The following is a 64,610-nucleotide window of genomic DNA, read 5'->3' as shown; positions in this document are numbered from 1 at the left end:
TTTAATCATTTTTATAGAACAGAAACTACAAGTATTTTATTCCTTTTCTAATTGTAATTTGTATTTTTAAACACTGTATAGATATAGCTTACTTGAACTGCAATAAAGTTTTTTCTAATATAAACAAGATTAATTTAATATGCCATCTGTGGTAATTATTTATTCTAATTGGCTTGAATTATGTAGAGGTATTTCATCACACATTGATATTTATTGCATGCAGCAAATTCTGCTAGAAACTTGTTTTTCAAAAAATCTCACTGTTGAATTCATTCATAAGTTGCCGTTTCAGAGCTTCTTCATTTCCCACATAATTTGTTCTGTGATAAGGATGCAAATCACGCAGATTCAAATTCAATATCCAATCTGCAATGTTTTAAACCAATCTGGAGCCCTTCCCCCCTTGCACCTAATCATGGCAGAAATATTCCCTAGTAACACTTCTACTGCTTTGTCAATTTTCCTTCTTTATGTCCCGAGCTCTGTAGTGAGGCAGCCTCTCCATCAATTACAACTGAAGAACAAGAAGCTCCTTGGATGAGAAGCAAAACGTTTTCAAGGAAAAAACCCAAGAAAGTCCAGTTGCCTTTTGAAAAACATCCTTGGGACAACTGCAGCAGTATTAAAGCTGTATTCTTCACCTTATTTCAACACTGTCCAAGGACATTCTCAAAGGTGTATAATAGGCTTTGTCACCTATTTCCTTGGAAATCAGATGGCCAACTAGGACTGGGAATGGAACCAGCAGAAACAGGAAAAAGATTGGCAACAAATGTTATATAGTAGTCTTTTCTCTTGACTCAAAGTTATGTGGATAGTTGGGAAAGCTCTACAATTCTTTTTTTTTAAATAAAATACAATATTTTCCTTTATCTTCAATACACTAATCAGTGTATTGCATGAATTTACATGTGACAATACAGTATACAGTAGTATAGCAATATCTGAGATATTTTTTAAAAAGTCTAGGTTCATTCAACAATCAACCCATTTCAATACTTAATTTTTGGTGGACTAAATACTGTACTGAAACCTATTTTTACAAAAATACAGGAAGGAAAACAGCAAGAGTTTTAAGACTACTGCACTCTTATATTTTCTGTGAACTTTCACAGAAAAGTTGTGTAGTGATTTTTCAACTCTCCAATATATCTAAGGAAAACCCTGCTGAAACAATTTAAAAATACCAATCTGGAACAAGTAATGTATACAAATTATATGTTGAAATCTATTACTTAAAAATAATAATTTCCTTGGTTTTTTTTTTGACAAGCTGTATACGTGCAGTAGATAAACAATTCATTTTATGCTTTTCCCAAAAAATGTCCTGATAGCAGTTAATTTAGATTAACTGTATATAAACGAGATTGCATAAAAACAATGTTTAAATGTTTTTATTTAGCTAAGCCATCAATTACTGAATAGAAACCCGGAATGTTTCATACCATCCCTTTATCAAGAGCACTATGCTTACCAGTATGATTAGAAGTTGTTCCGTTCCCCCACCCCCAGCTGATTTTTCTCAAAGTAAATTTGCTAGTGACTTCTACTTGGCATGTCTGAAATGTGTTGGCAGATAGTTTGGATTCTAAAGAAATAATCCAGTTGCTGAGATTTCTGTCATTTTCCTCTTTCAGTGAATTTTGTTAAAGAAAGTCTGGAAGAATTTTGCTTTCTCTCAAAGGAGGGAAGCCAAGAACTTGATATTATCCCTTCCTCCTGCTATGAGTTAGTGTCTTAGTAGTTCCTGGAATGAGTTTCCCCCCCCAGATGCAGATGGCTCCCATTCTGCTGTTGTTTGAAGGATCTCTGAGGAGTTTTTTACCCAGGCCTTGGCAAGGGAGAAGAATATCATTTTATTGTGCTTAGCATATTTTAATCTTCTATTAATTTTACTCTAATTTCTATGATTGTTGTAAGATGTCCTGAGTCATTGAGAGTTGGGTGGCATACATTATTAATATTATTATTACACCACCTTGCAGTTCTAATTTTTCCTTGCTTGCTAGAAGAAAGGTGGTTATGTATTTCCAGTTAAACTTTACAAAGATATGTATTGTTAACTTTAAAAAAAATAGTTAGGCTGCAGCTTAAAAATCTTTATTTCCTGTCTTTAAGGTGCTAATTTAAAAAGCTGAAAAAAACTTTATAAGGTCTTTAATAAACTAAGTGCTTTTTGTATTTACTGAAATCCCCTACACAATAAAGGAACCAAATTGTGATATATTGACAGACGAGAATATTTGTAGCTTGGGGTTGAATTGTGGGATCCTTGGTGCTCTCTGAACTTGGTTGTTTTCTTGCAGATGTTTCATTACCAAACATCTAGCATTGATGATGTTGCTTAGTTTGATAATGAAACTAGGTCTGTAAGGAAACAACCAAGCTCAGAAGACATCAAGGACCCCACAACTGTGATATAAATTAGTATTATTGCTGTTGTGGAGAAAATAGGAGGAGGAAGATGTTTTGGATGTGTTCACCGCCTTGAGTTGTTTGTAAAAATAATAAAGGTGACATATAAATAAATATAAAATTATTGATGGTATGCCCTATTTCTGTATCGATCTGTATTTCTCCAATATTTCAAATCATACTGTACTATTGTACTAAGATTCAGTCCAGAAGATATTTCCATACAGATAATTTTACCATTTTATGGAGCACCTTGATAACACATATCTAGCCCTTGTTGTGACCCAACAGTATCTGCTAAAAATGTGAAAGATTCAGAATTCAGAGAGATGTGAATTCAGCTTTGGTTTTAAAACAATCTGCCTCATCCATGGCAGAAATAAGGAAAACTAGTCTTAGTTTTTCTCATGCACCACTAAGCCTCAATAGGAAGATAGGTTGAACCTCTGGATAGTTTTTGATTTGCTGGCTATACTGTACATAGGGCCTCAGAGACAGCATTTTCCTTGATCAGGTAAAGTCCTTGCAAAGAGACGGACTTTTAATTATTCTCCAAATTCTCTAAAGCTAAAGATAGTGCTGAAACACAAAACTGCACAAGGCAGAAGGAAAAAATGCAGAGGATGTGCCTAATGTCATCCAAACAAAATGCAGTTATGTCCAATCTTCATTATTTTTTTCTGCAATGAACGTGCCTTGAATTGAGGCCTTGAATTTATAATAACTCATTCAGCTAGGCTGACTAGTGATTTTGATTGTATTTGTTTTTGTCCAATAAACTCCTTTTTTATACTGAGATCTCCATCATTTTGTTCCCATCATAATGGAACATTTCATTAAAAATTTTCCCCACTGAGCAAAAATGCACCATGGCACAGATGTTTGAAGACTGATCAAGCTTTGCTAGCTTAGAAAATGTGTACTTTGAGTAGGAAGATCCCCTAAGTCCTTTTGTATTTTTTTTTTTTTTTTTTTGAGCTGGGCTGAAGAGAAGCCTTGGCTGGAAAAGCTAGAAAATTGTTGATAGGTCTATCAGAAGATTTGCTTAGGGCTTGAAGCTTTGTTAGAGACCCCACAAACCCACTTCATAGTCTGTTCTGTTGCTTCCCTTCTGGGAGGAGGTTTCAACGTATTTGTAGCAGGACTGCTAGATTCTGCAACAGCTTTGTTCCTTATGCCATCAGTCCGGTAAATTTGCAGGATTTTTTTTTCTGGCTATGTATATGTATACATTCGAACTAGACTGTGATGTTTCTCTGTGTCATATATGTGTATGTGGGTATTTGCATAATGGTTATCCTTTTGAGAGCTGAATGCAACGAAATTTTATTTTACCGTATGCTGATTAGTGTACATTTAAATTGACAATAAAGTTTTATTATTTTTTTTAATTGGGAGAACCTTTGGAAACTTAAATGCATCATCATCATCATCATCAAGCTGCCACCACCCTCCCAGTTTGCAACAATATTATTAAAGGCCATTCTACCCATGACCGAAGCCATTCTCCATTTGCGCAAACCAGAAGTGACTCTGCTTTTGCTAAAAACGTTTTAAGTAATGGAAAACGCTCCCTTCTATCGAATATGCTAATATATGGGGGGCGGGGGGGGTGGAATCACAACAAGACGGCAACTATTATTCAGACGAGAGAGTTTTAGCCGTCGCTCACTAGTTCTTTCTGAAATGCGACGCGAGGTCTTCGCGGAAGCGCGGGAAAAGGGGGAAGGCGGTGGGTGGGCGCCTCCCTGGGCGCGTGCCCGATCCTTGCCCCGCCAGCAGCGCTCACACGTGAGGGAAGGCAGTGCCTCGGGGTGGGACAGCCCGCCGGCAGACGCCTCCTTTTCGGGACGCGCGCGGGGCCGGACCCAGGGGGCGGCAGCCGCGGTAGCGAGAGCAGTAGCTGCAGCAGCTCGGCAGGCAGCTCCAGCTGATCGATGGGGTCCGGACATCCTCGCTCCGCCGTGGAGGCGCTTCTTTTCTTCTTCTTCCTCCACCTCCTCCTCCTGCCGCCGACGTTCTTGCTGCTTACCGCGTCTCCCCAAGGTCAGCTGTGCCCCGCCGGGCTCCTTTTCCCCTGTTAGTAGGCAAGGGGAGCGAGGTGTTGCGCGCTGCGCTTGGGCATCTCGCGAGTAAACCTCTTGGGTAGGGTCGCCGTTACGGAGCTGCGCCCTTAAAATGCCATCCAGGCTGAGCGCTTCAAGTCAGTTTGTGGTCGGCTGGGTCGAGCAGCTGAGCTTGCCTCGCGTCCGTCCGTGCCCCTTGCTCGAAGGCGGGGAAGCTCCTGCCTGTTGGGGAGTTAAACGTTAAACTCACTTGGGAGCCCGGCTAAGCAGCCAGCATTTGTGGCACTTATTGGGCAAATGCATTTTTGGACTCTTTAATCAGAAAGGCGTATTTAGAGGCGAGTTTCCGTCCGTTTGATACATTGAGCCCGCAGAGGAAACCTGTCTGGCTTTTTTTTTTTTTTGGCAACAAAACAGCGGAGTGTGGCTCATGCTTCTGATATGGGATGTGGGTGGAATAAGCCTCCTTAGGAAAAAGGCTTGGGGCAGCGGTTATCTAGCAAATCAATTGGTCTTCTACATTCCCTTTTGCATAAAGTTCATCTGTTTTTAGTGCTTACATTTGACACGGGAGTACTAAATTCGACATTTCATCTATTTTTAGTGCTAGCGTTTTAGTGTTTTGCGTTTGGGGAAAAACTCAGTCCGATTTCTAGCTCTTAAAACAAGCAAATTGAAGTTAAGAAAAACTAGAGCATGATCCAAACATACAGTTACTGAAGATTAAATATATTTAAACCTAGTGGGCTAATTTTTGAATAAACATGCATAGAGTTGTGCAGATAGTAACTCTTAGAAAGTTCTCAGTAGGGACTTTTGGAAATTATATTGTGCTTTGTACAAGGCAGAGTAGTTCATAGAATACACCTGATATTTTACAAGTAAATGATGACAGCTTTTTATAACATGGAATTTATAGAATCCAATTGGACTTTACAAAAATCCAAAAATAAAAGATTTTTAAAACATTTCCCCTTGAGCGTAAACTAAGTGATTATGTCCTATCAAATCAGTACTGATTCTTAGACAGACTTTCATGGTGAATTTCTCTCCAATCTTGCCTTGTAGTAGAATCTTACATCTATTGTCACTATAATCAAATCCATTTGCCTTACTGCTGGTCATTCTCTTTCCTTTCACTTTCTGAGCATTATAGATTTCTCAGCAGAGCTAGAACTTCACATAATGTGTCCAGTATATGATAATTTAAGCCTAATCAATTGCACCGTGAGTGAAAAACATTAAATAAAAATATTGATGTAATAGAACCTAATTATTTGATTGAATGTAGAAGTTCTTACTCCTATAGCTTTTCTTTCACCTTTGAATATATTTTGTAAGAAAATATTGTCAAATATATAGAACAATTGTCAAGCCACATTTTATACACATGTCTAGATTTTTTTTGAAGTGTGAGCATAAAACATTGATGCCTTTTTCAAGTTGTGCTTGAGTCCTTGTGACATTCTATAGGCTTCTAAGACAAGTGATGGGACATTTGCAATAGTGTAGGACAATATAAATTCCATCCTTTATGTACTTGCCTGAATTTTCATACTGCAAATGCAAAAAGCATAATGATATCACAGAATATGATTCATCATTGGCATAATTGTGGAAAGGAGTGGATATTTTTCCTATCGCTGATCAGAACCATTCCTACAGAACTTGCTTGCAGAAATAAAATTATACAATGCTAATGAAAAATCTACTATTCAATGGAATGTGATGTGAAAGAGAGAAAGGAAAAAAAATCAGTTGAATACAGGTAAATGAAATAGCAAGTGAAAAAAGAAATCAATTGACAGATCTATTCAGATGGCATTGAAAGGCTATTTGATCAGCCCCTTCTGAGGAGAGCTGATGGGCAGGTTTCAAAACATGTTTTGCAAGATAAACGTGGCTTACATGTGTGTAATGCTGTGATGGAAATATAAAGTGGCAGAACATGTGGTGTGATGTCACAATACTTTTTTGCATTGTCAGTGATAGGAACTGAGGCTTACAGCATAGCATTACTTAATTGTGATGCCATAATGACAAGTCCACTTAGTTCTTTGCCACAGAGTTCCTGAGGTGGCAGGAATGGGGTGGGATTAAAAAACACAAGATGGCAATCATAACCATGCAGTCAAATTGCCTTCCATTTGTGGGTGTGATTCTATGGTCACAATTGCCATCCTGATTTTTTTTATTCACCAGTGAGTCTTAACTCTCGCTCTTTGCCTTCATTTTAACACACTGCTAATTTCAAAAAGATATTAAAATATTTTTAGTAGTTAAAATGCACCATTGGATACAGTTGATAAACATTAATTACTATATACTGTATTAATACTACATTATATATCCATCCATTCATCCGACTATCATCAGTCTACAAAAGTTGTTTCATTTGAGGGTCAAACCAAGCACATTGAAGAGTGCATTCCAAATAAAAGCAAGGTAAGAATTTCAGTTTGGGGAAAGTTTTCAGGATTCTTAGTGGGTGAAAGAGTACCATAAGTCTTTCAAAGGTCTACACTTTAGCTGTTAACTATCTGTCCAAAAGGAAGAAAAATTGCCAACTTCTGGCTTAACCAGTTGGGGGGGGGGGTTAAAGTCCATAAAAAGAAGGGCAATGGACCCCACTTTTAGATTTCCAATTCTTTATTTTTAAATTTCATATTCATATTCCTTCTTTTCCAGAACTGTATATTATAGAGGGAACTAGGGGATATCCCAAGGTCCTTGCTGCACTGACCTGCCAAAACTTTTGTTAAATCCTGGAATGATAGGCCAGCCGAGGCTTTGGATAGGATGGTGCCTGTGTGACATTTCATGACCCATTGTTCCCAATACTCCCCATGGTTCACGGAGGAACTATGGGCTTTGAAAAGGGATAAGAGATGCTTAGAGTGCCGCCGGAGGAAAACAAGGGATGAATTCAACTGGACACAACTTAGAGCTGCTATTAAAGTGTACCATGTGGCAATAAGAGTGGTGAAACACCATTATTTCTCCATCCTTATTGTGTCCACAAAGTGTCATTCAATGGCCCTGTTTAGGATCACCAATTCCATCCTGTGATAGGAGTACTTGTATGATCATCTTCAGGATTATACAAAAGAATTTGTGGAACATCTGATAAAGTCAGTTGGATTTATTCCCAGTTAGAAACCCATGCACGGTACAGATCCATTAGGGAAAGGTCTTATCCGATTATCTGAGAACAGTTTGAGCCCTTTGGACCTGATGAACTGGACAGGGTCCTTGATGCTGTCAGTGCAATCACCTGTCAGTTAGATCCCTGTCCTTCCTGGCTAGGGAAAACCTCCAAGACGGTGACAGACAGGTGAATTCAGGCAGTGATAAATTCTTCACTGTAGGAGGGGATGTTTCCAAGGCCCTTCAAGGAAATATTGATTGGCCCCCTCCTTAAAAATCCATGTCTTGATACCACCTGCCTGGACAATTTCCATCCAGTCTCCCACGTTTTAGGGAAGATGGTAGAGAAAGTGGTTGCGTGGTAGCTTCAGAGGGTCCGGGATGAAATGGATTGTGTAGACGCCTTCCAGTCAAGATTCAGGCCCGGTTATGGGACAGAAACAGCACTGGTCGCACATGTTGATGATCTTGGCAAAAGCGGGATGCGGTAGTGCATCCATCCTTGTTCTTCTTGACCTCTGGGTGGCCTTCAGTAGCATTGACCATAGTATTCTTTAGTTCTGGAGGTGGAGTTTGGGACTAGGTGTTGCAGTTTTGTGCTAATTTGGCTCCTTTCTCTAAGGTTAGTCCCCAATGGGGATGATAGGGAGTGGGAGCTCTAGTGCACAGCTCTCCTTTATGGAGTGCTGCAGGGCTTGGTACTTTCTCCATTCCTTTTTAACATCTACATGAAATCTCTGGGTGGGATCATCCGTCATCAAATTTATATCTCCATCTTTGATGACCCAAGTGATGCTCTTGCTGCCCTCTTGTAGTGCCTGGAGGTTGTGGGGATCTGAATAGGAGACAACAGACTTTGGCTGAACCCTGGTAAGACTTGGTGACTTTGGGTGCATGGAGCTTGGGTTCTGGTACTTTATTTATTTATTATTTATTTATTAAAGAGATTTATATGCCGCCCTATCTCCAGCTGGACTCAGGGCGGCTCACAACAGTTTAACAACTTTAACAGTTTAACAATTTTAACATTTTTAGTTCTGTATGGGATTGCACTATCCCAGTTGGACCTGATATGCAACTTGGGGATTCTACTAAACTCGCAACTCCTGCTCAATGAGCAGGTGGCAAGTGTGCCTAGGAGAACCTTTGTGCAACTTCATGTTGTGTACCAGTTGTGTCCTTTCCTGGATTGGGAGTTCCTGAGCTTAGTCACTCAAGCCCTGGTCATCTCACAGTTGGGCTATTGCCACACCTACTAGTTGGGGCTACTCTTGAAGAATATCCGGAAGCTTCAGCTGGTACAGAACTCAGTCCCACAGGCAGTTCTTTATTTATTGCTTTAATGTTTTATACAATATTTTTGAATTAGTGTAAGCTGCCTAAAATTGCCTTGGTAAGATGGATGACATAGAGTTTAATAAGTAAATAAATAAAAATAAATATTATGGATAGTTGGATATCATTTCATTAAACTATATTTATGTATTGGCCTGAAGATAGGCAGTATGGAGCCTGCATCAAGTACCTACCAATATCTTCAAGCCAATAAATAAATTTAGACAGAAAATGGTCCATATTAGGTTTGAATGCACTTTGTAGCTAATGTAGGGCCTATCGTATCCATATAAATATTCATAGCAGTATGCTGCATTCTCCACCAACTACTGTTTTGGCTATTTGTAGAATTTATTACAGTTCAGGTGGACGGAGATAATAATGTGAGTTATTACAAGATCAGAACAGAATAATAGAGTTGGAAGGGACCTTGGAGGTCTTCTAGTCCAACCTCCTGCTCAAGCAGGAAACCCTATACTATTTCAAACAAGTGGTTATCCAGTCTCTTAAAAATCTCCAGTGTTGGAGCACCCAGAACTTTTGCAGGCAAGTCATTCCATTGATAAATTATTCTGTCTTCCTCTTGTAGATAGGACTACAATTTGCACACTACCTAGACTTAAGCATTGGTCACCTTTCAAATTCAATTATGCCTTCTCAGTCTCACCAAGGTGCTGGGGAGGGCATGGATCAAGCCCATGGTTAATAGAAAAATATTGAAAAGTACTCTATCCATTTCTTTGGATGGCCAAGGCTGAAAAGTCTCAAGACATATTGCCCCAGTTATCATTTTGGATCCTTCCCATGAAGAATCAAGACATCAGATCATCAGGGTTTCACTCATTTTCACCCACAAAAACTAATTTTTGTTTAATTTTTTAGTTTTATAGATGCCATTTGGGATGATGAATATAGGTGCCAAGGTACCTGTAGTCTTACTACAGTCTTACTGTTAACTATTGCTTTTGATCAAATGTTGTGGTTTTCATACACGAAGCTACTGCTATAAATATTAATTACATTGTCACTCTCATTTCTCTTCGCACAGATGTGGATGAGTGTGCACAAGGAATTGATGATTGCCACCCAGATGCAATTTGTCAGAATACTTTGAAATTGTATAAGTGCACCTGTAAGCCAGGATACAGTGGAGAAGGAAAAACATGTGAAGGTGAGTGTGCTAAAACCATAAAGCTGGTTTTGACTGAATATGATTGCTCCAAATATCTAGTTCAATAATAGTGACAAAATGCAGGTATTTGTAAAATAGTGTTATTTAAGTATATTGTGGCAATAAATTTTTGTGACCTAATTTAAACTTTACCTCATCACACTTTCATAAAACCTGGTTTATAACAGTTTCTTGATTGTATTTTATAAGTGAGTGCATTTCAGGTTCTTTCCCCAGTAGACTGGAATGGGCTGTTCAGTTTTCCGCTTTTCAAGCCATATAGTTATTTTTCTAGATTGCAAAATGTTTAAAATCCTATTCCATGTTCAAATCAGAACATACTGTTTTTAAAAGAGGTGATTTATTTCTTTGCATGGAAACATTCCAGTTGGTCAACATGATAGACAGGTAGTCTTCAACTTAGGACCACAATTTAGCCCAAAATTTTAGTTATTAAATGAGACAGTTTTGACCTTGTTTGTCAGAAAGTGATCACATGACTCCAGGACACTGCAACCATCATAAATGTGAACCAGTTGCCAAGTATCTGAATTTTGATCATGTGACTGGGGATGCTGCAATGGTCATAAGTGTGAAAAATGGTCATAAGTCACTTTTTTCAGTGACTTCGAATGGTCACAAAATGAACAGTTGTAAGTCAAGGACTACCTGTACACTCTTCGCAATATGCGTATGCACATACAGAATCATATTGTGCTAAATCATTATTTTAACAATGATTAGTTGAACACTCCACAATGATTATGTTAACACATAATACAGATTGATAAATGATTATTCATAAAACATGTTAAATCAATAGTAAACATAATCTTGCTCAGAATGATGTTTGGCTTCCCACCCACCAATATCATCAACGATATTTGAAACACCAGTGAAAATTAAAATGAATATTTATGGTGCTCCTGTAGTTTTTTTGTGTGAGAGAGAAAAAACAGCTGTTTTCAGCTGATTCAAAGATGCTAAAGATGTTTCCCTGCAAACTGCTGGTCAGCTGATAAGTGGATTGTTTAAGATTGGGTGGGAGGGCAAGGCATAAAAGATTACATTGATTGAAGAAGGGAAGGTGACCCAGGGGACATAATAAGCGAAGATGAAGAGGACATAGGCAGAGAGCTGAATGTTTGCCTGCATTACAGATCCAACTCCATTCTAATTGCAGCATCCAGTATAAATATGAAGAAAAAGCTTTTCAAGCTCCAGAATCTTCATATTTTATTTTACATACCTATTGATACATATGTATACATACATTGCATTTTCGACTGTATGATTAAATCCCCTTTTGACACCAGAGAAACTCTCTCAACTTAGGTCAGCTTTGCAACTTTAGGCCAATCTGAAGAACTTTATTTCTGTAAAAAGGTGATTGAGAAGGTGATTATCTCACCATTTCATGTCCATGGATCAAATAGCTCTGTTTCAGTTAGGCTTAAGACCAAAGTAGAACTTCGAGACTGCTTTGAACATCATGGTGGATGATTTATATAGAAAATAAAACTTTCTATTTCTCCTATTTTTGATACAATTGATCATAGTATTATATAGTGGGCCACATGGTGTAACCATGGGGTTTTTACCTTGGGGTTTTGTCTGTGTCAAAAAGTTTGTTCTGGAAGATACTTGTTTGGCATTTAGAATGTCATGTAGAATTCTGTCTCTCCACCCCCCCCCAATGCTCTTCAACATCCTCATGAACCTATTGGGTGAGATTATTGGGAGGGGCTGTCTTTAATCTGGTAATACTAACCAGACATACTGGCCACTGTCATTTAACTCCAAAGAAGCAACCAATATTCATAAATTGTGCTTAATTCTTGCATTATGCTGAACCTCTAGATCAGGGGTGTCAAACTCGATTTCATTGAGGGCCACATCTGGGTTATGTTTGACCTTGGGGGGGCGTGGAGGCATGGCCAGGGTGGGTGTGGCCAGCTCAATGTCATTCGTGTCGGGGCCCCGAGTGCTGTGCCAGTGAAAACGGGCTCCTGAGCTCCGTTTTGGCTGCGATGGCCTCCTGCAACCCTCTGCCAACGAAAACAGAGCTCAGGAGCCTTCCTGAGTTCCATTTTCACTGGCAGAGGCACTGCGGGTCAGTCCTTCACTGTTTCTAGGGCAGCCCCATGGGCCAGATCTAAGCACCTTGTGGGCGGGATCTGGTCCTCGGGCCTTGAGTTTGACCCCTGCTCTAGAACATAACCATATCATTCTGAGATGTTGTTGGGCAGTTTTTGAAAAGAGATCCTCCAGACTCCTTGGGTTGTGGACTAGTTGCCCCTATTACTGGATCAGCAGGCTCTACATTCAGTTACTCATGCCCTGATCATTTTCCTCATGGATTATTGTGATGGGCTGTACATGGGGCTGCCCTTGAAGAGCGTTCAGGAGCTTCAGCTGGTGCAAAATTCTTGCTCCTAGATCAGCACATATTACACCACTGCTATACAAGCTGCATTGGGTACCAATTTGCTTCCAGGTTTAATTCAAAGCCCTACATGGCATTGGGTTGGGTTGTTTGAAGGACTTTCTCTCCCAGGTTACACCTACCTGTTCCCTAAGGTCCAGCACAATAGGAAAGTTATAGGTCCTATTCTCTAAGGAATGATATCTGACAAGGCCCAAGAGGAGACCCTCTTCTGACATGGCACATAACCTTGGGAACCATTGTCCCCCTTGAGATCGGATTAGCCCCGACCTTATTGGTCTTCTGGAAGAAAGTTAAGACATGGCTTTGCCAACTTACCTCAAGGTCTGGCAGTGGTGGTATGAAGCCTACCAAATGGTTATTCTATTAATAAAATGGATTGCATTTCCCTGCAGATTATGGTTTTTATGGTTTTTAATAGATTTTATTGTTTTAATGGATTTTTGTAGTCATGCTTTTTGTTACTTTTTGTATTTTGTATGTGTTTGTTTAACTCTATGAGCTGCCAGGAATCACATATGTAAGATGGGCAGTTATATACACTGAACAAACAAACAAAATGGAAGCAGTACTGTATATGAGAAGATTTAGATAATTTATTTTTGAAAAAAATACACTATTTGCAAAGTTTAAATGATTTAAGAACATTTACTAGTAACATATAGACAATTTAATCCTGTCACAACTTATCTATAACAAACAAGTAGGCATCTATCATGCTGACTTTTGCTTTATTCTCCAGATATTGATGAATGTGATAATGAATTCAATGGAGGTTGTGTCCATGAATGTTTTAACATTCCAGGCAATTATCGCTGTATATGTTATGATGGCTTCATGTTGGCTCAGGATGGTCATAATTGTCTTGGTAAGGATGTGCCCCAAAAAGTTATTATGTACTGACATATTTATTATGTGCCTAGACCAGGATATCAAATTCAAGGCCCGGGGGCTGGATGCGGCCCGTGGGGTGCTTAGATCTGGTTCGTGGAGCTGCCCTGGAAACAGCAAAGGATCGGCCTGCAGTGCTTCTGCCAGTGAAAACAGAGCTCCGGAGGTCTGCGTGTGCCCCTCCCAAGCTACGTTTTTGCTGGCAGAGGGTTGCAGGACGCCGTCGCAGCTGAAAACGGAATTTGGGAGCCTGTTTTCGCTGGCAGAGCCCTCAGGCCACCTGAGGTGCCCCTGACACGACTAAGGTCGAGCTGGCCACACCCACCCTGGCACCCCAAGGTCAAACGCAACCCTGATGCGGCCCTCAGTGAAATCAAGTTTGACACCCCTGGCCTATACAAAGTGAAATGCTAATTCAGCAAAATAGCATTTTTGTTATTCCATGTATTTATGAAAATAGCAGAAATTTATACTGTATACTAATAACAATTTATTAATCAAAATCAGATGACCCTTATTTAATCTTAACCATGATTTAGAAAATTACTAAATAAATTTGTAAATGGTAGTTTATTTCAGCTAATCATAGCTGGATTTTAAGTGGGTTTTAAATGACACCTGAACTGTAATGAATCTAAAATAGAAATTTCCCATTTTCTCCTTGAGCCCAAGCCACAGATGAAAAGGAATAAGTGAGTACAGAACCCAGTGTGGTTCATGTTTATAGTGTTGGATCATATTAAGGGCTTGACGGGGAGCTTTCTGCCCACAAGGCAGATTTGGTCTACCTGTCCCCATCATCCAAATCCCACTTCCATTCCACATCAAAGAATGAAGTGAGTATTTGTTATTCTCCTACTTTAGCCAAACAAAATGTATTTGAGGCTGCCTACCTAAGAGAGCAATAGGCCATAGCTTTCTGTGTGCAGGTGGTATAGACTTACTTACTTACTTACTTACTTACTTACTTACTTATTTATTTACCACTCTTCTCACTTCAAAGTAACTTTGAGTGGCTTACAAGCTTACATGGAGTTGGTTCAAAACTGGTACCATATGTATTTCAGATATGGATGAATGCTTGGTCAATAATGGAGGCTGTCAACATGCTTGTATCAATACAGTGGGTAGCTATGAATGTCGTTGCAATGAAGGATTCTTCCTCAGTGATAATCAGCACACCTGCATTCACCGTTCAGAAGGTATAAGCTTTTAATTTTTACGAAAACATGCACGAGGCCAGTGGTGAAATCCAAATTTTTTTACTACTGGTTCTGTGGGTGTGGCGTGGTGGGCGTGGTGTGGTTTGGTGGGCGTGGCTTAGTGGATGTGGCAGGGAAAGGATACTGCAAAATCCCCATTCTCTCCCCACTCCTGGGGGAAGGATATTGCAAAATCTCCATTCCCAACCCACTCTGTAGCCAGCCAAAGGTGGTATTTGCCGGTTCTCCAAACTACTCAAAATTTCCGCTGCTGGTTCTTCGAACTGCTCAAAATTTCTGCTACCGGTTCTCCAGAACTTGTCAGAACCTGCTGGATTTCACCCCTGCACAAGGCCGTTCCTTTTCCCCACCATTCAGAATCAATTTTCTTGAATCATGTTGTAATATAGAATGATCATATACAGTATGTGGAGTTTCTAAAGATGTTATATGATATGCTAATGATAAAAGGAAAAATTATAACCTGTCTCTTGCCTGTTTTTAACTATTACATTATGTGGATTCTGTACTGACAGGTATGCATTAGACAATTACTTCTCAGTGACTTGGGCATGCATAGCTAGGAATTCATTATTACATCTTAAGAATGGATGCCATTAAAATCAGGCAACAGTCTCTGAGATAGTGGGAAAAAGGGTACAGAATTGGTAGTCATTTCTCATTTATACCTTCTGCTTCTTCCTCTGTGAAGGCACTCTTCTTTTTCTCATGTTCCTTTAAAAGGTTAGTTGGAGTAATTGTGGTTTACATGCTCAAAGCAGGAATTCAGTGAACTTCTACTTGGTGATGGAGTCTTGAAACTTGCCCTCAATGAGCATTCCCAAAACACTAGGATAAAAAAAATCACAATCTTTTTAGTCTGACTAGACCAGGGGTGGGCAAATGTGAGTCTTTTACAACCTGTGGACTTCAACTCCCAGAATTCCTGAGACAGATTGGCTGTCTCAGGAATTCTGGGAGTTGAAGTCCACAGGTTGTAAAAGACCCACATTTGCCCACCCCTGGTAGACTGTACCCCATTTCAAGTACTCGGATAGTTGGTCTTTTAAAGAATGTTTGAAGAGATAATTTTAGCCATTTTCCTTTAGAGACTGAAGATACTGACTAGGAGATTATAGTGGAACCTTTGTGAAATCTCTTCTCAAATTTAATTTTAATTAAAAAGACATAAAACTCACATTTCTTTTTATATTATTATGGGGTCACTATGAATGTCATTTCATTTATTGAGTTTGATTGATATTTGATCAGAATACTGTATTTTCCATCGTATAAGACGACTTTTTAACACATGAAAATCTTCTCAAAAGTCGGGGGTCGTTTTATATGCCAGGTGTCGTTCTCCTGTAACCAGGCAGACCAGCCCGAAAGGCTCTGATGAGCATTAAATGGCTCTGGTGATCCAAGCTCTGACCATCCCAGCTGAGTTGCCTGCTAATCAGGCAACTCAGCTGGGATCGCCAGAGCCATGTAAAAGGAAAAAAGTTTTCCCCTGCAGCTTGCTTACTTTAGCTGCTAGTCGCAACGCTTGCCTTGCTTCGCTTGCCTGAATCCATTCCATCAGCAAGCAACTCCCTGCCTGCAATCAAGCAGGCAGGGAGTTGTGGACTTCAACTCCCAGAATTCCTCAGCCAGCAAAGCAAAGTTGGCTGAGGAATTCTGGGAGTTGAAGTCTACTAGTCTTAAAGTTGCCAAGGTTGGAGACCCCTGTTCTATTGGGTAAGTTTTTTTCCCCTTTGGGAGCTTTAAAAAAAAATAGTTTTTTTAGTTGTTCTTTTTTAGACCTAGCCATTTAAAGTTTAGGAAGTTTTAAATTTAGCTTTCATATAAAAATAAAAATAAAATAAAATAAAATAATATTTGTGCAACTTTCTGAGATTTAGTGTGTTTCTGTAGTGTTTCACTCTAACTACACAAACACACAGAATCTCACAAAGCTGTATGTGGAATTTTGTGTGTGTAAAGTGTGAAAGTTGGGTTTTTGGGCTTTTTGTGGCTGTGTGAGGTTCCTGCTTGTTGCAGGGGCCATTTTGGGTCTAGCACATTGCTTTTACATTGTGGGTGAGCCAGTTGATGTTTTTTAATTTTTATTTGGTGTATGTTGGAAGAGGGGTAGTCTTAAATGGCTAGTATAGCCCAAACCCTATATTTTAACAGGAAAAGTCGGGGGTCGTCTTATACACCCAGTCGTTTTATACGGCGGAAAATACGGTACTTTAGAACTCCTTTCTAGATCATTTTCTACATTGTTAAGTTTTTGGAGAAGAATCTTCAGAGCATATAAAATTAGCTTGTATTGATAAAACCTACTAGTGATATGGAGCAGCTGTAAATATGTGTTTGATGATGATGATGATGATGATGATGATGATGATGATGATGAGTTGCAAAATCAAATTTACTACTTGCTATCTACCAGTTTACAGGATTTTAATTCATTTTACAGAAGCCCAAGATTGTGAGAGAAAATAAACTTAATTAGTAGTTGCATTATTTACTCCTCATGAAAATGTTATCACTATAAAGATGGTATCTTTTGAATTTCAAAATTTAAGCTTTTTATTGAAATAGGATTAATTGTTGTTCTTTGTTTCTATGTTATTTAATTGATATGAAAATTCTTAATTTTACAAATTCTTTCAATCAAAAGGCATTTAATGGTGATAATATATTTGTGATTAGTAAAAGGCAGTATTTCAGCATGTGGCTATTTCTTTTGCATTACAACTTTCAGGGGAATAATTTAACATTTTCTCTTTATGCAGAACTGAGTAAATCAAAATTCCCTATTTGAAAAGTTTCTGTCTTCAGTAAGACAGAAGCAACTACTTTGCCAAAGTAGTTGCTTATACAGTATAACCCTTGGTTCCTGAATATGCATAAAGAAATCACACTATTAGCAGAAGCTAAGGTGTTAATTTTCTTAATGCTTTTTATAAGTCTTTTAGCTAACTGACTGGCATGTTGAACCTTTCAAATGCCAAACAACAGAAGAGTTAATAAGACTAATTTGTGATCCTTTGTAATAGAAAAAGACTGGACTGACAACATAATAGTGATTTGCGGGTTTAATATGGATTTTTGTGTCTTTTGTGTTTCTGATGGAGTGAAGACATCATTGTATTCCTAGTTTTCTCACTGTGGGAAAGGAATCAAGGAACCAGTAGAGCAGAATAATCAAAGCAATATAGCAGCTACCCCTTTGTTAGTCAGAGTCACTTTAGAAGAAAGTGGAATGAAAACATGGCTTATTAAAATGCTGCAGATTTCTAAGGGCATGATGTTAGTCACACTTTTTCCTTGGGATAAGGAAAGTAATAGCAAACAAAACTTAATTCATAAATTATAGGACAGCTTGATTTGGAATGCATTATACGTTGTTTTAACTACTGTTTTCAAGCTGGAATGAGGAGCTCCTGATGCACATAATGAATTATGCATCATTATTAGGTAGTCTGTAAATTAGTCCACAGCACCTTTTTGAATGCCCTATGGATTTCTAAGATGTCTATCCCCCCATCCACCACCCCCCTGCTCTGAAGGTTTACCGTTAAAGGGAAAATATATTGGAAATTCTTCATTTCCAGAATTCATTCAATCTGTTTCTTTTTTGTTAAGGTTTGATCTGGGAGACTTGCTTCTCCTTCTTATGTTAAATAGGGATAATTGTTTGAATACGTAAAATATTTTTTAAAAAGGCTGATCCATTTCAAGGTAATTATTTTCCTAATTGTAAATTCATGGCAAAATCTACCCCCACCCCTCGGATTATAAAAATGATTCCACATTGAATATTTGTTACTTTATTGGCATGATATGGGAACTTGTTTCCCCTCCCTCTCTCCCCCCTCCCCCTCTCTCTATATATTCTTTGATTTAATTGACAGAGGGTAGTAAACCATTATTTATTTATTTTATTTATATAGCCACCCTTCTTATAAAACAAAATATCCCCAAAGAGAATCTTTATTAAGATTTTCTTATGGAATTTGTTCAGTACTACAGACATGCTTTGCATGGTCTCAGAAATTACAGAAAGTCTCTAATGTGAATTTCCTTTAAGTCCCTTTGACTAGATGCTGATATTAAAGAAAACCCTAGACTTTAAGTAATATGTGTTTGCTTGATTGAGTCCATTATAAGAAATAAATCAGAACAAGGGATAATTCCATGCATCTACTTATTTAGAATTAATTTTCCCCCTTCTGTAGCTAACAATAAATCAGTAACACTCTTTCCCTGGATAAATGTAGGTAGGTTTTATGCATATCTTAGACTGGGGAAGAACAAGCTGCTTCATTCTTTATATGGTGGGTATGTTTCTGCATGTTTAGCGGGCATCAGGATGAATTTCAATGAGACTTTCTCCCTAATTTTACATTTAAGTTCATGAATCAATAGCAAGACTTTTAGAGAAGACCAAACTTTCAGTAAATGAATCTTTCAAATTTAGATATGCTTATCTGGTCCAAGTTAAAGACTGGCCATAAAATTACCTATCCATAAAAATCTATTGAGAGGGGAAGTCTCACTCATATATATGCCTTTTGTATGTATGTATGTACGTATACAGTTGTCACCATGTTGGTATTCTCTAAAAGTTTATTGAACTTCTTGAGTTCTGTTAGTTGTCTGCCCTCTTCAAGAATGTCTATATTGTTAGGAATAAAGTATTTACTGAGGTATAGTATATTTTAAATATATCGAGGATCCATCTTCTGCTTACTGTATCTTCCAACCCACCTCTCTCAGCTCATCCTATTCCATGAAACATTGTGAAGGTAATACCAATTCATAATTAACGGCTCCATTTGTGCCATTTTCCCTTTAAAAATTATAACAGATTTATAGATTTGGTTAAGCTTTGAAGGGGTGCTTCATATTATACTTCTACTCTTGCTATATAAACTTTATTCCTTTTTTTATATAAGATAGATTGTCTCACGGCCCACTTAATTCTTAAATGGTGATAAATATCTAGAATCTGTTACCTGTATTTAAAAACCTCAGAGAATACTGATACATCCACATTGATTGTTTTATAGAAGGTGTGAGCTGCATGAATAAGGATCATGGTTGTGCCCATATCTGCAAAGAAGCGCCAAAAGGAGGAGTGGACTGCGAATGCAGACCTGGATTTGAACTGGCCAGGAACCAAAGAGACTGCATTTGTATGCAACATTCTACATCTACCTGACTCTTATGCAACCTTTCTGATCAGAAGGAATTGCTAAGCACTTTTCTTACCCTTATCTGATTATCTCTTGGTTAAATTTTTTTTCACTGTTCACTTGGTTTTTGTTCACTTCTGCTCACTAAAGTTTTGCCTTGTGATAATTTTAATGATTATCAGATGCAGCAGATGGGATTGATAGTATGGAGTGGATGGCATGCATTAGAGATGTGTTAGATTGCAAATCTTTCTTTGCAGAAGAAATCTCTTCCAACTCTGTTACTCTTTCTTTGTAGAATTTTAACTGAATTCAGCTAGAGCTTTTGAAATAGAATTCAGTAGTCAAATATATATAAAATAACTGTTGGTGTCCAATCTTGAATTCAGAATTATGTCTTCTCGTTGACTTTCTAATCAAAAAATGAATCTACAATACTATATACCTGTGATGGCAAACCTATGGCACGTGTGCCCAAAGTGGCATGCGAAGCCATGTCGCCTGGCACACGCGATCTTGCCTGTTTCTCTTCCTGGTTTTTGGCATGCATGTGCACGCGACAATCAGCTGTCCTTCGGGTGCATGGAAGTGCTGAAAACCGGTGTGCACTGCTCGCTGGCCAGCTGATTGTCAAGTGTGCATGTGTGCCAGAACTCAGACGTTCGGCGTTTCCAGAGTGATCCCTTCACGTTCGTGGCAGTGCCAAAAACCAGCCTGCATATGCGCACCGGCCAGCTGATCAGTGGGCGTGCATGCGTGCTAGAACCTGGAAGTTCGGCTTTTCCGAAGCGCGGCCCCGACAAGCACACACATGCACACGATGTGTTCATGCAACCTTTTTGGCACTTGGTGCCGAAAAGGTTTGCCATCACTGCTATATACCAACCAATCAGAAGTTACTGTAACTCAATTAAGTTAAGCACCATTATTTTTGAATAGGCAGGAATATCACTGTCATATTTAATGCAGTAATGCAGTTTAGCCGAGAGCATCGGTGTCCACAGAAGGATATCAAAATCTGTAAGATGATGGATATAGTGTCCTGATTGAAATCCCATATCTTTTATACAAGTGTGCAGTATCAATAGACATTCAAAGCAGGGGTGGGTTCTACTTTCCTTTACTACCGGTTCGCAACGGGGCCATGTGCGTGCAATTCCTTCGCTCGCGCGCGCTCTTCTGTGTATACACAGAAGTGTTTTCATGATGTCAGGGTCAGTGGTCGGAGCCTCCCGCTGGTTTTACTACCGGTTCTCTAGAACCAGTGCGAACCGGGGGCAACCCACCACTGATTCAAAGTACGGGCAAGGGATAGCCTCAACTCAATGAGTGTCCTACTCATACTAAACTTTGCAGGTTTAAGTGGAAGCTGATGACAGAGAGAAAGTGCTATCTTTAAATATCAGGTTTGATTCTGAAATAAAAATATGCTTGTTACATTACTACAGTAACCCAAAGGTGCTTTTTAAAGAGGCAACTGAACTTTCTGTTTTTTTCTTTGAAGATGTTTGTTTCTCATGCAAGAAGCTTCTTCAGCTCTGACTGGATGGTGTGGAGCTGAAGAAGCTTCTTGGATGAGAAATAAAATATCTTCAAAGAAAAAAACAGACAGTCCAGTTGTCTCTTGAAAAAAAGCACTTTTGAGACAACCATGATCAGGATGACTGAGAATCTCCATAGACATTACTACAATAACTTGGTTTTTATTGACTCATCAGTTTTATACAATATAAATCAATGGATTTAAAATGTAATGTGTAGTATTAAATAATTAAACAGTTATTTAACTATTAATAATAATTAACAATAATATCAATTATTAACACTTTATTGTTTATTATGTATAGTATAACATATAGTATAAGGGTAACATCTTATGAGATGGGCAGCAGGCAGCCATATAAATTTGATAAATAAATTCATAAATACAAAAATATAATTAATTTAATTGCCTTATGTTAACTGTTAAAAGAAAGAATGCCAATGTCTGGAATGGTATAGGATCTCCTGCTTGTACAGGGAGTTGGACTAGAAGATCTCCAAGATCCTTTCCAACTCTGTTATTCTTTAATTTTGTTGCTGCCCTTGCATATAATAAATGTTGATTTGGGAATTATGTTAAGTTACAAGGATAGATATTTTTCTGCTAAAGTAAAGACCTACAACCATATAGGACTCAAAGTTGTTACATTCAAGGGGAAGAGGTCCTGAGCTCAGAATGGTACGTACTTTATAAATACTTCAGAAGTTTAATTGATTCTTTACTTTCCAGTGACTTGCAATCACGGTAATGGAGGCTGCCAGCACAGTTGTGAAGATGCTGAAGATGGGCCTCTCTGTGGATGTCATCCAGAGTACACGGTGCATGCCAATGGAAAAACATGTATTGGTATCTCACTTCTTTTCTGCTACATTATGTGTAGACAGGTTGTAAATAAACATGTAACAGTTTCTGAATGAATGATTTCTCTCGGTGAAAATACAGATTTCTTTACAGTTCACTTAAAAATTGCAGAAAATCCGAATCGTTTGTTTACGTATGAAAAACATGTTGGATTGGGATTAGTCTGTGTTAACTTCCATTAACACAGCTATCCCCAAGCTTTCTGGCTCAGCAGTGGTGGTGGCGGTGGGCAGGAGAGGGGAGGGGCTGGTTTCATGCACACAACCTAATCTCACACATGAGCAAATGAAGTTTTGCATGCTCGCCTACCGGATATGTTGTCGGTTCCCAGTGGGTACTGGTCCATTGACCAGGGGTTGGGATGAATTAAAATATTCCCGGTTAGAATACTACAGTACCTATATGCTACTTAAACTCGTTATGTCTATAGCCTTTAATTGGGCAAAATGGTGCATTGTAAGGTAACAACTCTTGAACCAAGGTACCTCAAATGGGTTGACTTACCGATATATCCAAAATCCAGGGAAATGAAATTTGGAAAATGTTATGAAATATTTTATGAAATAGAAAATATCATAAAACATGTTGTGACATAATACAAAATGACATAAACATTCCCTATGGTCAACTTCTGATGTTTGGCTATGCTATACAGTTCAACATGGGTTACTTTCAAAGTAGATAAATTTCTGAATATCTCCCTGGAATTTAAAGAACTTTTCCAGTACTTTAGAAGCTTTGCTATGGTTGAAAACATTAGAAATGCCATCCTAAATTCTCTTGTCACAAGGGTAGAATAAACTTGTAACTAATATGATGAATAAACTAAGCATTATATATTAGGCATTATATACTGTATTTCAGCCAAAGATTAGGGTGGAGTAAACCTTAATTATTTATACTGTAATGCTGTTAACATGATACGTTTTTTCAAACATAAGCAGTGAATTTGAAATTTGGTGCTTTCACTTGAAGAATTGATAGTAGTAATAGCATTTAGGCTTATATACTGCCCCATTGCTCTTTACAGCACTGTATGGGTGGTTTACAATGTAGAAGCTTTATTTGCATATTGCGTCCAATAAATTGGGTTCTCATTTTATCAATCTCGGAAGGTTGGAAGGCTGAGTCAACCTGGAACCCTGTCAAGATTGAACTCAAAGCTATGGGCAGAGTTTGCCTCCAATAATGGGCCACTGGGCCACCAGGACTCCTTAAAGCTTAAATACTTAAATTGATTAAAATATCAACATATCAAGAAATCCTTTGTTTGGCCATTACACCATAGACTCAAAATTTAAAAATTTGAAATGATCCTTGAGATCACCCAGTCGAATCACCTGCCCAGGAATCCACTACAGTGGCATCCCTAAGAGATGATTGTCCAGCCTACTGTTGATGAATTTTATAAGTAATCATGTATTGTATCAGGTACTTTATGTAAATTAAACTTGCTGCTTATTGATTATAATAGCTGTATGACAAAGGAGATCATCAGTGTAATAAGAGCAGCAGGGGGATTCTAAAAATAGTTGCAAAAGAATAATCTGAAAACTGGCAGGAAAGAACATCATTTTTATGGCAGAGAGGAAAAAACCCAAGATTGCCAAAGGAGCTGCTCTAAGAAAATATATTTTATAAGCAAAGGGAAACTCATTATCCCCTAAGAAGGTTTTTTGAGTTAAAAACACATTTACTAGAAAAACACGTTCTAGATAAAATTGAGCCAGAACAAAACTTATTTTCTACAATCCTTCATTTTGGATGATAATTTCTTTTCTTTTATATAGCGTGTATCAAATAGAGCTATATGAACTGGGTCAGCGGTGGGTTCTACTTACCTTTACTACCAGTTTGCAATGGGATCGCACTGTGCAGATTGCTGATAACGACATCCGGGGTGGTGGGCGGGGTCTCCTGCTGGTTTTACTTGCGAACCGGTCCGAACTGGGGGCAACCCACCACTGAGCTGAGTCACACACAGGATTACTTAACCATGGTTAACTGATATCACAATCCGTGGGGTTTACACAATAGGCTAAGCTGTATAGCATGACAAATAACAAAGGTTGGATTAAAACAACATGTAAACAACAGGTAAACATGGTCTATTGTGCAGTATAAACCCAAAGGGGGTGAACCTATAATTCAAGCAAAGATAAAGTCTGTCATATGACAGTGAGGAAAATCCCTTCAAAGTTACCAGGTAGATAATTATTTTCTTAACCAAAATGTATTGTCTAGAACATTAGTTTTTACTCCTTGCCTGATCATTTGATATTTCTTTTCTTTTTTGTACTAAGAAAGAGTAGAAGCAACCACAGAAATCTCTGAAAACAATGTTACGGCAGGAGCTGATGCAGACAAACGAGTGAAGCGGCGACTGCTTATGGGTAAAGAGATGTTCAGGTCTGATAGTTATTTGTAAGAGATTTCCAAACTTTGCTGTATGAATAGCACAAATAACAACCACTGCTGTAATGAGTTTACAGAAACTGAAAATTCTTATTCCACATAATTCCACCTACAGTTCAACTGTATTGAACTGAAAGTCTATATGCTTTCAGTTCAATACAGTTAGATACCAATTGTCCCTGCCGCTGCACAGCTTCTCAAGTTCTCTGTTTTTGCCAGTTGACATGTAATATATTCAGAAAAACTTTTTCATAGAGATACAATGCTATTTGTTAATTACAGTTGTAATTTCTGTTTAAAATATGTAGAAACGTATAGAGCTAATTCATATTTCTGGAAAAAGGCAGTAAAACTACTTTTTAGTTATACTTCATTAAATTTCTCAAAGAACGAAATTAAGAAAAGAAAAAGGGGGAACGAAAAATAAGGAGGGACAAAGTGCAAGGGATAAATGGAAAAGAGAGAGAACGAAAATAAAAAGAGTAATTTCTTATTTTCTTCGATATAGTTACAAATATTTTTTAATATTTTATTCTTTGTAGAAATTTAATAAAATATAATTTAAAAAATCAACAAACTATGGAAGCTGTTGCAGGAGAAAATTAGTCGGTCAGAATTACTTGATTGTTCCTCAGTATATAGCTATTGTCCCACCTAATTTTCTAAGATTAGGTGGGATATTGACATACAATGAGGAATAATCATGTACACTTGTTGCAGATAAAATGCTATGACAATGAGCAGGATATGCCCCAACAAACAAATTGATATGTAGAAAATATATGGATACCTCAATGAAAAACAGCAGCCTGGGAATGTAGCTATTGTGAGAAGGTTGAATTCCAGAGATCATTGAAGGAAGAACTGAAAATTGCCTACAATAAATTTTTCATTTAACGAACCTAGAGGAAAAGTATGTCCATTAGACCTGAATATCCATTAAATTGGTGAATAGGATGTTACATATATAATAAAAGGATCCTAGTGGTGCATCAGTTGAATTTTATAGATATCTAAAACAGCAACCAGATGTCTGTAGCATTTGAAATTTAGTAAACAGAAGTCAGGAAATTGTGAGCTTACTATATTGCTTTTAAATGCCTTTATAAGCCCATGTGATGAAACTAGAGTACTATGTATCATTTTGGTAGGTATAATGTTATCAGGTTGGTGACACAGTGGCTCAGTGGCTAAGATGCTGAACTTGTCGATCGAAAGGTTGGCAGTTCAGCTGTTTTAATCCCTAGTGTCACGTAATGAGGTGAGCTCCCATTATTTGTCCCAGCTTCTGCCAACCTAGCAGTTCAAAAGCACGTAAAAAATGCAAGTAGAAAAATAGGGACCACCTTTGGTGGGAAGGTAACAGCCTTCCGTGTACCTTTGGCATTTAGTCATGCCGTCCACATGACTATGGTGACGTCTTTGGGCAGCGCTGGAGCTTCGGCTTTGAAACGGAGATGAGCACCACCCCCTAGAGTTGGGAACAACTAGCACATATGTGCGAGGGGAACCTTTACCTTAATGTTATCAGCAGCAATATGCTTCTAAATACCAACCATTGAATATCAGTTGTTAAGAAATACAGATGGGAACTGTTAATCAAATCCAGTCTGTGAAATAGAAACTTTGGCCTGATCCAGTACAGATTTTTTCAGATTCCTATGGAAGCCAAACTGAATACTTATCTGTGGGTAATTTTCCTTATAGTTAACTTATCTTGATTTTTTTAAATGTTTAAAACTGAAGTTATCTGTCACATAAATGTCTCTGGAATACTTGGTGCTCTTTGAACTTGGTTTAGAGATCACCAAGAAGTCCATGGTTCAACCCTAAGATGAAAAAAGTGTTGAATGTGTTTGTTTAACATTAGAATTTGATTAGAATTCAGTCTGTTGAATAAATAAAAATATCTCATCTCAAATTGTGTTCTAGTTTTTTTTTTCTGCAAATGCCAAATTGTGTTCCTTTTCCTTAGAAACCTGTGCAGTAAATAATGGTGGCTGTGATCGTACTTGTAAGGACACTTCAACAGGCGTCCACTGCAGTTGTCCAATTGGCTTTACTCTTCAGCTTGATGGGAAGACATGTAAAGGTAAAGTTCAGTTTCCTTTGCAATGTGCAAGCTAAATATCTATAGAGGACTCTCTAAAATCCCAGAAAAGTGCAATATTGCTAAGCCAGTTTAAAAAAAAGAAAATCTGAACTAGGAAAGAAATCCATTCCTACTCCCACACCATTCAAAGGGTGTTCATCCCAAATTGTACAGCTAAAAGTTGTCTCCTGAAAAAGTACCTTTGGGACAACCATGACCTGGATGACTGAGAATCTCTACAGACTTTTAACTGTGAAGGGAAATACAAGTCCTATATGAAAAAGTACTAGAAAATAAAAATAATTTCACAAAAGAAAGAGTAGAAATTGGTATGGAAAAACAGAATGACAGAAAATCGATAAGCTGTGCATTACAACAACTTACATCAAAAATGCAAAACGTGAAGTTTGTGTCATCATATGTTCCCTTCTTATAGATGACGGTACCTAAGAGTTTTAGAAGCAGTTCAGGTTATATGTCTAACAAGCATGTTTTGTGCTCCCTTCTGTGTGTCAGATGCTTTCTTATGTTCGAAAGTTGTTATTGCTGTTATTGCTTAGCAATGTGTTTAAGAATGTATCTGTTAAGATATTAACTAAAAATGAAGTGCTGTACACATGCGTACAGACACACATCCCTCATTGACAAATTTATTTCTTCTGAGAAACAAAAACAAACATGGGTATAGACGTAAGTTATTGTGGACTTTCAGTTTAATTCTCAGAAAATATCATTAGAGATTCATAGAGTATGGGGGATCTAATTTTCAGAAAGAATAATGAAGCCTAACTGTTCATTATTGCAAGTAGGGTATGTGCAGCAGACTGCTTGTTCTGGCCAATTGTATGTTTAATATTCTCCCTTTTTCATACAGAGAAGTGTTTTCCTTGGCTTCAGGTAATACTATACCGTCTATGATTCTGGAAGCCTTTCCTCTGTAAGACCACTTTCCACCCTGCTCAGATATATCAACTGACTCAGTTCTTAATGCAGCATTATCCCATGTACCAATCTTAGTTTTCTTTTCTATTAATGCCTGCTTTCTGTGAGGAGATTCATTTTTCTAAAATAGAAAAGAAGGTTGATAAATTCTGCTCTGAAGCAGTTGCTCTAAGGAAGAATTGAGTCTAATGCTGGAGCGGTTAACTTGGAATTGACATTGCTATTTGATTAGATATTGTTCGGTATTCCGTTAGTTACATTTTAATTGCTTCATATTCCTTTCCATCAATTTTTATCTTATAAAGGTTTTGCTCTTCAACCGTAAATAAATATATAACTTCAGTGTAAATTGCTATAATGAATTATGGCGTACAAAAACAAGTACAAGTGATAATAGCAATTGGAATCAGGATCGCCATTGCTAAATGATGTGGTTGTAAAGCTTGATGTCATGCGACCGCATCTCTTAGAAATGGCAATTGTAATCCGAAGATGCATGGGTTGTTAAATGGGAAGCAGTGAGTATCCCAGATAAAGAGAGTTACAAGGTTGGAGGAAGTCCTAGGAGGGTCAGAGCAAGCTGCATTTGAGTTGGGAGAGGCCTAGAACAGGCCATGTGCAAGCACAGGAAGGCCAATGGGTAGATGGTGTGACAGGACAGATGGAGAGACTGGAAGGGTTGTATAACATTTGAGTGCAATGAGGCCATCAGGTGGATGGCACAGTGCAAGCACAGGGAGGCTAGGTAGATTTATCAGAGCAACTTGCAACCTATGCCGCAGGTTTCCCCATTGATTTTGCTTGTGAAAATTCATCAGGGAAAGTCACAAATGATTATTGCGTAACCATGGAATTAAGGTCACTGTACATGGAAGGCAGTTGACAGGCTCCTGAATCACAATCACATGATCACGGGCATTGCAACAGCCAGAAGATTTTGAGGATAATTGTAAATTCTACTCATTCAGTACCATTGCAACTTCAAACAGTCACCGAACAAGTGCTCAGGAAGCAAGGACTATCTATAATCATATTTTAAACTTTGTGGTGATATAAGACAGTTGTTCCAAAGAAGATTCTTTTTTTTAAATGTGCAAAACTAAAAGGAAAAGATCACTTCAGTCTTGTATGCTTCCTTATCTTAAAAGACTCTTGACTGATTTGCTTTCTAGGTTGTGACACATGTTTAAATCTTTCAGGGGGAAAAAAATGAAGCTCATTATATCATTTATGATCCTTTTTCTTTTTCACAGACATTGATGAATGCCAAACCAGTAATGGTGGATGCGATCATTTTTGTAGAAACACAATTGGTAGTTTTGATTGCAGCTGCAAAAAAGGTTTTAAATTATTGACTGATGAAAAATTATGTCAAGGTATGTGTGGGAGAACACAATAAAAATACATATGCTTGCTGGCTGGGGAATTCTGGGAGTTGAAGTTTGCACATCTTAAAGATGCCAAGGTTGAGAAACACTGACATAGGGTATACTTATTAGGGAATTTCAGATCTTCTTCTTTTTCCATTAATTTCAGGGAGATAAATTTAAGCTATTTATGGATTATGTTTACATTAACAGAATAATTAATTAGCATGAAATAATTTAGTAAAATGATAATAAGCAGAGATCAAATTGTATGACAAGTAAAATTCACTTTCAGAATAACCATCTGGAACCATAATTAACTGACTTTCCATAAGTAGAATTGATTGCTATCAGTAGAATTCTTGGTTTGATTCTTCTAGGTTTACAGGACAAATATTTCATTTCTGGCTGAGAATGTGCTGAATATACACAGGTTAGGTGAAAATAGCCTATTGATAATAATAATAGATTGAATATTGGTAGTAATATCAATATTCTATTGATAGCAATGGATTGAATATATTCTCAGCAGATGTATTGATAGTTTATCTTGAAAATTATTATTATTTCTATACCATTTTTCAAAAGTTATCTTATTAAGACAAATGTGACATTTAAGACAAATATAAAATATAAATCAAAGCCTAAATATTATAATTTAAAACTTTGATAGTCCTTATGCATATCTTCTCCATAATTCATATTTCAGTCTCTGATATCACTATTCAGCTGTAAGCTCTTTAGAATCCAAAACTCTTGATTGCAGTTAGAACTAGGACTTGGATCCTGAATAATGCTTTATAGCAGCAGAGTGTCCCTTTAGCAGAATGTCACATATGGGGTACTCTCACTGATGGAAAAGGAGGGAAATTATTTTCATTGTTTGCCCTTTCCATTGCAGCATTTTCATCAAACCTGGTTTTATTCTTTTGAAATGTATTTGGGAGAACGGGTTGCAAAGAGAAAAGGAAACAGGAAAATTAGTCTTTATTCTGCCAGCGGGAGTATCCTATGACCAAGTCCTGCTTTGGCAGTCGGCTTTTATCATAAGTGCTGAAGAGAAATTCTAGCAGGTATTAATGAGGCAGAACAAGCTTAAGGAGGAAAAATAGATGTTCAAATCTGCCTGTTCTAGTTGCCCAGTTTACCTTGGAAAACTACCGGTACTTCCAGATTGTGGTTGGAAACAGGGTGTGGTTATTTTGGATAGAAAGATGTCATGCAACTACTTTTCTACTGTTTTTATTCCTCCAAGATAGCTTTGTTTACCATATTTTTCGGAGTATAAGACGCACCGGAGTATAAGACGCACCTTAGTTTTTGGGGAGGAAAATAAGAAAAAAGCTGATTGGTCGGTGGATCGGCCTCCTGGAATCATCTGTTTCCAGAGGTGAATTTTAGCAACAGATTTATTGGTTGTGAGCTCTGTGCCTTGCTTTTTTTTGTGCCTTTGAAAGCCTCCGAAACAGAGTTTCAGAAAAAAAGGCTTTTTTTCTGAAGCTTCTTTCAGAGGCTTTTATTCTGAAGGACTATCTGTACTCTGTTCAATCTCCTTTCTTTGGTATTGGTATGTAGATTAACCTCTTCCAATCTGTTGGTTATTGTGTCATTCTCCAGATTTGTTAACATAGTTTGGTTAGAACCTTTACTGATTCTTCTTTTGTTGCTTGCCATATTATTTTAGATAAAAGCCTTTCAGAGGCTTTTTTCCTGAAGCTTCTTTCAGAGGCTTCTTTCAGCTTCTGAAATCTCCATTTGTGAGGCTGGGCAGGACTACATTCGGAATATAAGATGCACCCAGATTTTCACCCTCCTTTTGGGGAGAAAAAGATGCGTCTTATACTCCAAAAAACACGGTACTTGTTTATCACATTTATATGGCTACCGATCTCACAAAATGCAACTCTGGGCAGCATGCAATAAAATGATAATGATATTTTTTGTAAAAATCAACAATATTATTATTATTATTAAAAGGCTAGGAGAGAGCATAATTTCTCATGAGCAACCAACTCATCAGATTACCATTCCCTTGGGAGCCCCAGGGCTGTAAACACTACCAGGTTTTAAGGGGTTCCAGAAGATGGACAGAGGTAGAACCAATCTCACCATTTAAATTTTTGTCCTTATATGCAATGGGATACACATTCAGGACCTCAAAATCTGCTGGTAGAAACCCATATTTGGAGAATAAGCAGATTTGTACGATAAGACATTCTCTTTGCTATTTTTTTTTTAACTTCAGCTATGGGAAGATTTTTTCTAGATAATACGGGAAAATCAAAATGCTACATCTATATGTAATGTACAACTGGATATATGTTCTATAACAAAGGGTGTAATTAAAGTAGTTCATTGTTTTCATGAAATACAATAAATTAAATAATATCTTACTTTAACAAAAACAAAGTCTAAGAAAGAATAAGAATTCACATTGAGAGCAACAATTCAATACTTTGACTTTCATGATTTATGACCCGCATTATGAGTTTAACATTGTGAGTTTAACAGAGTCTACTGGACCTGGGTGGATTATTAATTCAAATAAATAAATAAATGTTTCCAGTGAGTTGTTATGAGACTGGCTTATCCTCTACTTTTAATTCAGTTTTCCTAGCTCATTAATGTCTCCTCCATAAAAAGTGAAGTAATAAAGCATCCTTTTTAAATTACAGACATTGATGAATGTTCTTTTGAAAGGACATGTGACCATTTGTGCATCAATCATCCAGGCACTTTTGAATGTATTTGCAATGAAGGATACATTCTTTTTGGCTTCACACATTGTGGCGGTGAGTGAATATAAACCAATTGCTGGCATTTTCTTTGGAATTCTATTTCTGTGATCTCAACATGAAAAGGAAATGTGCTTTTCAATCTCTGTGCTGCAGATTTTTGAGATTATTTGCCTTTCTATTTTTCGGGTGGTTTGAAGTAGGAGCCTGACTCTGTGCACACTGTACTATCCCTTAAAACAACTTTTCATTCTTACTTTTACTGCAAAGTAGCTGTGGGTTTTGGAACAAATAGTTGCATTTCACATGGGTATTAAGAGCTGGATTTTGCAGATCATGCTTGCAAAAGCACTGTTGGTAATACTAATTATGGCATGTAGTAATTATCTGCAAGGTAAACGCCTAAGACAGAATGGTTTTAAGAAATAATGTTTGTTATATGTAGAGGTCAGTTAAATAAAATAGCTTTAAAAGAAAAGATTAAATCGTGGATAAATTACCCTGTTTTCCCCAAAATAAGACATCCTCTGATAATAAGCCCAATCGGGCTTTTGAGCACATGGCAATAAGGCCAAGCACTTATTTCAGGGTTCAAAAAAATATAAGACAGAGTCTTATTTTTGGGGAAACAGAGTAGAGTAGATGAAACAGAGTAGATGAAACAGGCATCCAAGAAGATTAGGAACCTACAAGGGAAATGGCATCACACATACATTTACTCCAGTGTATACCAGCTTTTATTTATTGCACAATCAGTAAAAGGACCATGACAAAACTATCTCCCAACAACAAGAACTATTACAACCACTTAGGGTGAAGCTGACACATAATGCAGCAAAATTTTGCTATTCTTAGAGAAATAAATTTATCTTGATTGTTTAACAATAAAAAAAAATAAAAGAATAAAAGAAATCAGAGTACTCCAGAAATTTAAATGAAAGAGGGATGATCAACTGGTAGTCAATGTCCCTATAGAACTGGCAATCAGAAAAAGACAAGCCCCCACAATGGTTGATCATACAGTAGTTCTCGTGGTTAGGGATAGTTTTGTGTTGTTACTTTTATTGATTGTACTTTCCTTTATCAATGGCCAAATGTAGTTTCTGTCTGTCTTTTAATTATTGTTAACCCTATTTCCTTAACTGTAAGCAACCTAAATGGGAAGTGACTCAACGTTGACATCTTTACCAAGACAAGGATGCAGTTCCTACATTTTATTTCAGGGCAAGTGAGGTTCTTCATTGTGACTCCTTGTCTTCATTGAAATAGACTACCTTACCCTCCGTTTTTAATGAAAATTGCTTAAAATCAATAGGGTGTCCTTTGTGCAAATTTGTTAAATTTTGACTGCACAGATCTATGTGGTTGCTAAGAATTAACGGCAATTTGATGGCACATCAAACAATCATCAGCTGGGCACCAGTGGTTTGTTCTGAACATTTTGGGAGAAGCTTCCGATAAAAGCTGGTCTGTGCGTGCAAATGCATGTTTTAAGGTTTTGGCAACTGTATTAAAATATCTATGCTGCAAGAAAACATATTTAGCTCTTTATGTATTGTGTGCCTGGCAGTAGTTATCCATGTGCAGTTCTTTGCTAACTAGATTCAGAACAGTACCAATTTCTCCCCCCTCGTTCTTCTTCTGTAGATATCAATGAATGTAGCATGAACAATGGTGGCTGCCAGCATATCTGCATAAATACACTGGGTAGTTATCAATGCCACTGTAATGCCGGGTATAAATTACACTGGAACAAAAAGGACTGTGTGGGTAAGATTCAGTGTCTCAAACCTTTTTTGCAGCTTTGGACCACTTGAAGGCTGTGCACTTCCCATAATATACACAATGTGTCTGTACATGTTCCTTTCATTACCCTATTACTTGTGGCCAACCAGATTTCTTGGAACAATGCAGACTGAAACAATGAATGGTCTTCCAAATTGCATTCAGGTCTCTTAAAAGTTATTGTAGATCTATAGCACTATGTTGCTTCTAATTAGCTGATAAAACAAAAACAGGAGATACTTTCGGGTCTTTGATGCTTTCTTTCCTGTGCTTTTAATCTAGGCTGTTTTTGCTTTTGCAGTTGTCTGCATGACCCCTTCCCCCACCCCACCCCAGCTTTTTATAATATACTGTGTGTATGTCTTCATTCCCAGTATTATGAATAGCATATGTGCAAATTGATAATGATTATGTAACATGTAGCTTCGTATTTGCATTTTTAGAACCATGCCTGCCATTAGCTTTCTTGTCCTGTGAGTTTCTGTGTTTTGCTCTGTAGAAAGGCCCTTGTCTGATGTCCTTTCCCCCAAAGTATCTCTGCGCTGCATTAAGACTGGTGGAAATGATAGATGCTTTTTAATCTGCCCCTCAGATGTCCATTTTACTTCTGGTAAGTCATGTAGAACATGGGGGATGTTATTGTTGTTGCTATTGCAATCATTATTATCCCTAAATTAGGGAAACAAGAATAACTTTGATAACTTTAATGTATTTGCATACATTATAGGACAATTCACTTTGAATAGGGAGCCCTTGACTTGTTCATGTAATGACGATTTCAAATTATAACAGTCTCTGAAAAAGTTACTTATGACTTACATTCATATTTATAATAATTGGAAACCATCATCCCACTCAATGCGAAATTGTGATAGCCTAATGAAAATGTTATTTATGATCTCAATTTATTTTATTTTATTTTATTTTATTTTATTTTATTATTTTATTTTATTTTATGCAATTTTATGCAATTTTATGCAATTTTATGTAATTTATATGCCACCCTATCTCCGACGACTCAGGGTGGCTCACAATGGTAAAATGCATAATTCCTGTCAATATAAAATTAAAATCCCAATTTAAAACAATTTAAAATTCATTAAAAAAAACAACCCATCAGTCCAGGCTGCGGAACAACCAGGTCTTCAAATCGCGGCGGAACGAGCAAAGGTCAGGGGCCATCCGGAGCTCCAAAGGAAGCTGGTTCCAGAGGGTGGGTGCACCCACAGAGAAGGCTCTCCCCCTGGGGGTCGCCAGCCAACACTGTCTGGCCGACGGCACCCTGAGGAGGCCCTGTCTGTGGGAACGCACCGCGCGATTGGGAATTGTCGCTGGCTGCAGGGGGTCCGCCAAATATTCCGGGCCTAGGCCATGAAGGGCTTTGTAGGTAATAACCAGGTAATAATTTGTACTTATGACCATTACAAACCATCGCACTACCACCATCACCACCCAGTCATGTGATCACTATTTGCAATGTTTTTATAGGTTTCTGGAAAAAACACCGTAGGGAAGCTGGATTTGCTTAACCACCACATTATTTGCTTACCGATGGTGACTTGACTTACAACCATTATAGAAATGGTTATAAAATGGGGTCCAGTTACATAGTGACTAAATGCCTTCCAACAAAAATTTCAGTTGAATTGTGAAAGTTGAGGACTGTGTGTAGTAAATATATTTTAATTGCATTCATTTTCTATTCCACAAATGTACATTGAAGCTTTTTCTTCCAACAGTCCTTTAGTAGTTGCTCATGAATGAAACATAATATTTCTATAACCTGGTAGTTTTGTATTATAGAAAGAAACAAGCAGAAAATAGTTCACCATTGGCATAGAATTCAGTTGATGGCAACACAGAGTATTTTTAAAATATTGCCTATCAAAGTGCTGTAAGAAAAATATATTTCATTACTGTGTCCACAAGTTACTTAGCAGCAGAAGTGTTGTAGGTTAAAATTTATCTGAACTGCCTTCCTTGAAAATCATTCTCTGCCAACTAGTAAACTAATAGACTTCTTATGAAACAATTTTGTGATTTGCCCAAGGATAGAAAAGATATGTGGAGCTTTAAAGCTCTGTGATTTCCAGTGTGTCTATTGAATGAACATTTTGAAAAATATAAATCAGTCAAGTTAGTGTGGCCTTTTACCTATGAATCCTGGTAATCTAGCTAGGACAATGGAAAAAAACATATGGAAGCATCTTCCTCTTGTTTCTATCAATTAAAGATAAGAAAAGAGGAACTGGAACTGTGCTTTTATGGTGAGACAGTAGTAGGAAACATGATGAAAATACAGAGTGTGGATTGGCTGATACTACCTGGTATCTGCCTAGCATTTTAATTTGAGCCAAGGAAGAATTTCATTATTTAAGAGCTCATCTCTCATTTGATAACCTGGATATTTTAGAAGACCTTTGTCCTCTGAACTTTCAAGCCCTCTTTCAGGTTGAAGGAATGTGGATGGGATTTTTGTGTCAGTTTGGAATGGACTACAGCAAACTTCCTTAAACTGCTGTATTTCTTGATATGCAGCTAGGCCGTAGATACAATACTTGTGGATTTTTTGGGCTCTATGAACTTGGTTATTTGTCTGTAAATGTTTCATTACTTGACTAAGTAACATCATCACTGGTACCAAATCTGGGAATTTCTCCCTGTTTATGTATAATAACTTACCCTTCTAGTATTGCAAGGAGTGGTTTTCTTCCTGGTAGTTTCTTGATTTGGTTATTGTTTTCTGCTTGATTGTTTGCCTGGTGGCAATCCCTGCTTATCTGGGTGTTGGCTAATGGCGAGGAGGTCTTTTTTCTGGTCTCTTTCTTTTCTTCTTAGCTTTTTCATTGCCTCCTGAATAGTGTGTAAATGTGATTTAGCTGTATGTATTTATTGATAACTGATTTGTCTGAATATCAACCTTCTAGGAATTCTCTAAAGTTTTTTGAATTTAGCTTAATCTAAGATGTTCATAGATTTCTAACTGAAATTATGGTTGAGCCTGTCCATTTGTTATGAGAGTAAGGGGTTTTCATTGCGTCTTCTGACTGTTAGTTGATGTTCATGGATGTGCTTTGTTACTCTTCTTTCTGTCTGTGATATACAGTGGCTGTTACAGTCCTTATATGGTAAATGACTGCTGCTTTTTCTTCTTGGGCTGCTGGTTCTTTTAGTTTACTTAAGTTGTTTTGGAGGGCTTTAGTTGAATTGTGTGATATAGTGATGCCATGTGGTTATAACAGACTGTTGGTTGTATCTGAGATGTTTTTAATGTACAGTAGTGTTATCCTTTTCAAAGCTTCTATTGGTTGTGCTATAATGAATTGAGTGGTCAGGTATGTTTTGATAAAGTTGAGTGGGCATCCATTTTGCTGGACAATGTTACATAGGTGGTCATTTTCCTTTTTCTGATATTCTGGGTTGTTATAGTGCATTTGTACTCATTTGAATAATGTTCTTACATGACTCCTCTTATGGGACATCAAATTGAAAGCAGATAGTGAGCAGAGGTTGATGACGTCAATGATTTTCAATCTGACTAAGTCAGTTGTGTGGTGTAGTTTTGCTGCCATGTATCCATAGTTCCAGACCAATGGACATAAAGAATCTTGTGACATTGAATGGAACCATCATTTCATGTCTTGTTTTTAGGTTTCTCTGTTTTAACTTCAGATAAAGACATTTTTTCAAACAGATCTTTCAGCCTATTAATATCATTCCCATTCCACAATTCAAATTGCAAATTCACTTGCATTGAAAACAAAGAGCCTGGTGGCGCAGCAGACTAATAGCCTGTTATTATCATTCAGCTGCCTGCAATTACTGCTAGTTCGAATCTCCCCAGGCTCAAGGTTGACTCAGCCTTCCATCCTTTCTAAGATAGGTAAAATGAGGACCCAGTTTGTGGAGGCAATAAACTGACTTTGTATAAATATACAAAAGTATGAAGGCTATTGCTTAACGCATTGTAAGCTGCCCTGAGTCTCCGGAGAAGGGCGGCATATAAATCAAATTAAAAAAAAAAAAAAGAATGCTCTGAAAATGGCACAGAAGAGATGCACGTTCTCCAAGATCTTAGTGTCATCTCCAGGAATAGGTTCACTATTATTTATGAGTTTGTGGAGTATGGTAGCATAAAATATAGCAAATAAATATATTTTGTTTATGGTAGAGCTATTGACCTCCAGTTGCAAGGTCTTAAAATGGTTTGGCAAAAGTGTGATTGAATCTCAAATATATGCAATTTTAGCTCTTACCGCTGCTGATTATTGCCACTTCTATATGCTCCTCCTCCTGGATATCTCTTGGATACTATCTATCTACCTAGGTCCTAGGATAAAATGATTGACTTTTCTTTAAAGTCTGAAAATGTAGAGTATTTGTATCTTGAAAGACTAAGAAAGAAAAAACTTAGCCTCTTCCATGTGTGATATTCATTCTCTTCTCTTCTCTTCTCTTCTCTTCTCTTCTCTTCTCTTCTCTTCTCTTCTCTTCTCTTCTCTTCTCTTCCCTTCCCTTCCCTTCCCTTCCCTTCCCCTCCCCTCCCCTCCCCTCCCCTCCCCTCCTCTATTCTATTCTATTCTATTCTATTCTATTCTATTCTATTCTATTCTATTCTATTCTATTCTATTCCTCTCAGTTTTGAAATTTAACTTTTATGGAAGCACTATGGTAGGGAGTTGATAGAATATTCACTCCCCTCTGTGAGCTGTCCAAGCTTTTTTGTAAGTGTTGTGGCTCCGTTACCTGAGCCTGTGTCATCGGCAGGAGAGGACTCCGAGAGTGAAGGAGAGGAGTTGGCAAGGCCTCCCTCTCCAGGACCCTCCTCTTTGGCAATGCCTTCGGTGTCCGCCGAAGGGCAAGAGATAGGGCCGGGGCCAAGCACGTCCATGCAGCCACAGGTGGACAGTGATGAGAGTAATGAGTCTTGGCTGGATCCACGCCAGCGTCGCAGAGATAAGCGCACGCAACAGAAGAAAAGGCGTGCCCGAGATTAGGCTGAGTCACTGGACCACACCCCACAGGGTATAAAAGGGAGCGTGGTGGCCAATCAAACCTTGTGACGAACAAAACTGAAAGCTTCCACGCCATTCTGCATTGCTGGACTTTTGCTATAGACTTTGCTGGATTATCTTTGGACTTGATTGACTCTGTAATTATTGAGCTGTTTCCTTTGATGTACCAGAAGCGGGGAGAAGTTATCTCTCCTCTTCGTAAGTAATGAACTCTTGGCAGGCAGCCACTAGGTTGTTGCCAAGTTCCATTATCATAAGGAAAAGGATTTTGCCAGCTGGTTTGGTCTTTAACTCTTGAACGTATGTTGGTGTGTGTGCGTGTGGGATGGGGACAGAACAGTAAGTTCTATGCTAGGCTGGGGACCCTGGTAATGATACAATTTGTTGAAGAGGTATTTGGGTGTCCATAGAAGCATGGGAGGATAGGTACACTGCTTTTCATCCACCACTGTGATTCTTTTGTGATTGGACTTTTCTTGGTTAGATCATTGAGAATTCTCTTGATCAGATTGTCTAGTTTCTGTATTGGGTTGGTATTTACTGGGATGTAAGTTCTTGTCCTTCTGTTCAGTCCATGATAACCATGGTTCAGTCATTGTCTTCTGGTAGAATAGTGTTGATTTGATCCTTTAGGTGCTTTAGGGCAATACTTTGCTTTGAGCTAGTTCTGCTTCTATGTTCTTCTGATCTGTGGTATGATTGTGTGCCTTATGTTTTCTTTGAGAGTACCAAGGGCTCCACTGTTCTACTCTGAGTTACATTTGTCATCTTCTATTGAAATTCCATAATTTCAGAACTGCATTCTATTTTGATGGGAATTCTAGTAAATAACGTCATGTATCAAAAGGGTGCCATGCTAGGTAATTAATATGATCAATGTCAGAGCTCTTTTATAGGAGAAAAACATTTCTTGTTATTATGCTTGCCAAGTTATAGATTTGTATAACAAAGAAATATTTACATAAACATACAGATTTTATCTAACACAAACTGTCTCAGAAATTAGAGGATAGGGACTGTTAAACAGATAAAAGTGAAAAATCACTGGGGAAAAAAGAGGACATGCAAGTTACAAACTGTAATAAAGAGTTTAAGACCTTGAAATAGGATAGTTTGTCTGAAATAAGTCAGACTAAATAAAACTCAGATACGGCACTCAGAAGACAATTTCTTTTTAATCTCTTTCTCTCTCTCTCTCCCTCTCTCTCCCCCCCTCTCTCTCCCGCCCTCTCCTGAGTGTGTTGAGACTGCCTCTGTAATTTGATACTCTGATCTGACAAACAATACTTTTGATTCACTGTATTCAATTTCAGAGTGATTTTGAATAACTTGCAACAGTACAGAACTTCCATCATGTCCTTTAGTAAATGGTGTCTACAATATTGTGTAAATAATTACAATCAGTAATTATAGATTTTATTTATTCATTTATAAAATTTGCCCATCTCTTATCCAACATTTGCCCATCTCTTATCCAACAACTATAGATAATCATGACAATAATATATTTTTGTAATTTTGAAGCATTGCTTATATATTAGTGTAAAGTCCTTTATATGTTGCTGAACTATAATTCTCCACAGTGCCCGCTAATATAGAGCATACTGGGAAATGTAGTTCAGCAATAACTGGAGTCACAATTTTCCTGTTGCTATATTAGAATGAGATTTCAGAGGTATATTTCAGCCATGCTCTAGCATGTGTTTCTGTTTTATTGTATAGCCTTATGATCTGTCTCTTAGGCCTGGAAGATTCCTATACTATAAAATGTGGCAACCCTTTATCACCTAAGAAAAAAATACAAAATCCAAATGAATCAACTACTTTAGGTAATTATTTTATATGCATGATTTCAAAATATATTACACATTTATGGCTGGTTTGTTTTTGTTTTGTTTTTGTTTGTAGGCCTGCTTGCCAATAAAGGAAATATTGTTCAATTAGTAAATTAATCTGCCTAATTTTTCTTGTATTTGAGCAGATTTTAATTTTCTTTAAAATAACTTTTTTCTGTTTTAATGTATTCTTTTTGCATCTTGCAGCAACCAGAAAAATAGAAAAGGCATTGCTGCCTTTTTGGAGGGAAATAGGATAAATATTTTAAGGTACCGCTTGCATGTGTGCCTTTTGTAAGCATTTTAAAAAACACATATATTTTAAAATATAGCTTTTAAATTTTAAATAAATTTTTATTTTAAAAATTCAACATGTCTTAATGTTTTCACATCAAAAGATTTGAATATTGCAGCAATCAACTGATTTCAGCATACAACATGCTTATCTATACTTAGCATGACACATTTGCTAAGGGCTAGCATGACACATAGCTTAGTTCATCATTTGTGATTAAAGTGGATGAAAGTTGCTGCTGTACATTTTATTATTAAATTGATTAAACCCAGCCATAATCTATCATCAGTGTTTAACTAACCACAGTGTCTATGTTCAGACAACACAGTAAACCAAAATAAACTACAATATGGGTTATTATATTAATCTGGTTATACTACCCACTAATAATTTTATTTGTTTGGCTTTGTCTTCGAGACAATGTGGTTTGTTGCAAGTTCTTCAGTTACTTCAAATATTCTTATAACCTCAGTGTATTATATATTTTGGCTTGGCTTGTTTGTTTGCTTTCATTTTTTGGCTCTCTCAAGATGAGGAGTTTTTGCATAGTTTATTTCTTTGTTTATTCCATTTACATGGCCACCTACTTGCCTTGCAATTCTAAGTGGCTAAGAAAAATTTAAACATCAAATGGAAAGGAAAATGTTAAGATAATAAAAGAAAGAAAACAGGGTGCAGTGGAGACTAGATCCATAACCCATATACATAGAGAATTAAATGAGGCATGTGGAAACCATCTATATTTACCTGCTTGGTTTTGGTAATGAATTCAATTAATTTGAAAATAATTATTCTACTGTTTCTTTCTGAAGATCTCTCTATCATCAGGACAACTGTAACTTTTAAGTTTAATCAAGGAAAATGTAATTTGAAAAAGAGTAAGATGTTTCAGGATGCTCTTCATCATGTAATACCAGGTATGGATGACAGTGCATAGTTTAAAATGGCTGTTTTCTTAGATCATTTATGACTTGATAGGATTTGGGGGTTTCTGTTGATGTAGTGATTCACAGTTCTTCTCAGATTTGGGATATAACTATAAATGTTTCCAGAACAGTTGCTGGTATGTCACATGCTAAATATCTAAACTCGGAGCTGCAGTTGTTTGTCATTTGTAAGCATCTGGAATTAATCATATAACCCCACACACATTTATTCAGCAACGTTTATCAAGCTTTAGCAAATGCCCAGTAACAAATTTGGCCAAGTTGCTGCTTCCTTTAATTTTTGTCCACACAGAGAAACATAATTCAGTAATGGAGAACTTCTACTATGTAAACCTAACATGCAGTTCTGGCAAGAAAACTGTTGGAGACCTCGACAGAATGAAGGCAGCTAGAGAAATGTTTATATCTGCAGACTTTGAGCTTGAAACAGACCAAAAGGAGGTGGCAGGTTGGTTGGAAAAGAACTGAAAGGCTTCGTTTCTGACAGAGCTTTGTTGCAGTTTGATCTTTGAGTTCTCTCTTTCATTTCCATTTCTGTGCAAAAAAGAAAAAAAGTATCTCCTGTTTTGAAGCTTAAGAGCTCTTTTCCATATAATCAGAAAGCTACTGTGGCTAAAGATGTTATTGTTCTACGTTAAGGTCTGTTTTGTGTGCCTTGAAAATTTCATCTCAGGACAATATTTGTTGCCATAATTTAGGCAGGCTGCCTTCTCAGTTGCTGTATCAGCTGCCTTTTTTAAGTAATATGGTTCTATTCATCCAAGCTTTCTGCTCCTAATCACTGCTACCTGCTCCTATCTAGATACATGTAATTTGAGCTGTGCACGTAAAAGGACTGAGAAAAGGCTTCGTAAAGCTATTAGAACTTTGCGGAAAGTCATCAACAAAGAGCAGTTCCATATTCGCCTGTCTGGTGTAGATCATGGCATGGCCCGAAAGCCTCTCAGAGCAGTAGATACCCAGGATCCCTGCAGCCTAGGTCAAAAGCACGTGGATAACAAATGTGGTAAGTAGAATTATCAGAAATTAATATTGATGAAATCTCTCAGATGCGCATCTCATTCTCTTTGCGTCATTTGATACTCACAATATCACAAAATCAGTGCAGCTATTGAAGGAATGACTAGATCAATAAATGTCAGAATTCTACATTTGACAGCACCACAAAAATTTATTTGTGGACAAATGAATCTTATGTCAAGATTTTGGGCTTTGGGCTCAGTGTAAGTCCTCTTTTTTATCTCTATTCCATTATCTCAGACATAAGCTTTGTAATTTATTTTCTATTTGTTGTTTCAATTTTTTTCAATTATCTGAAAGCATCTATCAGTTTCATAATACTTAGCGTACACAGTGTGAACTTTATTGTTTATCCCATTTATCACGAAAACATGGCAGGTACCAAATATGTTTATTTAGAAACATGTGTATTAACTCCATGAGTTCATTGAACTGAAAGCAATGCAATCCTTGATACATATTTTAAAGCAAAACCTCTAAAAAGAACCATGATTACAAAAACACAGTGGAAATATGAGATTCCAAAACAAATGTTTCAATAGCAAATTGGCAGAATTAGTACCTATATTTCAGATTATATGGAAAACTAGCTGCTATAATAACAAATTCTATGAAAACACAAGCTTTTGTGCTTTTCTCTCTTCTGTTTGGAAATATTCCCTTTTTGTTTATAGTACATCATACTATGCCATACCATTCAGGTCAACAAACTGTGCTTTTGTTAATGTGCTAATGTTAACTTTTTGATTCTTTGAAATGTATTTATATGTCCCTTGGGAAACCTCAGGAAATGAGATGGGAAAACACTCATATTCACCTCCAGATTTATGTGAAATTATGTACTATCCCGTAGCAGGAATGGGGTTTTGAAGTAGGTCATGATATAATGTCTTCAGACCACTTGAGCTGGAGAAAGGAAGAAAGAATCCAGTGCTTGATTTGTATCATGTCTCTCTTTTAAGATATTGCAATTTTAGTCAATTATTTCATTTTAATTTTTAATCTGTGAGATACCTTTATGATATCAAGTCACTTAAAGAAGCAGCAAATAAATAATAGTAAATAAATAAATAAAATTATTGAAAGCAATATGATGTTATTCTTCATCAGAGACAGGTTAACTTGTACTAGAGTTTCAATCTTTTTTTTGTTTTTGTTTATCCTGCCTTTATTTTTTTAATTAACTCAAGATGATGAACATACCTAATACTCTTCCTTCCTTATTCCTATTTTTTATTGTAATTTTTTTTTAAAAAATTATCCTATTATCTTATTTGTTTAAAAAAATATAAAAATACAGGAACAAGTATATTTAGTATGTAATTTTGTTCCTACTAAGTTTTGTATGTCTGGTGTTCCATGTATTGCAGCTTTTTCCCTTTTGAATAAGGGTCTTGAACAGAATGCAAGAGGCTAATACATTTTCTAAACTAGAGATAAATGCCTAACTGTTCCTACTGTTTCAGGAAGAATAGATTTAAGAGCCCAGTTCTTAACGCACAAAATTTCTCCACATGCTCACAGCCTACAAACCAGTAAGAAACCAAAACAATAGTAACAACAGAGATTCTGAAACAATATAGGAGGCAGCTTAGAGATACAATCCATTAGTTTTTGTCTTTTTTTCTTTAGGAAATCAGGGCATGGGTCTTCAAGGGGTGGTTAGTTGTGGATCATGACCTCTTTTATGAGGTTCACCATCTTAGTCAATGAGACACTATAGTGTTTGTCCATGGCATCAAAATCTCAAAGCTAAAACTAGCTGAATAGGGAGAAAGAAGCTTTAAATGTCTTTATAACTTCTAATCCAGGCGCCCTCAGAGTGCCTCTCTCCACATCTATCTTTTGCATCAGAATAGCTTTCACTTCATTCCTGAAACTCTTGTATAAGTTAAGAATAGGGTTTTAATGGTCAATGAACACAACAGAAAAGGGTGGCTACAGGAACAGAATCTGTTGATGGTGAATGGTTCTTAACTTAATTTGAAGAAAAGAAAAAAGCAAGCAGAAAGTTTGCTGAATCCTTAATGGAGTTTCATTATTTCTAAACTATTGGTCTTTGTTTTCAAAGGGGGCGGTTTTTGTATTCTGTGGAATACCTTATGTTTTTTTGCTGTGATGTTGCTATACCGTTCATACTGAAGAATCAGTGGTGTCTTTAAAAGTTAGTATAAAGATGTTGATTTTAGATACTTGATTACCTCACAGAGGGAAATTTTAAACAGGCAAGCAACAATCTAACTTTTAGTCCTCCAGATGCTCTCCCTGATGCCTGGGGCTGTTAGAAGTTGTCATTCAGCATATTTGTTTATATCAGTATATTTCTGCTTTATGACCCTGGAGACAAGTATCAGGAGTACCTCAGTAGAATGCTTAAAGCAACTATTTGATGTGCAGCTTTCATTTTGAGCAGTGGAAGAGATTGCTATTTTAAGTAAGAGTCTCAATTTTAAAGGGTCTTCTATTCCTGGTTATTTAATTAAAATTGTCTCCAGTTTAGTTACACATATGAAGATGATACTTTAAATTACAGTTCTTTTTTTATTGCCTCAGTTGAAACTGTTAAGTAGCTGTAAGCCCAGACAATAGCTATGGATTCACTAGTTTAAAAAACTGGTCCAATAACATGTAATCCCCATTGATAATAGGAAGAGAATTGCAGCTAGTTTTATGCATTGTAAGAATGTGTAAGGCTAGGAAAAATCCAATTTTATGGGTTGTAGACTTTGCATATACATAATTATTTAACTGAAATCAATACTGGAAAGAATATTGCTCAGCTGATGTGGCTATTTTTTAGAATGCTTGAATCTTGTAGTTCAGTGATGTGATTAGTCTAGAATTCCCTTGCCTTCAAGGGCCACATTCAGAAGCTATCTATAAGGGATAGTTCAAAGAATAAGGCTAAAACAAACAGATGTTCTCACTTGAACATCCCCTTTTTCTTTGTCTGGCACCATTCTCAACTTTGGTGTCAGAAAGAAAACAGATCGGTCTCATTAGAGGTCTGACCCAATTTCTTTAGAAGAGAATTTAATGAAAACATTTCCCTGAAATAACAGCTGTAGTCCTATGAAAGGAAATTGCTGACTCCTATGTTAAAGATCCTGTTCAGTTGGCTTCCAGGGATCATTAACTTGAGATGTTGCTGATCAAATAAGATACGTTTCAACTGGAAAACAAGTGTCTTGATAGTATGTTACAGTTCATGTCTCAATTTTTATAGATTTTTTTTTAAAAATGTGAAATCTAGAACAAAAAGATGAAAAAGGCCATATTTGCCATGATTTTTTTAAAGTGTAGAATTCTAAAGGAAAATCTTATAGGAAAAGTAGAAGGATTTTCATCTTCAGGAACTCAAAGGAAGACCATAATGGGACAAGAGTCAATTTTCCTGTTCCAAAAATATTCACTATAGTTGTGAACATTCAGAACAAAGAAATGCCATCTATATCTTTGTGCTGCTCTAAGTGAAGAAAGATTAGTCATCTACACATTATGAGTGAAATTCTGAAAATATATCAGTTGTGAGATTTACCTTATAGGGTAACTATTCAGGAATAATCATGATGGTTAGCAATTCAGTGAAATCGCATACCTTTAATTGAAAATAGTACATTCAAACATAGGTTAAAGCTTCACCATATGTAATATTCATTCTTCTTACTGAAGAGAAAATATTTTCTGTGACTTGACTGTTTTGCCTTCTATTGTTAGCTAGCTGCAGTGTTGGAACATATTTTGATGGGGAACAAGAAAATTGTATTTTATGTCCTAATGGAACTTATCAAGACAATGAAGGTCAAATTGTCTGTGAACCTTGTCCAAATCTTCAACGTTCTGGGGACTCAAAAGCAATTGGTGCTCGCAGTATATCTGAATGTGGAGGTAAGGATATTATGAAACACACTGTATTTGGACAGAAAGACCTACTGTTGCTTCTCCCTTTTTATATATATTGAAAAATGTTCATTAACATTAGGCTTTGGAGAAATATTATAATTCCAGAATTTAGCTAAACAATTTACAGATAAAGTAGGTTTGCTCTTCATTGCAGGTGAATACACAGTACAGGTTTGTGGCTGTGAAAGCATGTATAATCTAATATCTCCCTATTATTAACTGCTCTGAAACAGGCAAGGGAAAAATGATATAGAGATATCTCAATAGAATCTTGATGGGGAATATTTGCCCAAATAAAGGCAAAGTTCTCAGCTTCTAACACGATCCTAGCTATGAAATTCTTCTTCTTGATCTTTGATCATTTTAGAAATGAATTTTTGCTGTAGCCCAGAGAATAGTGGCATTAAAGAGAAACAAATAGATTATACTAGAGACTAAGGAGGATAACCTTTTCCTACTGAACATCAATTTCTGATCATCTGGAGCAGCAAAGATTGCCTTTGTATGAAACTGTCCAGACACGTTTTTAATATTCATTCATGAGAGGATTTTACAGTAGATCACTAAAGACTAAATTCTAAACTCAGGAATTAAATACTGCGGACTGAAGCACCCAGGCATCTTGGTAGTATTTCAGACTGTGGCATTCAAGAGTGCTGCCAGACAGTTATTTAAGCTATGTATTAGAGACCACAGACAATTGCTTGCAACAGGGCAACAATAAAGTAAATCTTGTAGTTTAGATAATTTTTTCTGGATGGTTAAGAATATACCAATTAAAATGTTTAAAGATTGTGGGTTAATTTTATCCAGTAATCAGACTATGTTTTGCCTAGTAAATGTATTCCATGGATTTTCCAGGAAGGAAAGAGCTAAATTTATTACACTTTAAAGCCATTTCTGTGGGTATAATGTAATGTCATGCAAAATGGGGGAAAAGTATTGGAATTACAAAAGTACAGAATGATTCTGGACTGAATATTCTGGATTTTTTTTAAAAAAAAACACAGTTGTTTTACTTCTACAAAGTACTCTAGTTATGGGAAATGTAGATACGTTATGAAGGTATCATTTAGTCTAATTTTCATTAGTTTATTTATATATTCCTTCAATTCATTTAGTCTACTTACTCTGACAGGCAGCACTGTCCAGATTTTCATACACGATCTGTTCCTAGCCGTAGATGGAAATGAATCTGTGCATTTTCCTTTCCTACCCTTTCTAGAGCTATGATCCTTTTCCAAGGTTTTTATTTGATGGGTTATTTTCCTGAATAAGCAAATGCTTCTCTGATGGTTACATATAAAAAAATTGCTAGCTGACAGTGCTTAACTACTGAAAAAGGAATACAGAATATTTGCAACCAGCTCTTTCTTCACGGCCATTATATAATGAAAATATTTAATACTACTGGATATAAGTAGCACAGGTTCTATATAACTTTTGAAGCACAGGTTCTCGATAAGTCTTGATGGAAAAATAGAACTGCAAAAGTTTAATATACCTTCCTTCAATCTTTGTTTTTAATGTATCCTAATTTATCTCCATTGAAGTAATATATTTTAACATGCTAGTCTTTTTTCCTGGCATACTAAATTTCTTCAATGAAAGAGATCTTTTAATATAGAGTAGAACTGCAATTCTCTATCTGCATTCTTAATACGAGACGTCAAAATATTCCACCCCTTGATATTTATGATCAAATAGTTTGGCTTAATATTTTGTCCCACAATATAACCCATTCTCTAATTTTTTTCTAATACAGAAAAAATGTTTGATCTTACTGTGAATTTTACACTCCCCATTTACAAGTCCCTGCACAATGTGCAATATAATATCAACATAGAGCATTTTGTAAAATACCCATATTCTCCATTTAAACTATCAGTTTTCAATCAAGAAGTGTGGACGATGTGTTGGTTGATACCACGAACATAGTTTGGTAACTGGTGTGGCTAATCTTTGCACTTATGTTGGCCTGTTGGTAAAGGAAAATGGCATATCCTCTGATTCAAATTAAATATCCCTATCTAGGGAAAATAATTTAAATTTGCATATAATGTAATATCTTAGTTACTTCCAAGCTCAAAAGAGAAAGCGTTGGGAAAGAAATGATTTCTTCATGTCCCTCGTGTCATGACTAATGGCTCAATGTCTCCCATGTCATTTTCTTCCTTCATTGCTGCAATGAGTGCATATGGTTCCTTCTGCTGCTTTATTCATAAGCCAAGGCCGTTTTCCCTATTAAACACAGTTCATTAGCTGTAAACAAAATTCCTCATCCCTGATCAAGAGCAGTTAGTGCCTTTTTTTTCCCCTGTGAACTTAAATAACCTGAAATGAAGCCAAGGCCAATTTAGCTCCTCTTAACAAAAACAGCCATTTGGTAAAGTGATTTATTGAAGCTGTAAACCACAAGGTAACAGATTTAACCTCTCTTTAAAAGTTAAGAACTCCACAGTATACCCAAACAATTGCAGCAGTAACCCATTGTCTTGCAAAGCAGTTTAATCACTTGCTTTGTCTTTGCAATCTGCTTATTGCAAATTTGGGAGATACATTACTCAGATTTTACATGGAGAGCAACATGAATATAATCAATTCTAGCAGATTAGCTCTGTTTTTATAGTATCTGAGCATCAAAACAGTTCAGAAGCAGAGATATTAAAGACCAGGATAGGAATTGGATCAGTGGCGCATTTCAAATTTTTTTACTACCGGTTCTGTGGGTGTGGCTTGGTAGGCGGGGCATGGCTTGATGGGCGTGGCTTGGTGGGCGTGGAAGGGGAAGGATACTGTAAAAACTCCATTCCCACCCCACTCCAGGGGAAGGTTACTGCAAAATCCCCATTTCTTCCCAATCAGCTGGGAATTGGGAGGCAGAGAATAGATGGGGGTGGGGCCAGTCAGAATTTTTACTACCAGTTCTCCGAACTACACAAAATTTCTGCTACCGGTCTCCAGAACTGGTCAGAACCTGCTGAAACCCACCTCTGAATTGGATGTAATTACTGTACTTCTACACCATCTATTTATCATATGGCCAGCATTTGTATGTGTTACGAAAACATTTTAGTACAGTTTCACTATCATTTCTGCCTTGCATATGTCCTTCAACTGCACTGAAAGTGAATGGGTTTTCAAGATAAGATCTGTGGAAATAAAGGATAAGCAGAACCAGGCATTGTTAAAATATATTCAAACAAAGGATAACCCTACCTTTCTTTATTATCTGTTCATTTAGCATATAGGCTAAAGGAGCTTATTACTTCATAAAATAGAGATGAAGTGGGGTAGAATATTGGGAGGTGCATGAAAAATTATAATTCCTTTTCTCTTAAAAAACTTGGCATGGTATTTTTATATAGATAACTAGTAGGGAAAGCATTGAAAATAAAAGCTGTTATGCCTCTGGCAACTTTTCCTGACCTTGTCTCCTCCAGATGTGTTGAGATTACAACTCCTACAATTTTTAATTTGTGTCAAAGTATATTTAAACAGAGTGGGTTGGGATCCTATTTTGCATTCTTGTTTTGTTTTTCTTTCTTCCCCCCCCCCCAAGTTTTTTAGTTTTTATAAAAATGTCAAATCAATGCGTGAACAGTGTGGCACCTGGGCGCCATACATTCCAGTACAAACAAAACTGATCAGATTAAACATGATTATTACATTCCATCAATTTATGTATTTCCCATAACCTAGCCTACTCTCAGAAGTCACTGCACATGACATCATCTCACATCACCTGCAGACCTACCTGCAGAGTCAAGATTGACTCAGTCTTCCATCCTTCTGAGGTTGGTAAAATAAGGACCCAGATTGTTGGGAGCAATATGCTGACACTGTAAACAGTTTAGAGAGGGTTGTAAAGCACTATGAAGTGGTATATAAATCTAAGTGCTATTGCTAATTTTCTACTAAAAAAACCAAGCCTATTTAAAAAATGTGATCAGAAAGAGAGGCTAGTAATATAGTACAATGGAAGCTACTGTTTTCTTACTGCAGAAATAGGTAACTTTCTCTAAATCAAGTTACATGTGAGTGTTAGAACTGAGAGCAGAGACAGGAAACTGTTTACAATTGTTTTCTGCTGTGTTTTGTTTTAACAAATATTAAAAGTTTAACATTTGATTCTAAGCTTACATGTAGGCATCATTTTAAACTGATTTTGCTTCAGATTTTTATATCCACTCTGTTACCCTTTTTCCTGCTCTCCAGGACAGTGTTCCCCAGGTGAATATTCAGCTGACGGATTTAAGCCCTGCCTTTCATGCCCTTCTGGAACATACCAGCCTGAACCAGGTCGAACATCTTGCTTTATATGTGGAGGAGGTCTGATGACAAAAATTATCAGTGCAACAATGTTTCAGGATTGTGAGACTAAAGGTAAGAATGGCAAGACTTTGAAACGTCATGTATTTCAGTCCCAATTTTTCATCTCTCCCTGAAAAGGATCTCTCCCTACCCAGCTAGGATAGACAATGATTTACTACCTATAGGAATACTTTTCACCATCCAGAATATAAGATATATCTTATATCTTATATAAGATATGTAAGAAATACCATACATTAGACCAAAAATAGGTAAAAAATAATGTGTATCTTCCAATCAAGCAAGGCAAACATAACCCTAGCACCATTTCAAATAGCTAGCTTCCTATAATAGCAATAGCAATAGCACTTAGACTTATATGCCGCTTCATAGTGCTTTTTTACAGCCCTCTATAAGCAGTTTACAGAGTCAGCATATTGCCCCCAATAATCTGGGTCCTCATTTTACTGACCTCTGAAGGATGGAAGGCTGAGTCAACCTTGAGCTGGTGAGATTTGAACTGCCGAACTGCAGCTAGCAGTCAGCTGAAGTAGCCTGCAGTGCTGCACTCTAACCACTGCGCCACCTTGGCTGTAATAATGATTTTTTTTCCACAGAAAGTTGAATATATTTTTCACCTATATGCTTTTTTGTGTTATAAATGTTATATGCGTCTATTATGCAGTAAACACATTATGAAAATTACGCTTTGTAAATAGTACACCAACTCATACAAGCTTTTATTTATACAGGGTAATAAGCATGTCAATTTGTATACATTTATTTTAAGAAAAATAGTTGTTAAATGAATGAATTTAAGGTGAATTAAGGCCATTATGTTTGCCATAATTTTTCAAAATATTAGTCCAAGCTACTTTCTTATTCTCATTTATAGTGCAGTGCTCACCTGGACACTTTTACAATACAACTACGCATCGTTGTATCCGCTGCCCAAATGGAACATATCAACCTGAGTTTGGACAAAAGTACTGTATTTCATGTCCTGGAAACACAACTACTGATTATGATGGATCCACAAACATATTGCATTGCAAAGGTGAAGATTTGTACTAAGTAAGAATAGTGAATTTTAGATTCCAGGAGATCAGTACAACTTGCCCTGCTTATATTCAGTTCAATTGGCTTTTTTCCCCACATTGTTGGAGAATCCTGTGCCATAGTTCCTTCTTGAGTTGCTGTGGTAACATTTCTATATATAGCAAATCACATGAGATTTCTTTCCTTGGGGGAATTGCAGCTTAGATTCTGCCAAGGAGTCAAAGGCAGGCTAATAGCAGAGCAACTAGATTCAGTTTCAGTATAAATGTATTCCCTAAAAAGTATAGATGCTCTTCTTACTGCTTCAATTAATATGAGATGTCCTTAGTGTAAGAGTCTTCAATAATGCTTCTAGGCATCCTGTAGTTCATCCTCTGTTACTGCTGCCTTTCACTCTTTCTCATTAACTCATAAAATGAAACTCATAAAAACTCATACTGTGTTTCAAGGGCTTTCTTTAGTATGTCTGCTTCCTCTTGGGATACAGCATATTTGACCTGGTTATTTTCTTTGGTATTGGTCTCAATGCAACTCATATAAGTGGAAACAAGAACAGCTGCCAACAGTTTCATCAAGGTTTCTACAGAGTACTGTAACTGTACCTAAGGCTTTGATTCCTAAGACTTTTGTTTACTCTCTTCTACCTACTGCCAACAGTATGTAGCAGTCTCCCTTATTCCAATGTAGGGAGCCAGTGTATGCCAGCCATCTTCAAGGTCTCTATTTCATTTCATTTCATTTCATTTCATTTCATAAGTTCTATTCTAGATAAAGGCAGTTAACAAAATTAAAACAAAAACGTAAATTTGACATAAATTTAAATTCACTAAAATTGATACATAATTAAACATTGATACATAATAATTTAAAAATTAAAAACTTAGCAAAAAAAGATTTATCTTCATTATTCTTCCCAATATTGAACTTATGGGAGCCAAAATCAGTTTCAAAGAAAGTGTGTTCCTTAGTTGAAGAACAGTACAAGAAAAGGCTCTCTTTCGCCTCAGAAAGATATGATAGCAACAGCCATTTGCAAAAGGCATCTTCTATAGATATTAATAGGAACACGGTGGCTCAGTGGCTAAGACACAATTGAAAGGTTGGCAGTTCAGCAGTTTGAATCCCTAGTGCCGCATAACAGGGTGAGCTCCCGTTACTTGTCACAGCTTCTGCCAACCTAGCAGTTTGAAAGCACATAAAAAATGGAAGTAGAAAAATAGGGACCATCTTTGGTGGGAAGGTAACAGCGTTCCGTGCGCCTTTGGCATTTAGTCATGCTGGCCACATGACCACGGAGACGTCTTTGGACAGCACTGGCTCTTTGGCTTTGAAACGGAGCACCGCCCCCTAAAGTCAGGAACAACTAGCATGTATGTGCGAAGGGAACCTTTACCGTTATAGATATTAATAGCTAGACACATTCATAATAAGAGTTCCTTAGATAGTCAAGTTGTACAATCTTTTGCTCTTAAAAGTGAAGACTAACTGTATTGTAGGTGTGGTTTGGTTGACATTTGAGTACAATTCAAAGAGCTAGTTATTATCTTTAAAGTAGTGCAATGGTTTGACATTTTGATAATTTAAGTGAAATGTATCCATCCATCCAATGAGCATGTCTAGATTAGGGATATTGTTGATTCCCTCTGTGAGCGCTAGGAAGGAAAGCTCGGAGAAACTTCCTTTTTTACCATGTCCTCCATACTTATGCAGCCTTCCATGAAGACTCAAAAGATATATTTCCCAAGAGCTTTTAAAGAGGTGGTTAAAATGGAATGTTCCAAAGAACATATGGTGTCCAATGTTGCCAGGACTAGTTGTTATGAGAGAGATTTATTATAGGCTTAATGGGAATGTGGGTTGGTTGTGGTTGCATGATTTTATTGATATATGTAAACCACTGACAATCCATCTGGAATCATTGGTATAGAATTAATATTGCAAAATCGGGATTTCATTTTAGCTTGTTCCTACCACCACCATCACCCCACCCCCCAGTCTATTACTGAATTAGGGAATATTAAACAAAACCAATTATTCCTTGGAATTAAGCAGTAAGGAGCATCAGAGATTGGCACCACTAGGGTACTAAAGGCATATCACCCAATGCCTTACATTCGTAAGTGTAAGGAATGATTTTGAGGGACAATAGGAAGTGCTGCTACCAAGACAAAGGTCATATAGTTCAGGACACAACAATAACCTGAGAAAACATCTCAGGAAAGACCTTGCCTAATAAAGGGAGGGAGGAGGGAAGAACATTCAGACTTGCAAGATTCTATTACTGTCAACCTATAATTGACGTGCAACAACTTTAGTTTTCTAATCTGGTCTACTTTGGAAAGCTGTCTTCAGTCAGCAGCATAAGTGTTGAACAGTAGTCCTTCAGTCCTTCTGGATATAGCCATAAAGGAGCAGTGCCTCAAAGCCTAATCCCACCTAGCAACCTGAACAATTCCATGATCAATGTACTGAAAGTACTAAAAGATCCAGGGTATCTAACAGGGCTTCGTTTTTATCCAGTTTAATTGAAGGTCCTCTATCAAGTGAACCATATCAGTTTTAATAATACTCAGTACTGTCACCATTTAACTAAGCCATGTAATGGTTTCTCCTCAGCTTCCACAAGTGGAGAGTGTAGGTGAATCATGGAGAAGATCAGAAGAAGGAAACCATTAGCTAGTTATTTTTGTGTTTGTGATAGAAAATGGGTTTTCTTTATCATTCTAGACAATATATCCAGATAAAATGTGTAATGAGGAAGGGGCCTGTGGATTGGTTGCAATATTTAGTCAGCTTGGAGGCAATAAAGACAATCATAGGTTGGTTGCAATAATCAGCAGGCATTGATATTTTTCCCTTGTAGTGAGGAGATATGGTGATATGAATATCAGAATAGCTATGAAAGTTATGAATATAGCTACCAGAATGTCATTAATATAATCCATTGTGTCAATGGGATAGTCAAGTGCAGTAAAATAGTCATGTGGAAGGACTTTGTATGTTAATCTTTGTCAAACTTGGAAGATGCCAGGTCCATAAATAGGGTGATGTGTGAATATAATTCATTCTCAATCATTGCAAGCAGTTGTTTAATAACAATTGTTTAAGAAACCATATGATTGATTGACACCCTTTTTTGTGTGTGTGCATAGGCCGTAACGTAGATAATAGATTCCTCTTTCTTTTTTCAGACAGACATTGTGGGGGTGAGCTTGGAGAGTTTACTGGATACATTGAGTCCCCAAACTACCCTGGAAATTATCCTGCAAACACTGAGTGTATTTGGACTATAAATCCACCTCCTAAGCGCCGCATTTTGATTGTGGTTCCAGAAATATTTTTACCAATAGAAGATGAATGTGGAGACTACTTGGTGATGAGAAAAAGTTGTAAGTTAAAATGAAGTAGATTTTGTTTCTCTGAATTTCTGTGTCGAGTGTAGCTCTACATAAAGTGACATAAAAGAGATATACTTTGGCTATAGGCCCGGGTATACTAATGCCTAGGTCCGTGATGGCGAACCTATGGCACGCATGCCACAGGTGGCACGCGGAGCCATATTAGTGGGCACGCCAGCTCAGTTCTGGGGCGCATGCGCGTGCCGGCCAGCTGATTTTCGGGCCTTCTGGGCCCACCAGAAGTAGGGAAACAGGCTGTTTCCTGGGTCTGGAGGGCCTGGGGGTGGGGGGTGGGGAAGGCCCGTTTTTTTTCTTACCTGGCTCCAGATCCTCTCTGTGTATCTGGGAACGGCGAAAACAGCCTTTCCCACTTCCTTGGAGGCCCTATGGAGGCTCAAAGGGCCCATTTCCCCACTCCCTGTGGGACAGGAAGTGACGTTTTTTCCTGTTCCCCCCGCCTCCAGAGACTCCTAGAGAGGCTCCTACAGACTCCTAGAGAGGCTCCTAGAGACTCCTAGAGAGGTTCTGGAGGCTGGGGACAGCAAAAAATGTCACTTCCTGTCCCACCGGGAGTTGGGAAATGGGCTTTTTCAGCCTCCGTAGGGCCTCCAAGGGAGTGGGAAAGGCTGTTTTCGCCGTTCCCAGATACACAGAGACGATCTGGAACCAGGTAAGAAAGAAAAACGGGCCTACCAGGCCATCATGTGCCAGGAGCGGGGGGAAGGGGGAGGGGGTTGTGCACACATGTGCGTGGGCACGTGCGCGCGCGACCCTCCCCCGCCCCCCCCTCTCCTGGCACGCGATGGCAAAAAGGTTAGCCATCACTGGCCTAGGTGAATAAAGGAGCATGCACCCAAAATCTTGAAATTCTGTTGTTTTATTTTCTTTGGACTGATGTCTTCAGATTAGGTCACCTTGCTCATAGGTATATGGGAAAAAGATGTACAAATGATATTAGTCCCTTGTAGGTGGGAAAATCACCTTTGTACAGTTTAAGACATTACCTACTGAACAAAAGGATCAACGTAAAGAGAACATGTTGGATATTGAAAATCAGTATTTTGTTAGCTTGTTTTGGTAGTAAGAGATCAGTAAAATTAATGGCCAATGATATGATCAAGGTATAACTGCGTAGATACTCAGTGTAGTAATGTGTTGTGAAACATGATTTTTAAATTTTTTTTGGAGAGTCATTCCTAGATCTTTTCCCACAACTACAGAACTCTTATTTTGAAATGTTGGGAAGAGTTTGACAGTTTAAAATGCACCAACTTACTTTCATACTATGTTGAGAGCAACAGTGACAAAAGTTGTATACATTACAATGAAATTGAAAAACAAACTCTTCTGAAATAACAGCCTCTACTCTTCTGGCACCATATAACTGTACTATGATTATTTCCCCAGAATTCTCAGTTGTTAGCTTGTTTTCATCAGGAAAACACTTTTCTAAAGCAGGCTTCAGTAGATAAACATAGTGGTTACAGATAGCAGTAATCTTCTGCTTTTCACTAGAAGAGACTTTGGTAACAGAATAACTGAACAGGATAATTAGTATTGGGGTAATAGTAGGACCATATGGAAAATAAAGCATAATAGAACTCTAATATCTGCTTTGTACATTTTCTTTGGTAGCTTCCTCCAACTCTGTGACCACATATGAAACCTGCCAAACCTATGAACGCCCTATAGCTTTCACTTCCAGGTCCAAAAAGCTGTGGATCCAGTTCAAATCAAATGAAGGAAATAGTGCAAAAGGATTCCAGGTCCCTTATGTAACCTATGATGGTAAGCCACGGTAAAAACTCAAGAAAATTTAAATGTGGACATTTTATTTTTGTTATTTATATTTCTGCACTTCCATAATTGAAGAAGTTAGAAAGAGAATATCTCAAGAAGATGAATAGGTAGTGAGCAGTTATTTAACACCTGAACTTTCCCATACGTGAAACTGTCACTTGCTGTACTCACAGATCATGCTAAATCATAAGTGATTTGTTGATTAGGTCTACTATATATTGTGAATCCAGTCACTGTGGGATTGTAAATTGTAGCTTATGGCTAAGTCAACAAACCTATGGCTGGGTACAATATATGAATCCAATCATAAGGTAAATAGTTTAGAAAATATTAGCAATCGTTGTGTTACCCGATGCTTGAACTGTTCATTGATCTTTATGATTGAAAGCCAATCTTGGCAGAGATTAACCTGGAATATAGATATACTGTATAGTTTCTTTATTTGGGGGAAATATATTTTGTTTATCTGAGAATACAGAGTTAGAATTCCTGGCTAGAAAGTGGCAGTAATTGCATTTTTGCAGCTTAAGGCTTTAATAAAGAACTTTTATGAAAAAAATGTGTTGGCCTTGATGCCACGTCTTACTAGTCAGCCATGCCAGGACACATCATTTCTGCACAAAATGATGTAGGGTTAATTATACCTGATCAGAGAAATTGTTATGGTACTTAGGACCATGATAGTAAGACAGACACTGTAGCTGTTTCCAGAAAAAGTTCTGAATCTTATATTGGTTTTTGTATTTTATGTAATACATTTTTTACAAGATATGTTCTGTGTGATATTGTGACTTCTCTATTCCTTGATTGCTCTATTATAGCTCAGATTATATTTTTAGATTTAGGAAGAACTATCATATGTTTTCACTCTGCCCTGGGAAGTGAGTTTTCTCATAACCGTTCCAGTGGTTTCACACTTTCTGCTTTGAAGTTGAATTTGGGACTAATCAATATTTCAGGCAGAAGCAAAGAAAACTAGCAGCTTTCTCTCCATGTGATCTCTGGCCATTATTCCAAGTTAAACAGGAACTATCCTCAGGGTAACCACCATCTCTAAACAAATCTGGATTGGGCATGATGAACTCCAAATGCCTGACATGTGTTTCTTTTAAAGAGCTAAATTTGGCTTTGCTGTAATCAGAGGTAACTTTCTGATCTCCGTTTTCGGAGACAGCATTTGTTCCAGAATTTTGCAACTGAGCTTGATGTAATTTCCATAATGAAATCCCATTTCTGGAACTCACATGCTTGCTGTAAAAATAGCAAATGATGTTGAGTAATGGTTTTATTACACAAAGACAAAGGGGAATAAGAATGTTGATGGTGGGTATTTTTAATGCAGTAAGTGTATTTTTTTTCTTAAGTAAAAAAGTTTTTGAAATGTTGTACAAAGTAGAGTTTGTTAGAATACTCATGATTTGAACATAGTAGTATCAACCATTTACTATGGCAAACTTTGTTTCTGTCTTTTTTATATAGTTCTCTTATTGAAATAATTTTGGAATATATTAAATCTTCAAATTATGGAAGTAAGCCTCTAATTTGATTGTACATTACAAAAAAAAATCCATAACAACCCTGGGATGCTTTTAAATTGCTTTAGGTATTTAAATGTAAATTATCCATTTTTGCCTAAATGGAATATTTTTTACTCCTTAATAAATACGGTAAGCAAGATTAATGTTGCTTTGTGTGTTCTGAATAGAGGATTATCAAGAGCTAATAGAAGATATAGTCAGAGATGGTAGACTTTATGCATCAGAAAATCACCAAGAGATCCTTAAGGTAATCTTATTTCTAATCTTGCCTGAAAGAAAATAGGAATTAAGCTTTTCCATAGTTAAAAGATTTATGCTGTTACTCATGATCTGTAAAGTGCAATGAGTCGGCAATGTATTAATACATTCTTATGACAGAGGGAAGTGGGTACCAACATAGGAAGGTAGGTACAGTATATCTTCCTAACAAGAAGAGCTATCTGCTATTATTATTATAATTATTATATATTATACATATTTTGCCTTGCCACTCTGGAGTTCCAGAACTCTTGAAGCTACTTGAGGCAGTGCTGATTAAAAGTACATTATTATTTGAAACAAAAAAACCAAAAGTGGTTTCTTTATTCATGTGCCTTGAGACTATAAAGGTAGTCCTCGACTTACAACTACAATTGAGCTCAAAATTTCCATAGCTGAGCGAGACAGTTGTTAAGTGAGTTTTGCTCCATTTTACAATTTTTCTTACCATAGTTGTTAAATCAGTCACTGCAGTTGTTATGTTAGTAACATGGTTGTTAAGTGAACCTGGCTTCCCCATTGACTTTGCTTGTCAGAAAACCACAAACGGGGATCACACCTTTGGATGCTGCAAACATCATCAATACATGCCAGTTGCCAAACATTCAAATTTTGATCATGTGCCCACGGGGATGTTGAAACGGTTTTATATGTGAAAAATGGTCATAAATCACTTTTTTCAGTGCTGTTGTAACTTCGAACAGTCACTAAATGAACTGTTGTTAAGTCGAGAACTATCTGTATACAGTTAAGGAAGGGGTGGAAAATTTCAAAGTAAAAAATACTATTTCCAGCTTATGAAGTGGTAACGACAATAGAAAACTTTGATCTTAACAATGCTAGCATAGCCCTATATTTTGTTCAAGAGTGCTAATAAAAGTTCTTGCATGATACTGGGATTCAGGGATTGGAATATCCACCAGGAAATACATCAGTCCAGTCCACCCTCAGCCATACTGTAGTGTAGAGGTTCACTGAGTTTAGATTTTAATAGTTACTATATTAAATGCTATACTTTTGTTTTCTTCAAGTTATCATCATATGATTAAAAATATTGACCTTATTCTTTCAGGATAAGAAGCTGATAAAGGCGTTGTTTGATGTCTTGGCCCACCCACAGAATTATTTTAAGTATACAGCACAAGAATCTAGGGAAATGTTTCCAAGATCTTTCATTCGACTGTTGCGCTCTAAGGTCTCCAGATTCTTGAGACCTTACAAATAATGTATATTACATTTTTAAAGAACTTTGAGTTCTTAACTGTACAGGCTTGTTTTATATTCTTTTTATAGGGCAGTCTGGAGGAAACCGATGAGCCAATTGTATACAACATGTATATTTTAAATTAAATAAATAATTATTTCATTCATGGTTTCCCCCCCCCCTTTTTTTTTCTCATTATCCACTGGTGACTGTCTATTTTAGAAAAGTTGCCCAATTGTCTTGGAAGTGATGCAAGGATGACTAATCATGATTAAGTGGATATTCTTGAAAAGCAACTTTTGAAATTTCATGATGGCAGCAGTTTAAAAGAGTGGATCCACCATTTTGGAAATGTCCAATCAGTTCACTATGGAATTTCAGAGATGAAGAAGAAGGGACAAGCTTAAATGTTGCTCTGATATGAGAAAGGAATGGTTTTCAAAGCGTGATTTCAAAACAAACCAAAGAATGATGTGAGTCTTCTGCTTTTTCATTAAAAAGAAATAGTACAGTAGACTTTCAAGTGGATTTTAAAGTGAAAATGATAGTAATGTTTTTTGTACAGAATTCTTTATTTCTCAAGATTCTGGTTGCCAATTCAGTATTTATCATTTATTTGAGTTACCCTGGAGGAAAAGTGAATATTTATGTTCTCAGACATTCCAATGCAAAGTGAATAAAAACTGTGTGTCAGGGATGGGGGAAATTATAATTGTCTTATTCATGTATGTGGGCAATGATAAATATTGATCCTATGACATTTCACTGTATAAATATGTTAAGCTTATATTTAAAAATTACCTTAAAAAAGATAATTTAAGTTAAAAAATGCAGTAAATTTGTATGGCTCGGATAGGATTATGTTATGATGTGCAGGGGGAAAAAGTCTTCTGTAAGACAAACCACATTATTCCTTAGCTTCTTTAATTAATTTCTCAATGCTGTATGTAACTTTGTTCTTTTTTTTTTTTTTGCCACACTCCTGTTCATAAATTAATGACTGATTTCTTGACATGTTAAGTAATAATCTCTATTATTTCTATCCTTGTTTTCCACAAGAGGGCAGCATGTGGTACAAATTTAATTCTAAATAAACGGTACTTTGTTTTATCCTTAGTTTAAAAAATAGTGTTCAGAAGGAGTGTATGAGAGTGTGCATCTGTGCCATGTGCAGAAGCATAGAATTAATATAGGATGCTGATTTCATTTGGCAATTAATTGCAGTCTTTAAGGCTTTTTCTTACGGTTCACTGTTAAAATGACCTGAGACTAGAAGAATTTAGGATTACAGTATATCAAAGATAAAGGTAAATAGTGAATTTCAAGGTGAGGCCATCATATTCCAGGCTATTACCTTAATTGGCTTTCCTGCATATTGCAGAAGGTTAGACTAGATGATTCCCATAGTTTCTTCTATCATCACAATTTATTTATTTACACATAGATACAGTGTATATACATACAACTTATATGCCATCCACCTCCCAATGACTCTGGGCATCTTACAATTAAAAGTAAAAAAGAAGAAAAAATAAAATGAATAGCCCTAAAATATCACATAACCAACATCCCATCTCCACCCCAATCTAGCAGTGATTCAACTTTTGCTTTGCCCCAGAGCCTGGGAGAATAGCCAGATCTTTAATAGCTTCCTGAATATCACCTTTTAATTCTACAGTTCTAGGTTAACTGATGGCAAATGCATGGTGCATCAGTTACTGTTGTATACTATTCATACTATGCATGTGTAGAATGTTCCTCCAGCCATCTCATCTAATAATCAGCAGACAGCTAACCTAAGATAATTATTGGAAAAAACACAGGGTTTGATGTATTAATATAAAGAACATAAGGTTCTAAGCCTACCATTATAGTCATTCTTACATATCAATATATAGTGGAACCTCTGGTCACGAATGTAATCCGTTCCAGGACTTCGGTCACAACCCAATTTGATCGTGACTGGAAGTGAGACTGACTGCGCATGTGCGACCCAAAAAAATGGCATGGAAGGTGAAACCGCCATGGCAGGGAAAATCACCACAGCTGTGTTTGGTCACCACCTGAGGATGTGTCCGCGACCAGAGTGAAACATTTAGCAGATTTTTTTGTCGGCACCCGATTTGATCGTGGTCGGAAGCGTTTGTGATCCGAGGTTCCAATGTATTTACAGACTTCCAATTAGACAGTATTTTTTTTGAAGATTGAAATTTGGAAGCCTTTGAAAGCTAACCAGATCCATCCATATCCTCTCTAATCTTTGAGGATCCTTGCTTGAAGTATGTCTTATGAGTCTAAAGGAATTCATAGATTCAGAAATTAATTCAGAAATGTATTTTTAGGAGGGAACCTGCAAGTTCTGAAGAAATAGCAAACAGACTGGAAGATACTTGGGTGTTCTGGCTATAGGTCATAAAGATCTTTCTGTAAAAGAGATGACTCACTGTTTTGAAAGGCTAAACATTAGCTCATCAGTCAACTCAACTATCATCAAAAATTTACTCTAGATATTTTGCACACAAAGAAGACAAAAACACTAAAAACACTCTGGGAATGTCACTTCAATTTAATTACTCAATATACAAGTTGGGATGAAATATGGGCTGCCAAACTTTTAAAGTCATCTGCAAAATTAAAAGAGGCAGCAGTAAAAATTGTTTATATGTACCATTTTATTCCAGTGAGACTAAAAGCATAAATTCTGCTCTACTAGCTTAATGATTCATTATTTGGTGGAGCCTCCCAATTATTTCAGACTTCTGGTCCAAAATATTTGCAACTATCTCTGATACTGTTTCTGCAGTATTTTACTCAGTTCCTTTATTAAGCCTACTAACAAGGGAAATGAGTTACAGTTCCTTGTTTTATTTTATAAATAGTAATATCAGCTATTATCCTTCAATCCATTGCTATTGAATCATTAGTGGAAAATGGGAAAAGCTCTCCCCATTCAAAGCAGACTTTCAAAGGTTTCATATATAAGACTTCTATATAGTAAGAACTAAACTCCTAACAATATTTCATCAATCCTTCTGGGAAGCATTAATGAATAATTAATTAAGACTGTAATCATTGGAGGATTTAATTAGAATATAGAAAGTAGATATTACTTTGCAGATATTCCATTTCTGTTATTGGTATTATTTGTTGCCAAATGTTGATTAAGGATCTGTAAAATGATGTGTAAAATATTATAAACATTTTTTACTTCCATATATCAAGTCGTCTGGATTTTTAAAAATTAAAGTAATACATGTAAATGAGATAGCTAATGTATTAATCCTTTGATTCCATCATTCAAATAAGATCACAGGAGTAGCAATTTGTTTTATCACTCAAATTAATTTATTTTCAGATTTAATCAGGTTTACAGCCTGGAAATACTGATAATAATATTCTTTTATTAGCCAACCTGCTTTTCTTATATACAAATGTTCTTTTTTTGTGTCTGCATGGATTTTTGTGTCTTTATTTAAGAGGTAATTTATACAGTACTAAGCACTGAAGGGAATGTGTACTCCATACTTATTTTATCACACTGTTTGGGATATCTTCCAATGCCTAGGCAGTTCTAGTGGAATAACATAACTCTCAAATCAAAATTATTCAGTTACGCAGCTTTTCTCATCATATTTATAAATAATGGACAGGCCCACTCTTGCCTATGATTTCATTAATGTGAGAAGGGTATCTGCTCGATGTTTTGCTTCCTTCTAGGTAGAAGGGGTACACATTTGATTTACCAGACTTAGAAGCTAGGCCTATAAGTGCATCTTTAAGAGTGGTTGAAACTGTAAGACATCAAAGGTAATGCTTATAGATAAACTCCCATTAAAGACATCAAAAGTACTTTTCTCTAGGTTACTTGGAAAATCTTAAATGCACTCGAACAAACACTTCCATAGAACTTTCTTTCATTTCAGTGAGGGTCAAGTGGTCAAGAGAAATACCTAAAATGCTCCAGATTTCCACACTGATATAATATTAATGACTTAGTTAATAGTAGGCCTTCATAAATTGCTCTCATTCTTGGCAACACTACATTTCAAGACAAAGGCCCTAGTGATAGAAATTACTTAGAAGGAATTTAAAATAGTTCTCTTCATAAAGAGTTTAACTCTTCCTTTTTCCAAGGAGACCAAGTATGATAGACATGGGAAGCACTAAACTGCTTCCTGAAGTTTTATTTTCTGACTAAACAAATAGAGTGATCGGATAGAATTTCTTCCTAAAATTTGGTTAACTGTTGCCCTTTTCAGAAAGAAAGAGGAACAGAAAGTTCATTGCCAAAAGAGTGGCATAAAAAAGCAAACCCCAATACGTAGGTTACAACATGTTATTTATTCTAATGTGGAACCAATTCATATTTATTTCACTGCTAAAGAACATCCGAAAAAGTTAGAATGATATTTTGTTTTC

General features: G+C 36.9%; 1 protein-coding gene across 2 annotated transcripts; it reads left to right on the top strand.

Moving 5' to 3' along the window:
• Positions 1 to 4,352: 4,352 nt before the first annotated feature.
• SCUBE2 (signal peptide, CUB domain and EGF like domain containing 2) lies at positions 4,353 to 60,212 on the top strand. 2 transcript variants are annotated; one of them, XM_070957473.1, is made up of 23 exons: positions 4,353 to 4,461; positions 10,012 to 10,134; positions 13,323 to 13,448; positions 14,539 to 14,673; positions 19,740 to 19,865; positions 22,138 to 22,254; positions 24,573 to 24,662; positions 26,660 to 26,776; positions 28,972 to 29,094; positions 31,761 to 31,877; positions 33,468 to 33,590; positions 34,105 to 34,215; positions 40,363 to 40,449; positions 41,563 to 41,667; positions 41,990 to 42,145; positions 42,500 to 42,703; positions 46,435 to 46,605; positions 50,839 to 51,006; positions 51,830 to 51,991; positions 55,185 to 55,382; positions 57,027 to 57,179; positions 58,897 to 58,976; positions 60,060 to 60,212. In XM_070957473.1, exons 1-23 carry the CDS (start codon positions 4,353 to 4,355, stop codon positions 60,210 to 60,212), a joined length of 3,054 nt encoding a protein of 1,017 aa, XP_070813574.1. The 2 variants fall into 2 exon arrangements, with proteins under 2 accessions (XP_070813574.1, XP_070813573.1); XM_070957472.1 differs by having other exon boundaries at positions 4,353 to 4,494.
• Positions 60,213 to 64,610: the final 4,398 nt, after the last annotated feature.

The sequence above is a fragment of the Pituophis catenifer genome, unplaced genomic scaffold, assembly GCF_029215685.1.
Source record: "Pituophis catenifer annectens isolate HBS135680 unplaced genomic scaffold, rPitCat1.0.hap2 SCAF_1, whole genome shotgun sequence".
Taxonomy (NCBI): domain Eukaryota; kingdom Metazoa; phylum Chordata; class Lepidosauria; order Squamata; family Colubridae; genus Pituophis; species Pituophis catenifer.
Note: the sequence above shows the minus strand (reverse complement) of the source record. Positions and strands in the feature narration are given on the sequence as shown.

Excerpts from the sequence above, each read along its gene's own strand:
- SCUBE2 (XM_070957472.1), top strand. The coding sequence starts at position 4,353 with ATGGGGTCCGGACATCCTCGCTCCGCCGTGGAGGCGCTTCTTTTCTTC. Across the intron at positions 24,663-26,659 it reads GAAGCGGCGACTGCTTATGG|AAACCTGTGCAGTAAATAAT; the intron begins GTAAAGAGATGT and ends CCTTTTCCTTAG. Across the intron at positions 46,606-50,838 it reads CAGTATATCTGAATGTGGAG|GACAGTGTTCCCCAGGTGAA; the intron begins GTAAGGATATTA and ends CCTGCTCTCCAG.